Here is a 72,089-nt window from a genome sequence, read left to right as displayed (position 1 = left end):
GCACTTGTTTTCTAGTTAAAAAAAATTCAAAAATTTTAAAAATATAAATAAAAAGTATGCTATACACTTAGGAATATTGGTATTGTTTTCTTTCTCTATGATCTCAATAATCTAGAAGTCTCACGTAGCTTTTGCATTAGAATAGTTTTTAGAAACTTAGGCTAATATGTAGGTAATAATCCTTGCATATATCTATAAATATGTTACATGAGTATCTATGATTGTTGGCAATAAGTTTCTGAAATCTAGACTAGAGTACTTATTCTACAAATCCTGTGAGAATATAGCCTAAAGCCTTATATGAGTGAACATTTGAGAAATGACACAAGGGGAAAGTAAAATCCGGATAAAGAAATCACACGTCCACTTGCTTTATTACTATACCATATCCTAAGCGAGAATTTAGGCCCTCTTTGGATCGATATAGCCAGAAATTCAAACCTATGAATTATTTTCCGCTAGTCGCCCCTCTGAGCCTTTCTTTAGCCTTTCATAAACAACAAATCCTTTACCCTGTTACAAAACAAAACAAAACAAAATCAAAAAAATCAAAAATCAAAAATAAAATAAAAAAACAAAAAATCAACCTACCCAATTATTTGAATAAGTTTGATAATAGAGATGAAGAATAGAAAAGAGAAGAACCTTTGAAATCAAGAATTCGTTAGTCGCTTCAGATGAGAAAAGTAAGTTTCCATCCAAATAAAAATTTTAAAAAAAAAATATATATATATATATATATATATATATATATATATATATATATATATAATAAAAGAAAAGAAAATAAAGAGTTAGAACTCCAAAAATAGAATCAATGAGTCAAAAGCCAAAGAAAAATATATATATATATATATATATATATATATATATTGGGATCATACTGGACTGTCACCTTTACTGAGGTCGACCTCAACAAGGTGTGCCTCCCACATAATGATGCCTTGGTAGTCCACGTCAAAATCAGCGATCGGATCATTAAACGATCCCGATCGACCCAAGTGTTGCAGCAGCATTATCCTATCCTATTCTATCGAACTCTGACAGAGATGAACATGCCCAAGTCAGTCATGGTCGATCTAATAGCCCCCCTTTATGGCTTTAACGGATCACAAGCCGATCCCATAGGGGATATCATTCTACCTGTCTCAGTAGGATCACATGAAGACAAGGTCAGCATCAACACACGCTTCAGCGTTCTGGATGTCAACTCGTCTTACACTGCTATACTAGGATGTCGTTGAATCCACAAGATGAAAGCAATCCCATCAACACTTCATCAAGTGTTGCATTTCCCTGGCCCCAGAGGCATGATAGAGCTCCGAAGCAACCAACTCGATGCTCACAACTGTAATCAAATCCACTCAATTAGCAAGCCCATTGGGGCTTCAGTCAAAAATAAAGGAAAGATCGCCAAACCAAAATTGGCAGAAGACTTCATTTATGCTGAAATCCAAACCCTTGCCAAGCCTACATCTAGTGAGTTGGCCAAGGAGAACGATGGGGGCTTAGTAAAAAGAGTTGCCCCAGAGGTAAAGCCACCAGGAGAGAATGCTGAGGGCTCCACCAAAGAACCCCATACAACCGTTTAGCCACCTGAGGTCGCCCAGACGACCCAGCAAGGGGAGGCACCACAAGAGAAGAGGAACCAAAGGAGAAGGTCAACCTAGGAACTGAGGATGACCTCAAGTTCATTTATGTAGGAGCTAACATTAATCCTACTCTCAAGGCACAACTTGTAAGCTTTTTATCATTGAATAAAGATGTTTTTGCTTGGTCGTATATCGATGTGCCTGGAATTGATCCCAGTATTGCATGCCATAAATTGAATGTTAACCCTGATGCTAAGCCAGTTCGCCAATGACCTATGAACCTATCCTTACTCATGTCATTCATAAACATTGTTCGCCATAAACATTGTTCGTAACAGAACAAGGCATCTACTATTACAATGCTTGGTCACCGAAATGTTCCAGGACCTGTTAGGAGACACCATGGAGGTCTACATAGACAACATGGTTGCAAAAAGCAAGAAATCTGGAGATCCCTTAGATAATCTCAAACAAGCGTTCTCCAGACTCAAGCGAACTCAGATGAAGCTCAACCCAGAAAATTTTCTCTTTGGCGTGTCCTCCGAAAAATTTCTGGGGTATCAAGTATCTCAATGTGGGATCGAAGCGAACCCAGATCAAATTTGAGCATTCTTGGATATGCCAGATCCAAAAACAAAGAAGCAGATACAAAAAATTATCAGGAATGGTGGCAGCTCTAAACCGATTCATATCGAGAGCATTAGACAAATGCTGACTCTTCCTACAGATTCTCAAGAAAGGCGAACAGTTCTCATGGAACGAACAATGCCACCAGGTGTTCTCCACTCTCAAAGACTACCTCACAACACCACCGGTTCTAGCAAAGCCAATTGATGGAGAGACACTAGGGCTATACTTGGCCATCTCTGACTTCGCCATAAATTCAGTTCTCTTCAAAGACGAACAGAACGCCGAAAAGCCGATCTACTTTACCAACAAAAAGCTATTGCCAGCTGAGAAGAACTACTCACACATTGAAAAAGCAGTACTGGCACTACTTTATTTAGCAAGAAAGTTCAGGCCTTACTTCAAAGCACACCCAATCAAAGTGCTCACCGACCTGCCACTAAAGAAGATACTTTTCAAAGCCAACAAGATGACTCACATGGCAGTATGGGTAGAAGAACTTGGTGAACACCACATTGAATTCAACCCAAGAACCTCCCTGAAGGGTCAGGTTGTTGCTGATTTCTTAGCAGATTTCCCACTTGACGACCTGAACTGGGAACCAGAAGACAACTCCACGACCTCTAAACAACTAGACCCATCGGTATGGTTACTATTCGTCGATGGAGCTAGCAATCCAGGGGGCAATGGAGTCGACATAGTCCTTGTATCACAAGATGGCTTTATGGTGGAAAAGTCAGTTCACATCGATTTTGCAACCTCCAACAATGAAGCGAAGTATGAGGCCATGATCATGGGACTTCATATGGCGTTGAAGCTCGATGTTCAGGAGCTCAAGGTTTTTAGCGATTCACAACTGGTCGTTTGCCAGGTCACTCATGAATATACCACCAATGAAGGTAACCTTTCCAAATACCTTCAAGTTGTAGATCAGTTATTACCATCATTCAAAAGAGTCACCATACAACATTTCCTACGTGAAGAGAATCGCCACGCTGATAGATTAGCATACCTCACGACCCAAACACCGAACTGTGACCCTAGGAAACTACTTATAAAAGTAGTCGACCGACCTGCTTATCAAAAGGAGCATGTCCTAGAAGTTACCGACCTATGCCCACTCTCTGACACTCAGATAAGTCAAATATGGATGCAACCTATCATAAATTACATCCAGCTTGGAAAAGCACCAGAAGATCGCGCAAAGGCCAGACAGGTTCAATATCAGTCAAGTCGTTACTGCCTAGTAAACGACAAACTTTTTAGAAAATCTATCGGAGGGCCCCATCTGAGGTGCATAAGCCCAGAACAAGGTCAGACGATTTTCACAAAAATCCATGATAGAGAATGCGAAAACAACACAAGAGGTCGCTCTTTGGCTCACAAAGCAATCTCACAAGGATACTTCTGGCCACGAATGCAGATCGATGCCAAGAAGTATGTACTCAGATGCATTAAATGCCAACCATTTGGCCACAACATCATTCAGCCAGCTCAAGAACTGATCAACATCGTCAGCCCTTGGCCATTTCACATGTGGGGCTTGGCAATTATGGGTCCATTCATTCCACAGAAGAGCACATGCTTTCGGTTCATCCTAGCTACAACAGACTACTTCACCAAATGGGTGGAAGCGATTCCCTTGGCACATGTCAAAGAGGCTAATGTCAAAAACTTCATTTGGACCAATATCATTACAAGATTTGGCCTCCACCACACATTGGTGATGGACAATGGCTCTCAGTTCAAAGGAAAAATAGTTAAAGAATTCTTGGCTAAGTGGAAGATCATTCACGCTTCTCCACTCCCAGTACTCTCAGAGCAATGGTCAAGCGGAAGCTAGTAACAAAGCAATTCTGGAAAACTTGAAAAAGAAGATCGAGAAGAACAAAAGCCAATGGTCAATGCAACTAGAAAACATTATATGGGCTTATAGAACGACAACTCGTTCTAGTACAGGCGAGTGACCATTCTCATTATGCTACGGTACTGAGGCCGTAATCCCTATTGAGCTGACCATTACAACGACTCAATTTGAGATCGTCGAATCTGGTCAGAACGATTCTATCCTAGCTCGAGAGGTCGACCTACTTGAAGAACGACGCGACATAGCATCTATTCGAGTGGCATCCTACCAGCAAACCCTAAGGAAGACGTAGCACAAGAGGGTTAATCCTCAAAGTTTCTAGCCTGGCGACCTAGTCTTGAAAAAGACTAAGGATGACTCGAAACTAGCACCAACTTGGGAAGGCCCTTATATAGTGGAATGAGTCGTTGGCAATGGAGCATATTGGATCAAAACCCAAGAGGGACAGGCGCTTCCACATCCTTGGAATACTTTCTTGTTAAAGAAATTTTATCAATAAACAATTCCATTTCATGAATTCTTACTCTCTAAGTATTAATACTCATACTTTTTATTTTGTACCAATGCACTGCAAGCTCTCAATATTGTCAAATCGACGCACAGCTCTCTCTCTAGGAGTAGAACACGCACTCGAACTAAAATGCTCTACAGAGCTTAAACGTTATCCACATTTAAATGCTCACTCGAGCTCAGGGCTACATAGCTTACAGGCTACTTAGCCTTAACACTTCTCGCTAGTTGGAGACCTATACTTCTAGGGTCAACTAAGCGCAGAACACTCTCCAAGAGCAAAACATTCAAACGAATTTAAATGCTCTCCAAAGCTCAAACGTTCTGAATGACAAAACGCTCACTCGAGCTTAGGGCTACATAGCCCATAGGCTACTTAGCCTTAACACTTCTCACTAGTTTGAGACCTATACTTCTAGGGTCAACTAAGCGCAAAACGCTCTCCAATGGTAAAGCATTCAAACGAACTTAAACGCTCTCCGAAGCTCAAACGTTCTAAATGACTAAACGCTTACCCAAGCTCAGGGAAACATAGCTTACACAACTCTCACTAGTTCAAAACCTACATTGCTAGGATTAAGGTAGTAAAGAGTGCTCTCTGAGAGCAATACGCATGCTTAAGCTATAATGCTCAAACGCTTCATAGCACCCTATGTCTTCCTAGACAACGGGATATATATTTCTAGGTTAAATTCCTACGAAAATATATGCAACAAGCATTCAAACAAAAGTACGAACATATTTCAAAGTACACATGCATTTCATAAGTGCAAATACGAACTGCCTGAAGAGACTCAGAAAACCAGTTCTTTAAAACTATCAAACTGCCACTCAGGTGGAAACCAGTTCGTCTAGATCTCAAAAATAAAACAATAGATAAGTTGAATTGTCCAGGTTTCCCCAGGGTATCAGCTCTTAACGTATCTGGGCCGAGCCCCCACCATTTCAAAAAGCGAACTGCCCAGCCAAGCCCAGGAAAACCAATTCTATAGTTTTACAACCACTAAAAATTTTTGGAATTAGAGAAACATAAAAACAAACCTCATCAAAGAAGAAGAAATGCAGAATCAATGATCACGCAACAAGAGTAACATGTTTATCTTTAACAGGCACGAGAGTTCGATCAGCAGGAACAGTACTGGTAGACGGAGCATTACTAGCATCTACAATTATAACAAGCACACCTGCACCTTGAGCCCCACGTTCGCACTCTTCTTTTAGTTCAAACTACGTCTCCTCCAACAATGCATAATCTTCGCACACTCGGTCATATGTCCGATGAGCCTGCCGAGCAACTGACTTGCATTGCTTGGCGTGCTTAGTTATTGTACCCAATTTTTTGTACAAGTCAATCATCAAACTGACCATCAACGACCTCTCAATTACAGCGTCCTAATGCAGTTTCCTCAAAGCTTTTAGTTCTTTCTTCTCAGCATCTTGAGCGAGCTGCAAACTCAATAGGCCCGTCTTTATCTTGCCCACATCATTTTCCACATTTCCCATAACTCGGGTTGTATACTTCAACTTCTGATACCCAGTAAGAAACTACAATAGAAACAGCAAAATTACTCTCGCCAATAAACAACAAAGGGACTAGAGCATAGTAAAAGCTTACCAAACAACAAGCCATATCCATGGTCTCAATAGTCTTATCCAAATCTTGATCTTCTAGCATCTCCTTGTTACCCTCCAAGACAATACCTTCTAGAAGACAGTTAGCTATGGGTGCTGACCCAAGGCTGCAGTCAGATCATTTTACTGCACGCCTCTTCCCCCTCTTCCCCATCTTCCCAGCGAAGACGAACTGTCTTCCCAGATCGCCATCCTACACCCCCAATGCACCAGCCACAGAGCTTTCTCCAACAACAGCTTTTCCTTTCCCAGCCACAACACGGTCGTGAGTGCCCAGGTCAACCCCATCCCTAGAACTCGGGCTCCGGATCACCACACCTCCAGTTCACTTGCGCGAACAAAAAGCAGAGAGACCCACACTTTTAGAATGCTTCTTGGCCCTCGTGTTAGAAGTGACCTCTTTCCGTTTACCCAGATCACCTGAACAACGTGGTAAGAATTCAATCTCCTCCAAGACGAGCGGAGAAGTCTCCCCCACCCCTCCCATTGGAGGGACCAAATATTCAAAGTCATCACCGTCTGCCCTAGACATTCTACAAACACAACTTTCAGCAAAAGAACCATACAAAACCTACATATCACAAAAGCAGAGAAATGAAAAGAGGTCGGAAACAAACCTGAAGAGCTTCGACGGTACTTTGGCAAGAACTTTTGGCAGCACTTCGGCAAGAACTTTGGCAAAAAGATTGAAGAAAGTGACAAACTAGTACCCCTAAACCTCACAGAAAAGGTGTTTAAGGCAAACCGTTTCACTTCCCAAGACATACCATAAATATACCGAAACCCTAACCGACGTGCTGAAAGAACCGCCATTTTTTGAAAATTCCAAAAAACAGCGAGGTTACTTTTTCTGGCTCCCAAACGATTCACATCCCCACACGTGCCACACATGTGCTAAGGTCCTCTCTAACCAAAAAGCTCTAAGATGGAAAACGCTCTCTACGAGCAACCCGCTCACTCGAGCTCACAGGTTACATAGCCTCAGCTCCCCCCACTACTTGATCCTTACAACGATTAGAAGTGACTAAGCAAGAACGCTACCCAAAAGCTTGACGCTCAATCAGGCTCAAAAGCTACATTGCATTGACGTTCCTGACCAGTTGGAATCTACAATACTAGCCAAGTGTAACAACATCAACAAATGCATACAAGGCACCAAGAAAAAGAGCAACAAGAAAGAACATGCATTTCATAAAAGTAAAGGAACGAACTGCCTGAACAGGCTCAGGAAACTAGTTCGTCTAAATTCTAAGTTGCTGGGACGTTCTAGAAAACCAACTTGGTTAGCAAGCATTCGTCACAAAATGAATTGCCCAGAACAATCCGGGAAACCAGTTCGATCAATTCTTCTTCAAACCACATCATAGAAGCAAACTGCCCAGGTTTCCCCAAGTTATCAGTTCTAATATATCAGGCCCACAACCAATTAAAGAAACTTAAAATTTTACAAAGGATGGTTAAACTCATCAACTTGAAGCAGATCCACTAAAGATCCGGAGGCGACTTGGAGCGAGGTCAAGACAGGAGGGATTGTAGAGTTCGTTCCCACCTCAGTCTCAGTAAGAAGTTTAGCAACAAGAGCAGCAGCAGCGCGTACCATAGCAACAGCGGCACTAGCATCTACTGTGGGAGAAACCTCTTTCTTACCCGAGCATACTCCTCCTTGAGCTGTTCATGCTCTATCCCTATATGCTCATGCATTTCCTCCAACTCCTCTAGTTCGGTGAACATACGATTGTATGCCTCCTTAGCATCTACTGCCACCTTTTTACACTTATCAGCGAAGTCATTTACTGTGGTCAACTTCCCTTCCAACTCGGTCGCTCGGTTCTCCGCGATCATTCTCTGCAAGGACAGGGTAGCGACCTGCCCCTGAAGGTCAAGCAACTCCTTCTGTTCAGCCTGTTGCACATCCCAAACACTAGCAAGCTCGTCCCTCAACTTCTCCAGCTCGTTCTTCTCCATTTTAGCAAACTGAACAACAGTCTTCATCTTCTGGTACCCAACTATAATCTGCAGCCAAGTAAACACGGTTAGAAGCATAAACAAAGCTCATACAAACAAAGCTTCATCTTTAAGTCATGGGTTGGCACTTACCAAGCAGTGAGCCCGATCCAATGCTCGTAGGTTCTCAGCCAGATCTTTCGAATCCAGATCCTTCTGATCACCGTCCAGCGTAATCCCTTCCAGCAAGCACGACGCTACAGGTGAAGACTTATAACTACAGTCCGACCTCTTCACAGTCACCTCCCGACCAGAACTAAGATGACCCAGCACTAAGCATAAACAAGAGTACACTCCAGGTCATCCCCACCAGCACTAAGATGACCCTTCCCAGCCTTTGCACTAGGAGCTTTCTCCTTCACTCTCTCAACAGCAATACCAGCGTCCCCGAGATCCATAACACGGAATTCTACCAAGGGCCTAGATTGGGAAGACCGACCTATCTTCCCACCACTTCACTCCCTACTAGCAGCACCAAAACTTCTACCGAGGAGAGCATCAGCCACTCTGGCGACGTTCGTAGCCCTAGAAACAGGCTCGTCAGCCTTCCTTTTCAGCAAACTCTTTCGCTCACGAGGAATGAAAGAGATGTCCTCTGCATCAATTTCTAAAGGAGTGTGACTACTTTAGGCTCTATTTGATTGATTTTAATTTGTTTGTTTGGTCTAGTGCTTCAAGAATCAAGCAACGTTCGATTTATCTACATTGGGGAATGACTTTCTAATGGTTGTTATGTGGCTCGGGTTCAACCTTATGCGTGAATTTAAATTGCAGTGCATAAATTTAAATTCAAACAATCACGTAAGCATGCTTGAACACACAAGATATCCTCTTGCATGGGCTTCGAGGAGGTTTAGAATTTACCTCTCAAGTCGTGCTTACACGCTGCTTGAGGAGAAGGAAATATTGGTTGGTGCGTGATTTGAGAATCAGGCCCAACCGTTCAAGCGTTCCCTATTTTAGGTTACAAAAAAAGTTAACTTGAAAAACCCACAATCTGGGTTTTTAATAATTAAACAACTTTGCCTTCAAGGGCCCAAAACATAAAAGTAAACTAACACTACTACTAAGACTAATAGATTAACTAGATTAGCTAGATTATCTAGAATAACTAGAGTTAATCGTAATTAGAGTGTTGATTACCGAGTTGATTCAAAGTGCACGAGCGTATGATTCACCATTCTCCTCGCACACTTGAACTTCCCAAGGCAATGAAAACTCTAACTCTTAGTAAGTTTCACAACTTCAACCAAGTGTTCAACTCATGTTCATCCACATAATCAACCAAAATTCATTTTTTTCTTTTTCTTTTCATTTTTCTCTTTTTTTCTTTTTACCTCTATCTATTACAACAAAGTTCACTGATTTATACTACTTTATTACAAAATTTAGGTTCTTAGTTACAACCACGAATCAAAAATCTTCGAACTGTGAAAAAACGAGACACCACCGCGGGCCGAGGTGGTGGGAGATCGAAAGTGCCACCAATGAAGCGGGGACCGGGCAGCGCGCCACTGTCGGTTCAACCAAAGCCGCTCCGTCTTCCAGCAGCCGCTTCAGCTCCTCTCCAGCGGTTGAATGTTGAACCTGGATTTGAAATAAAACAGATCGGTATTGAAAAATAACAAAATATAACAAAAAAATTGTTTTTTTTTTAAAAAACAAGAAATGAAATGGTGAGAGTGATGCTTCCCTCCTTCGATGCTCAGCTAAGCATCCATGCTCCTCTAATCCATGACGGCGGCGGCATTTGAAGTTCTAGTGGTTAGTATTCCAAAGTTTGTTGAGTGAGGCTCACCATAAATTGTTTAGAGCTTGAATGAATGAGAGTTTGAAGGAAGGAAGGTAGGTTTCTTAGGTTTTAGGACTTGGTTTGTTAACTCTAGTTGATTGAAGAACATTAGAGAAGACTTGTTGATTTGAATGATTGAAAACACTAACTTCAAATAAATAACTTGATTGAAAGGAAGAACACAACTTGAAAAAAATAACTTGATTAAAATTAAGAACAAACTTGAAAGAAATAACTTGATTGAATTGAATAACAAAAAGTAAACAACTTGAATGTAAATGAATTGAAAAAATAAAATCCTACACTATTCCTACATGACACTAGAATAAGTCTAGGTACATTCTCTCATCCTACTTTTGAGTTTTTATACCCCTACTTTTACAAAAGACTGATTTGCCCTCCCCCTCTACAATCAAGACACCTCACCAAGGGTGCTTTATATTTTTCCATTATATTTTTTCCTTTTTATTTTTCATTTCTTCTTGATCAAGCTAGGTTTTAGAGAAAGCCTTCTTTTGGACATCTATCTCTGGTCTTCTGAGTTAAGGACTTGACTTTCAGCTCTCTGGTTTTGAGTCCTTGACCTTTGACCTTTGACTTTGACTTTGACTTTGACTTTTTTAGTACTTTTTCATAGCATCTTTGAGTCTTCATAATAAGTATAAATAAGGCTCCTTTTGGTGCTAAGATGCAGCTTTTATGATAAGTGGTCTGAATTGCTCTGTAACCTTAAAAGGGCAATAAAAGCTATGAGTTGTCTTTTCATTATACATAAAAGGAACTGTATTGCAATAATATAAGGATAATAAAACGTACATTTGGGATCGAGCTGATAAGCACCCAAAACTATGTAAATAACTCCTTAATAACATTTGGGTTGGGTCAATAATATGTTTAGCAAATATATATAAATAATAGTAGTTTTCATGTTTTTGCAGGTTTTGATACCTAAACGATAAAAGTCCAAAAGAAAGTTTGATGTAAACAAGGTGAATATGCTAGTTGGAATCAAAACCTTTCTATCAAGTCCAAAAGAAGCCCATTGGAACCTTAAAAAATCTTATTCAAGGCCATAAAATGGGGCCAAAATAGTCAAGCATTGTCAAACCTTACAGAAAAGACAACGAAACTTCAAAAAATCATATATTTTGATTCTAAACTCCAATTTGGGCATGTGATATGTCAAAACGATAAGCACGGTGAGCTCTACGCAATGGTATATAGCTTCTATAAATTTATTCTACTAGGAATTAAAACAGGTCTAAACTAAGACAAAGTAAAAATCAAATTACTATTCATCATGGTTAAGTGGAAGATTATATGTTTCCCACTTTCTCCACTTAATAAGAGCACATATATACCACTCTTAATTATTTATATCTTATAATGGGGATTACTATTTATCTACTTTCTTTACTTAGATTAAATTAAGGAATAATAATTTCCATTATAGAAACAAGTTAATTTGTAACCTTTGGATCAAAAAGTGAGATGTAATCTTAGCTACCCATTTCACTCATTTGTAACTATAAATAGGAGAGGTGGTGCTCTTAATAAACTAACCAATTCATTTGTGGCCTTGTAGCCAATTCTTCTCTTTCTCTAAATTAGTAAGTAGGAGTAGGATTAAATTAGTTGTAAGGGTAGTTTTAATTTTAGTAATAAAATTCATTTATATTTCTTCCATTTCCATTTTTCTTCCATGTTTACTTCTTAGTTATTGAGATAATTTCCAATGACAATAGGGTAACACTGACACGCACTCCTTTTTATGTTTATGAGATGGTATATGGATGATGTAGATAGATGATGATCGTTGAACAAAATAGAAGCGTATCAAAACCTAATTATCCCTCAATAAGTAAATGATGAGTAGGGTATCGTTCCACTTTTAAGTGTATGTTTATATGAAGGACAAGACAAGAACGGGGGTTTGAGGGATTAAAAACTATTATCATAGATATTATAGATTCTAATGTTAAACTAAACTAAACTAAATAAACTATTGAGAATTTACAAGAGAGGGAATTCAAGAGATTATAATCCACTAATACTTTTGATCTGTGACCTTCTGCTTCATGGTTGTTCTCACAAGTAGACTACAATTAGGCAATCGAGCTAGTGTCGATGCTCTCTTGGACAAAACATCATTAACAATTAACTCTACTTAAGGTTATTCCTATGTTTATGCTATTAATATCTTCTTTCCTTTTATGTGAGCTTGGGCAGCTATTCAATGAATCACCATCTAAGGCAAACATAAGGAATACTTCCCTTACTCTAAAACACTACACAACTAGAAGAAAAGTAGAGAATAATAGTATAATATTCAATTATAATAAATAAAACCCTATTCTAGCATTATATTCAATTACAATAAATAAAAGCATGTCACTAGTAAATATTCAATTGCAATAAATAAAACTCTAAACTAGCATGATATTCGATTGCAATAAATAAAAACCTTAATCTATACTTCCATCCCCTGGTTTGGGCAATGGAACTAATAACTAAAAACATAAAGAACTAACATGATTGAAGAACACCATGAACCAAAAGAATCAACAAACCCTAAGCACAGGCTTCATCTTCTCCCCTAAAGGAGAATATTAGCCTTCCATAAAGAAGAAAGAACACGAAGAGCGAGAAGAAGAAGAGTCGAAAAACATAAGACTAGAAAGACTAACTTATTAAGACTCGGCTAGTTAAAACCGAATCTTTTATTATTAATCTCTCTCTGCCTCAAGTTCTGGAGACAAGAGTATAAGTGAATTGAAAATCACATGAGGCACTTAGGTCCTCTATTTATAGGGGTTACAATGAGTTCTAGAAGCATTCCAAACCGCCATTTGTTTCCTAATATAAATCAACTTCTTTCAGAGTCCAACTTCGTCTCCAAAACTGAGAAGGAATTGGCAACAGTGACGTTTCATGCATCTAGACGCACGATCCATGCATCTCAGATGTGAGCAATGCGTCTGGATGTGCAATCCACGCGTCCCAGACACGGAAGTCTATTTTGTCTCTTCTGCTCTATCCTTCTATCCTCTTTTGCGGGCTTTGGTCCAAGTAACGAATCCTTTGGCCTTGGGCTTCCAAATAGGCTTTAAAATAGGTCTAAGTCGCATCTTTAATAGCTTTAATTCCTTGGCCTTCTCCATGATTGTCCACGGGCTTCCCATGTGATCTTTAATGCTCAGAATTGCTCCGTTTTACCCCTTTTTCTCTAATATTCTACTAAACTCTCTTTTTCACCTGTAAAATCATAAAACATAACTTACAAGCACTATTAGTCCACTAAGATGGCTAAACAAGAGGTATAATCGAGGGTTAAAATGTACTTTTTGAGCACTTATCACAACTCCCAACTAGCCTTTTGCTAGTCTCTTAGCAAATAAGATAAAAAGCGATAAGTAATCAAAATTACATCCTAATAACAAAAATAAAATCCTAACTCACTTTCGCAGGCATCGCGATTGCATTTACCATATACAACAAGGCTTTAAACCTTTAAGTTTCCCAAAAAGGACGAGTTATAGTCTCGTGAGGGTTTTCAGGTGATATACCCACAAAATCAATCAATAACATGTTCAAGAATGATAGTATTTTTCAGAGAGAGAAATTCCTTACCCACTTAGTGCTTACTCTAACAGACGGTCTCTATTGCTAACTACATTGCTGCAAAGACTCATAGATTATGATGGGAGATAGTAAAAATTGACAAAATTCTCAATAAAAGCTTATGTGTGTACTCAGTCAATCTCCTATACACTCCTATCCAAGAAACGGAATCCCTAGTTTACCTTTAGACAGATAATTTTGACTTTCAATCCTCACCGGTCATACTCTTAAAAAAGAATCTCTCAGAAGATGGTCTACTATTTTACCTCATGTATGCGGGGAAAAGAATAATGAATACGAACATCCCACATACTACCTTGAAAAACGAACTTCTGGATGAAAGTAGTCTCATGGAAAGAATGTTAATCACATATGAAGTGTTGGGTCCTTCACTTTAGCATCCTCTCACCTATTATAGACTTCGTACCATACTGTAATGATAAGTCATGGGTTATAACTTGGCTTAGGTATTGGTTTATGAAGGAAAGGTAAAAAGGATTCAAAGGTTGTTTATGAAAAACACAAAGGGTTTTGCTTCATTCTTTGGAAGATTTCTTCAAATTTTGTATTGCAGAGAAAATTCTTCCTTTGTCTTAGATTTTCCATCCATCCATTCTGTTCAACTTGTTTTTTTTTTTTTTTTTTACTCAGTGGTATATCCTTGATTAGTACTGGATATGCTTGTTTTCCACTAGCTTCTTTCACTTAGAACAGAATGATGGTTTTCATTGTATCTCTCTGATATTTCCTTGTAATCTTCCTTTTGTGCTATTTCTTCCTCTTTGTGCCCCTCGTATTCTCAGAAACATATGGGTATGGTTGATAAAGATTTTGGCTATACTCCTTGTCTGGAGTTGGGTAAAGGGTAAAGGGTTTTATGAAAGAAAATAGCTTATTGTAAGGCTCAAAAAGGTTTAACATGATGGTCCTACTAGGTGGGATAAAGGCTAAATAGGTTCACTACTTGACTTATCAGTATGATACTCTGTTTTGAATAGACTACAAGACCTAATGGCTATCTCCCCAGTTAATGTCACTTCGTGATTAACCAAATCAACGAATAATGAGACTATATTGCAACGACATAAAGAACTGAAAGATGTTGAGTCACTAAGACTCGGATTTTTCGTAAGAACTCTTCAAAGAATGGGTATAAAGCTCAAGTCTCACGGGCTAAGTCTAAAAATTCTACTTCCAGTTTAATAAGGGTTTAAATCTCTCTTCTAGCAAAAGTACACAAAACTGACCAAGTACTATGGTGGTGCCTTGTTAAAGAATTCTATCAACAAGAACTATGTCCGAGCATAATAAATAGTCTAAGCGGTAATGAAATCAATAATATCAACTATCTATCAAACTCAACACTAAGCAGTATATAATATATATCCCAGACTCATCATTAAAATTCATTTTTCTCATACTACTGATATAGAAACAAAAATATTTTTGTTTTTGAAAACTAACTTTTAAAATTCATTTCTCAAGTACACCCTCCCCCAACTTAACATATGCATTGTCCTCAATGTATAGAAATTAAGTAAATGAAATGAATGAGAAAAAGGGAAGATGTTACCATTGATGCCGAATATCAAAATTATTTCTAAAAAATAAGAACATTTCCTTTTACCAAGATTTTTTTTTTTTAGGTCTTTTTAAGTCAGATCCCTAAGACTATATATTATATCATCAATTTGGAGTGAGGAGATCAAATTTTCTTACCCAAATCTGATGAATGTTTGGAGGACTAGGAGGTCTCACCTTGTGAGTTGTCAAAAATACTCCTTGATATGCTAGAAAGATTGATGGTGAAGTTGCTTCTCTACCTTGAACTATGATTGTGTGATAGGCCTTGTGGTTCATCTGTGTAGAAGATTGACGAAAATCTTTCTTTCTAACAGGATAATAGTATCTGATGTGCCCTTTACCACCACAGTAATGATAATAGATGTCTGGCTGACTGCGCTCAAGGTGAGCGGTAGACTGGTTCACATACTTCTCTCGTTCAGACAATGATGGTGTAAAAGAAGTTTCAGCAGTGCAATTCTTTTTATCAATATGGTCCACTTTCTGCTTTAGAAGACTCATTTCAGTTTCTAGATTCTGTTGTTTTTTTAAAACTTCTTTAAGCTGATTCTCTAGCAACTAGTTTTTCTGGGAAAAAGTCTGTTGTTCATCCTTAAATGTAGAGTTCATCTTCTCAAGATATTATACTCTCTCTGTCAAGATAAATAAAAGCATGTCACTAGCAAATATTCAATTGCAATAAATAAAACCCTAAACTAGCATGATATTCGATTGCAATAAATAAAAACCTTAATCTATACTTCCATCCCCTGGTCTGGGAAATGGAACTAATAACTAAAAACATAAAGAACTAACCTGATTGGAGAATACCATGAACCAAAAGAATCAACAAACCCTAAGCACCGGCTTCATCTTCTCCCTTGAAGGAGAATATTAGCCTTCCATAAATAAAGAAGAACATGAAGAACGAGAAGAAGAAGATTCGAAGAACATAAGACTAGAAAGACTAACTTATTAAGACTCAGCTAGTTAAAACCGAATCTTTTATTATTAATCTGTCTCTGCCTCAAGTTCTGGAGACAAGAGTATAAGTGAATTGGCAAATTACATGACGCACTTAGGTCCTCTATTTATAGGGGTTACAATGAGTTCTAGAAGCATTCCAAACCACCATTTGTTTCCTAATACAAATCAACTTCTTTCAGAGTCCAACTTCATCTCCAAAACTGAGAAGAAATTGGCTACAGTGTCGTTTCATGCATCTGGATGCATGATCCTTGTGTCTCAAACGCGAGTGTCGCGTCTGGATGCACGATCTTCATGTTTTAGACGCGAGACTCTATTTTTCCTCTTTTGCTCCATCCTTCTTTCCTCTTTTACGGGCTTTGGTCCAAGCAACGAATCATTTTGCCTTGGGCTTCCAAATAGGCTTTAAAATAGGTCCAAGTTGCATCTTTAATAGCTTCAATTCCTTGGCCTTCTCCATGATTGTCCACGGGCTTCCCATGTGATCTTTAAGGCTTCGAATTGCTCCGTTTTACCCTTTTTTCTCTAATATTCTACAAAACTCTCTTTTTCACCTATAGAATCATAAAACATGACTTACAAGCATTGTTAGTCCACTAAGATGGCTAAACAAGAGGTATAATCGAAGGTTAAATTGCACTTTTTGAGCACTTATCACAACCCCCAACTAGCCTTTTGCTAGTCTCTTAGCAAATAAGATTAAAAAAAATAGATAAGTGATCAAAATCACATCCTAATAACAAAAATAAAATCCTAACTCACTTTCGCAGGCATCGCGATTGTATTTACCATATGCAACAAGGCTTTAAACCTTTAAGTTCTCCAAAAAGGATGAATTATAGTCACGTGAGGGTTTTCAGGTGATATACCCACAAAATCAATCAATAGCATGTTCAAGAATGATAGTATTTTTCAGAGAGAGAAATTCCTTACCCGCTTAGTGCTTACTCCAACAGACGGTCTCCATTGCTAACTACATTGCTGCAAAGAGTCATAGATTATGATGGGCGATAGTAAAAATTGACAGAATTCTCAATCAAGGCTTATGTGTGTACTCAGTTAATCTCCTATACTCTCCTATCCAAGAAACGGAATCCCTAGTTTACCATAGGTAGATAATCTGGACTTTCAATCCTCACCGATCATACTCTCAGAAAAGAATCTCTCACAAGATGGTCTACTATTTTACCTCATGTATGTGGGGAAAAGAATAATGAATACGAACATCCCACATACTACCTTGAAAAATTGACTTCTAGATGACAATAGTCTCATGGAAAGAATGTCAATCATATATGAAGTGTCGGGTCCTTCACTTTAGCATCCTCTCACCTATTCTTGACTTCGTACCATATTGTAGTGATAAGTTATGGGTTGTAACTTGGCTTGGGTATTGGTTTCTGAAGGAAAGGTAAAATGGATTCAAATATTGTTTCTGAAAACACTAGGGGTTTTGCTTCTTTTTTTGGAAGATTTCTTCAAATTCTGTATTGCAGAGAAAATTCTTCCTTTGTCTTTGCTTTTCCATCCATTCTGTTCAAGTTCTGGAGACAAGAGTATAAGTGAATTGGCAAATTACATGACGCACTTAGGTCCTCTATTTATAGGGGTTACAATGAGTTCTAGAAGCATTCCAAACTGTCATTTGTTTCCTAATACAAATTAACTTCTTTCAGAGTCCAACTTCGTCTCCAAAACTAAGAAGGAATTGGCTACAGTGTCGTTTCATGCGTCTGGACGCACGATCCATGCGTCTTAGACGCGATCAATGCGTCTGGATGCACGATCCATGCGTCCCAGATGCGGAAGTCTATTTTCCCTCTTTTGCTCTATCCTTCTATCCTCTTTTGCGGGCTTTGGTCCAAGCAACGAATCCTTTGGCCTTGGGCTTCCAAATAGGCTTTAAAATAGGTCCAAGTCGCATCTTTAATAGCTTCAATTCCTTGGCCTTCTCCATGATTGTCCATGGGCTTCCCATGTGATCATTAATGCTCCGAATTGCTCCGTTTTACCCCTTTTTCTCTAATATTCTACTAAACTCTCTTTTTCACCTGTAGAATCATAAAACATAACTTATAAGCACTGTTAGTCCACTAAGATGGGTAAACAAGAGGTATAATCGAGGGTTAAAATACACTTGTTGAGCACTTATCAAACACTCTCAATTAGAGAGTTAAATAAAACCCCCAAGAGAAAGTTTGATGTAATAGATTTAGTTAGTTTTATTTCATTAGGAATTATGGTATTTTTATGTTTGGCCTGGAACTAAAAGAGATTTTATTTCACTTATAGGATGATAGGAATGCTAGGGATTTCATTGTATACATATAACTATGATGTTAATGAAGTTACATATATTTGTAGTTGGTTATTAGAGATGATATAACACAACTACATACAAGGGATCAATTATAACTAGTGTTCTATGCTTAGTTATTGAAATCAAATTAGTAACATTTATTGCATTTAAATGAATCTCGGGGCAGAGTTTAATTTCTCCAATCTCTATCACCTTCCATAATCTAAACCATTTGTTTTTTTTAGTAGTTAGATTTATTATCTTATTGTTCAAAGTAGTATAAACAAAAACCCAAAAAAAAGAAAACCCTTCTCTCCTCCCCAACTATTTGTCTTCAACTTGATTTATGTCTACTTGTTTTGATAGTGTTCGACATCCCTCACCAAAATACTAAATATCATTAGTTTCCAAAAAAATATATATAACAAAATCTCGACAAAAACAATGTATTACCTTCAGATGCTTCTCTTTGAAACTTTCATCTTCACCTAGCAAAGTCGTAAGTAAAACCTTTCTATGTTGTGGGATTTTACTCACAATTTAAAATGACGTTGAAAAAGTGTTGTGGGATTTGATAACAAAATTTATCATTTTACACACACAAAATTTCTCATTCTCTCCATCTTTCTATCTTTGCACAAACTATATGTATAAATGTGTGAGAGAAGGTGAAATTGTTCCGAGTTTTTTCGGACAATCAAATTTTCAGTCAAAATAAATACAATTGGAGAGATGAATGAGACAAAAAAAAATAAAGGCAACGAAACGGGAAGTGGAGGCCACATAACGTCATCTATTACATGTTTTCCTCCTTAAACAAATCTAATGGACAGGAAATTGAGTAAAAAAAAATGAACTAGACCTCCCACTATATATATATATATACAATCCTCATTTCTTTTTCATAATACATATTTTGCCCTGATTACTTCAATATTTAGGTCTCTTTATCAAATACATGGTAAGTAGGGTAACAATGTTATTTGTCAAAATATGAAGAGCTTATTGAACTATATCATTTAATAATTAATAGAAAACCATATTACATTATCTATAAGCGAGGTTTCTCGAACTTGTGTAGGTGTTAGACAACCTCAGCTCAACTTTCTTGTTATTTTGGCAATATGGTTTTACGTGCTACAACTCCTAACCTAACTCACTACAACGATGACACACGCCCTAGACTCATGACTTGGTTAGAGCTCGTCGAGCTCATACTGGTGGTGAGATCCATCATTCATTGTACATTATTGCATGTTTCCATATTGAGATTAGGGCAACATTTTCTATTGTATGGAGACCTTGGAGGACTTTGTGCACTTGACTGATCTAGGATATCTATTAACATTATTGTTGTCTCATAAGAGGATGATATTTTGTCACCGCGGTAAGATGACGCGGTACTTAAGGAAACACAGAAGTTATAAGCAGGTCACACCACTATATCAAATTTTACTATTCCGCTGGATTCACCTATGGATGTAGCTCAAGCTAGTGACTTTTAGCAACATGTCACTAATGAGACTAACCGTACATCAAATCAGCCACTGGTAGGAGGTCGATCTAGTTACAGAGCAAATGTATGAGTAGTAATATGCATATTGGTCAAGTGTATCTATTGGTTATTTGCTACCAACAATTTATTGATCTAGCAACATTGATCTAGTGACCATGTTGGGTGTCAGATGCAAGTATCATATTGGTGAGCCATCACAACCACTATATCAGTCGAGACGTATTGAGACATTCATTCCAACTCCAGACCTAACACATTGGCTTTTGAGCTCGCTTGATACACCTAGCCCTAGACTGTAGAACTATCTTCGGTAATCATTATTTATCTTGGCTATCTTTCATTTCATTTTATACAAAAATTTAATATTATATTAATTGGTAAATTTAAATGATGAGTCGCATAAGAGAGACAAGTATGCGTGTAAATGATGGCATGCACACCTCGATCAGTTTTTCGTTATAGTTGTGAGAGAGCTACTTCTTTCCCAGACTCAGGAGGCTTAGACCCAGTCCTAGCATGACTATATGAGGCGTTAATTGCAGAGAGTGCGACATTGCATGTTGATAGATAGACATAATACTAACTCTTTACGCTGAGAGAGAAAATATGAATGTGTAGCAACTTCCTCCCCCCTTCTTCTCCTCCCTCTTCCTGAGTTTTGATCTCACCTTTGTGTCTCGTTCTTCCTCCATCAATCTTTTCCAATCCCCTTTCTGTCTCTCTTATCTCCCTTTCTAGTTTTAAATCTCTCTTTTCCATATCTTCTTTTTTCAAACATGCATTTTCAAATATGAGTTGTCCAAATCTTGATTTTATTCCTGATGAGAGTGAATAGGATGAGCTTCACCGTCTTCATCTCCAGATGGAGTCTATGTGGAAAATAAATAAGCTCCCAGATGAGATTAGTCTTAATTCCATTAATGATAAAGAGATAAAACTTTGGGAGAAATCTCTTATTGGTAAACTTTTCACCTCGAGGAAGTTTGATGAAGTTGATATCAAAAATGAATTAGTGAAATCCTGGAATACTAATTCAAAAATTTTGATTACTTCCTTATCTAAGGGTTTATTCAAATTTTGGTTTGAAGATGAACAAGAACTGAGATTTGTTCTTGAAAATGGTCCATGGTCAGTTCATAGGTTTATTATGTCTCTCAAGCAATGGATACCTGATAATCCTAGTAATAATTATAGGTTTCAGGAGTTTAGATTGTGGACTCAGGTGTTTGGTCTCCCTCTCGAAAGGTCTACTTGGGAGAATATTCATAAAATTGGCTCTGCATTTGGGTTAGTTGTGGTTATATATTAATTATGTAGGAGGTTCTGATGCTGATAATTCTTTTTCTCGAGTCCAAGTTATGTATCTTATCAGGAGGAGGATGGTGAGTAATGTTGTGGTTAATTTTCATGAAAATATGTTCAGATTTTTTTTCAAATATGATAAGCTTTCTGTGTTTTGTTATTGTTGTGGGTTGATTGGGCATGATTATAAGGAATGCAAAGACTTTATTAATCATCTGCTGTTTTTTAAAGAGGGTATCAAAAAACCCCATATTGCTTCTGTTCTTCCTTTTTCGAATAGGATTAGAGCTGCGTCTTTTAATTTTGGGATTGGTATTCAGTCCAGAAAAGTTCTAGAATGGGATCCTAAGGCGAATAAGTTGAAAAAGAGAGTTCCTATGGATCTCAAGATGCAAGCATACAATAGGAAAGGTAAGCAGATCTCTTCTGCTGAACTTTCCTCTGAAGCTGGTTCTGGGTATTCTGATGAGGTCCTGGTGGAAAATATAACAGTAACAGATGAAAGAGATTTTCCATCTTTGGTTAACGACATGTTCCTAATATGGATGTTACCTTCTCTGAGGCATCTACCAATGATAACTTGCCATCTGGCAATTCGGTTATTCTTGATCTGACAAAAGATAAACCTGTGAGAGATACTCAATGGGAGTGCATCCAAGTTGAGCTATTGACAAGTGGCACCTCTCTTGTTTCTGGACCAGGCCTGGAAGGTGTCTATTCGGACCTTCTCCTGGGGATGCAGATCCGGTTTTGGTTAATATGGATCTTGGGCTCCACCCGAATCCCTTTGTTAATGGGCTTTCTGAGGGCTTAGATTTTCTTGTTTTTGTCTGATATGGATGTTGCCCCCACGAGTCTGTTCCTAGGCCATCTATATCCAGCATGGAAGTTAAGTTTTATGAACCTTCTTTGGACTTTTTACCTGAATCTATGGACTTTGTGTTTTCCAGGTTGGCCAGGCATATTCTAAGTCCAAAGCTTCTTTCTTCTTTTTGTCCCAATCTAAGCCCAAAAGCTAGAAAAATCCCGGTTTCTCTGGCCAAGCCTCATATCAGTAAGCATGCAAAACTCCATAATCTTGATCCCTTAGTTTCTGATCCATACTCCGGCCCCCCTCTAAAGGAAAGCTATCAGAAAATCTAGCCGATATTCTCAAAAGTTTTGGCAGCTCTAGGAAGCATGTGGTTTCCAAGAAAATTTTAGGAGTTGGTAGCTTTGTGTTATCTCAAGAATATGAAACAAAAAGTTGCATCTTGGAAACTTCACAAGCATGCACTGACATCTCTGAAGAAGTACAGCATTTTTCTCGCAAAAGAATTGTGGTCTCTACAAAAAATTTCTCCTCTGAGTTTAGAAATTCTAAGAGATCAAAAATAGGTGATAGTTCATGTTCCTCTCAGAGGAAGAGTCCTCTAAAAATTGGCTCTACTGCGGATCATGTTCCCATCTCACTTGACCTCTCAAAAGGGGAGAAAGGTAATGATAAGAAAGAAGCATGTGGAAGTGAGGAAAGGAAGATTTTTGTAAACTTCAAAAATAAGAGGAAAGCTGATGGTTCTGTTGATGAAGAGGATACAGTAAAAGGAAAGAGGTTGAAAACCCAATATCTTATTGATTGGGATATATGAGGAAAATAGATCATGTCAAGTTCTGATGGTGATGGTTCTATGAGTGTCACTCCTTCTCTTTATCCTTCTGAGTCAATCAAGAGTAACTCCTTTATTAGCAAGGATTCAAGTAACCCAAGTGTCTTTTCTTATGGTCCAGTAGACTCTGATTCTAGGAGTTCAAAAAGTTTGGTTTCAACAGATTCTGGTTCAAAAGATTCTGAAAGCTCTGAGTCTCATGACTCTGCCTCTAAGGGTTCTAGGTCTTCTAGTTCTGGTTCTCAGGGTTCTGGTGGTAATACTTATGGGGTTGATGGTTCACAAGGTTCTGGTTCTTTTGACTCTGGCTTTAATACTTCAGATATAAATGCTAATATTTCTTGTTCTGGGGGTTCTTCTGATTCAAATGGTCTCTCTCTCTCGGATGCTGAGTCTGATTGTTTTAATAATTCATCTGGTTATTCTGGTCCTGGCACTTCTAGCTCTGAAGGACTCAATGTGGCTGGTTCTAACAATTCAGAAGGGTTCGCTATGACTGACCCATTTCAGTCACCTCTAGAGCCATGACAACAACTGCATGGAATTGTAAGGGAATTGGTTCGACTTCGACAATGGTAGCACCTAAGAACCTCATTTTGTTTTCAGACCCTAATATTATATGCTTATCTGAAACCAAAGCAACAGAAAAAAAAAATGATCCGAATGAGGGTAGATCGACATTTCAGCCTGCGAATGTCTTGATTTACAGTTGGTCTGAGGGAAAACATGCATGTGTTGATGTAACTAGAGTCTCTCCGTTGGTAGGGTTAGGGAATGGTGACTTTGAGGTGGGAGAAGCAGCTAAGAGAGCAGCTACAGGGAAGATGGAGAAGCATGAGGAAGCTTGCAGGGCTAACCAGCATTGTTTCATTCCGTTCAGTTTCGACACTTTCGGTTTTTTGGAACAACAGTCTGTTGAGCTCCTCAAGAAACTTCATAAAGTTATGGATAGTAACGTCATGACAACTGGTTCTAATGAGTTTTTTTTTAGAATGATAGGATTTGCTATTCAGAAAGGACTTGCGGCGCAGCTTGTTGCACGTTTGTCCTAATTATTTGTAAAATTCGTTATCAATCAATAAAATTTCCACATAAAAAAATGGAGTTAGTTAGTAAGCAAATCAAGTACACTAGCAAATGTATAGTACCTACAACTGGCATTAGTAGTGGTCTGGCTATTTTCTGGAATGATAATATTCAGCTGGATATTTTGGGAGCTACACCTAATCATATTACAAGTAAACTCTCCAATTACCATGCTTCTTCTGATTGGTTCTTTTCTTTTTATATATGGTGAGCCTCTTTCTTATAAGAGGAAAAGAGTTTGGGATGAATTAGGTGACATCTCTCTACTTATCCCTGGGCCTTGGATTCTCTTTGGTGATTTCAATTCCATTTCATCACCCTTGGAAAAAGTAGGAGGTAATGGTAATCAATATAGAAGTATGAATTCTTTTAATGATTTTATTGATGATCTAGGACTCATTGATTTAGGTTTTAAAGGTTCCAAGTTAACTTGGTCAAATAAAATATGCTTTGGTAATCATATTTTAGAGAGGTTGGATAGAGCTCTTGCCACCCCAGATTGGCTCGAGTTGTTTCCCCTTTCCCTCATTCAAAATATCACTATTCCTTCCTCTGATCATCTTTCTCTTTCTATTAATCTTAATCATTACTTACAAAAAAATAAAAAAAACCTTTTAAATTTTTTGAGATGTGGACTAAAGAACCTTCATGCAAGGATACTGTCACACCCCGAATTTCGACAAAATCGAAAAAACAATATTTGTTCCCGACTCTTCGATTTTCGAGGTGTGATACACTCTCAACTTCCAAAAACCCATTATCCGTTTGATTATTCCAATAATTTGAAACCAATAAAAATTTAAAAAAAAAACAAAAGTCCTCTAAATTACAAAAATTCTCAAATATGATTTAGTTACAAAATTCCCCTTAAGCATCGTTTCAATTATAATTACAACTGAAAATACAAAAACATTGTCTCAACTGAAAATCTATTGCACCTCAAGGGAAAACAAAACATATTTTGTAATGAGACGCTAACGCAAACCACAAGTAGCAATCAACCTTCTTCAACACTAATCCTGTCAAGACTTATCGACTATATTTATTTTATGAACACACCCGATAAGCAAATATGCAAATCGGGTCAGCATTATAAACAATGCTGGTATGAGTAGCCATAAAATACAAATCATACTTATTTATATATATACACAATCAATAAGGCAGTTAGTTCCTCCACCGAGGCGCCTTAACTTTCAACGAATAATATCATATTCTTAAATACAATAATTAAGGCAGGTAGTTCCTCTACTGAGGCACCTTAGCTTCCAATTCAATAATAATAAGGCATTTAGTTCCTCCACCGAGGCGCCTTAGCTTCAAACCGTACTAGATCAACTGCATCTAATAATAAAATAACAAAACTAAAACTTACTCTATACTTACACTGGTGTAGGCCTAATCACAGAGTAGGTCACACCTACATAAATAATCAATTCAACCCACCCTTCTGCAAAACCATTGTGAATGCAAAATAAATTACAATAAAACAAACATATCATATACATAATTACAATCATCTCATTAAACCAACAAGAACAATCTCAATGACCAATTTCATAACCACAATAAATCATTTATTATAGATTTAACGTACACTTTGATATATCATCACAATTATTGTTTAGAGTTTCTTCAAGTGTCTTTAGAATCACGTCGTCTCTATATTTTACCTAGTTTCCCTGGCTACCACAATCGCTTTCCAACGCCGAACATGTACATCCACATGCCTCCCCTCACGTAATGAGCCACTCCGTGTGTAATTACCATAAGCGGGATATCGTATACCAGGTAACCCTCACACGAACGCCATTAAGTGAGTACTGCCACTATTTGACATAAAATATCACGCGCGCGTCTCGTTCTAAATTTTGCAAACGAGATAATCAAGCCACTATTCGGCTATGATTTCCCTACATATGGGTCAATTAACATCTTATACGCCCTATACAAGGGCCAATCATATTACATACGCCTTACACAAGGGCTAATCACATGAGTTGTGGTAGCTAGGTTCTAGGATTTTCATTATGTAATTTATTCAAATATCTTACAATTATATCTCGTAATCATTCCACACTCTATCATGTGCCAATAAAATATATTGCACTAAAACACAACATTTGAAAATATCACCATCCATCTCATAACCATTTTATTCTTACACGTGTCAAATAAAATTATTATACTAAACTACAATCCCTTTGGAAATATCCACAAAGACTATAATACCCCATGTAGCATCTCACAAATATAATAATAGAGCGTTTACATTTATTTCTGAAAAAATGTCGCATTTAATGGATATCATAACATATCATATTATTTAACATAACAACAATTATAACATACCACATAATGTCACTATTGCTCCAAACATACTGCATAATATTTTTATAGCATTTCAGGAATGTCATGTCACACTGAAATCATAGGTACACTTTGATTTACATTACAAAGATTTCTAATTAATCCATCCAAACACCATTTAGCTATCAAACACATCTTAACAATAAATAAATTTCCCAATTACAACATTTCCAATTTGTTACGTATATCACATGCTAATAAAATCTATAAATAATTATACCCATACGAAACCAACATTTAATACATATACTGTAATAATCCAAAAATTCTTTAATTTATTCATGTCACCATTCAAACGAAACAACCAACAAAAATTGTCTGTTAGAACTCCTAATATATACAACTTAAAAATAACGGCTAATCACTAGGTATGCATTTTATTTTTTTTCTTTGTATCTCTTTTTCATTATACAACGTTAATAAGTACTATGCACTAATTAAATTCATGCAAATAAATGTAAAACGATATTGATATATATCATTTCATAACTACTATACATACACTAATATTTAACATATTCAAGTACAAATTCATAAATAAATATCAATCCGCTATATTCATATTTTATTGTAATTAATTGAGTACCATACAAAAACAACAACCAAAATAATTAGAATAGTTATTTATATGCGAGGTCTAATCACTAATACAATTTTAATCATTTCCTTTTATCTATTTTACGTTATTCAACGTTAATAAATACTTTGCAATATTAAATTTGATTCATGCAAATAAAATGTGAACCCTTATAATTAAAACAACAATTTCAAGACTATTAATCATACACTAATATTTAACATTTCAAGATACGCAACATATATTTCTTTGTTTTCTAATTAATTGAATGTAATATAGATAGGAATCAACAACCAAATAATTGAAATGACTAATTAGTGAGGTCTACTCACCTTTTTGCTATTGCCATCGAAAGAACAATTATATAAAAGAATCCACGCCACGTAAAATCCATATCACCAAGTAATAGAAATACTACCTTTCTTCATTATCTCTTTTTCCTTATTCCTTATTCCTTTTAATCTTCTTTTGATTTCTTTTTCTCTTTTATATATTTTTTTTTCTTTTTGTTTTGTTCTAAGTGAAACCATATTCTTTAGATACAAAGAAATAAACTAAGACAAATTCCATAATTTTAAATTATCTACACATTAGTTTCCTTAACAACTAAAAACTTTCAATTACTTTTCTTTGAATAAAAGTTAACATTTTACATAACAATAGAATTCTTACCATATTATCTCACCTTAATAAAAATTATTTTCTTTTTACCAAATATCTCTATTCATAAATATAGAATATTATTCTCTATTAAAAGTACTCTATTTATTATATACCTTATATTAACATCTCTTTTGAAAACTTTCCAAATATTAAAAATCTCTATAAAAACTTAAAATTCAAAACACTAAATTCCTTTAATACAAATTTCAAAAATATTCTCTTGTTTTCCCTCCTTTCTCTTTTTATAATAAAAGTCAAACCAAATTTTTCTAGCATATTGACTATGTATTAAATATCTAATCCAAAAATACTAAATATTGTAAAATAATAATGTACAAAAAATAGGTTTTACAGATACTATGGAGTTGGCTTGGAATGATATCTCTGGAGGAGATTGGTCTGGTTCTCCTGCTTTGTCTGTTTTTAATAGACTGAAAAATACCAGTAAAAAGCTTCAGAAATGGAATGTGGAGGTTTTTGGGGATGTGGCACTAAAGATCAAGAATGTTAGAAGGGATTTGGATCAAATCTTATCTGATGATCTAGAGGCTGAGGAGAATTACAACAAGTTTCTTTCCCTTCAAAATGAATTAGAGGATCTTCTGGATAAGGAAGCTAGTTTTTGGAAACAAAAAGCCACTTCAAATTGGGTGAAGGATGATGGAAGGAATACTAGATACTTTCATCTATCCACTATTTACAAAAGAAGAAAGAATAGCATTGAAAAACTCAGGAATGATAATGGGGGCTGGGACTCAGAGGTTGAGGATGTAGGGCTCAACATAAACTCCTATTTCAAGAATATCTTCTCTTCTGATAAGCCTCCTATCAATCATGATATCCTGAATCTTTTTGAACCATGTATTACACCTAATGAGAATATTCTTCTTACAATAACCCCCACTGATGATGAGATTTGGGACACCATTAAAAGTATGGGGGCCCTTAAAGCCCCTGGCCCTGATGGGTTTCAGGGTATTTTTTATCAGAAATATTGGGATATTGTTCATTTTGAGATCTCTGAAGCTGTCAAAGCCTTCTTCACCTTTTCCAAGTTTGCCCCTTGCCTAAATGAAACTTTCTCATTCCTAAAGTAGCTAATCCTGAACACATCACTAAATTCAGGCCTATCAGTCTTTGTAACTTCTCTTATAAAATCATTTCTAAGATCATGTCCACCAGGCTCAAATCCCTCCTTCATAAATTCATCTCTCCTCTTCAAGGTGCTTTTGTCAAGGGAATGTCTATTAGGGATAATATTGGACTAGCAAGTGAAATTTTGTTTAATATGAGAAAGATGAAAAAACATAAACAAGGATGGATGGCTATCAAGTTAGATATGGCCAAAGCATTTGATAGAGTAGAATGGAGCTTTGTTGATCAGATTCTGGGAAAACTTGGTTTTTTTGCCAAATGGAGGAAAATAATTCAACAATGCCTTAGCACAGTTTCTTATAATGTGTTTCTCAATGGCTCTTCTCTAGAAAATGTTTTTCCAGAGAGAGGAGTAAGACAAGGGGACCCTCTGTCCCCTTACTTGTTCATCATTGTGGCAGAGGCCTTGTCAAGACTCATTGCTCAAGTTGAAGGTTCCAATCTAATTTCTATGATCAAAATAAGAAGGAAGGCCCCTGGTATCAGCCATCTTTTCTATGCATATGACTCAATTATCTTTTGTAAGGCAGATACTCAGTAATCAGACTATATGATGAATCTCCTTAACACTTATTGTGAAGCTTCAGGTCAAACAGTACATTTTGATAAATCTAGAGCCTATTTCAGTGGGAATGTGCCTATAACTACTCAAAAGTGCATTATGAAAAAATGGAAGATGAGAAAGTTTGATGATAAAGAGATCTACTTGGGAGTTCCAATTCTTTTAAGCAGGAAGAAAAGTGAAGATTTTGAGTACTTGATACAGAATGTTCAAAGAAAGATTTATGGTTGGAAAGCTAAAGTTCTATCTCTCTCTGGTAGAACTACTCTCATCAAGTCTGTAGCCCAAACTATGCATATATATGCAATGAGTACCTATCTTCTCCTATATAAGATTACTGATAAGTTGGATCAGCTGAATAGGAATTTCTAGTGGAATGGCTCAGTTAACTCTCACTCCTATCACACCATTAGTTGGGATTTTCTTTGTAGAAATAAGTCAAATGGTGGTCTGGGCTTTAGGAAATCAAAGGAAATGAATCAAGCTCTTATTAGTAAACACTGCTGGAGAATGTTGAAGGATGAGATTTCTAAATGGGCTCTTTTTTTAAGAAAACTTATCCAAATTGGCAAAAGATGATTGAGATGGATATTTTACCTAGGGATACTTCTTATTTATTTAGAGGCATCATCAGAACTATGAAGGAAATCAAAGGAGGCTTTTTATGGAATATTGGAGCTGGCTCTTCCATCTCTATCTTTAATTATCCTTGGCTTCTTTTTATGGGAAAGCCTCTTATCCTAAAAGATCTGCTAGATCCTGGGCCTGATCTTCTTCACCTTAACGTCAATTCCCTTTTTTCCCCTGCCCTTCCTACTTGGAATCAAAATAGATTGGGATAATTGTTTCCCTTTCAGATTATTCAATCTATTAATAGAGTTCATATCAGACCTTTAAACCTTCCTGACCAAATTATCTAGCCTTATGCAAAGAATGGGAACATTTCTGTCAATTTAGCTTACTTCTTCCTTTCTAAGCAAGATAATCTCTCTTTCTCCTCTTCTTTCAATCCCCTGATTGTTCAAAAACTGTGGAAACTAAAGATAGATGCTGCTACACAGTTGTTTATCTGGAAACTTTACTCTGGTGGTCTCCCTACTGGTGATGTTCTCCACAAATATAAATTTAAAGGGGATATCACTTGCCCTTTCTGCCAGAAATATATTGCAACAGCATTACACGCTCTTTTTTCCTATTATTAGGTGAAGCTTATGTGGAATGTCTCTAATGCTATGTTGAATATTAGCTCTCATGATGATTGGGAAGTAAATGATTAGCTTAATCTTTTGATCAGTTGGTGTTTTGATAAGGATGAAGACATAAGCAGAAGGGGTTATTTCTGTATTCAATTCCTTTATGAACTTTGGTTGACAAGAAACAATGCACGAATGGAGCAAAAGCCTATTAACACCAAACTCATTCTGAACTTATCTGCGTTGAAAAGAGATAGGAATCACTCTGCTTTTTTAACTTGTCCTCCTTTTGGGAATATAGCCCTTGCATCACAGCCTTTATGTTTTAACTTTAATACCTGGTCTTCTCCTTCTGTTCCATGGGTTAAAGTTAACTTTGATACTGCTTTGGACAAATCTCATTATAGTGGTGCAGCAGGTGCTATTGCCAGAGATTCAGAAGGAGTGATATTTGGTGCTGCTTTTAGGAATTTTTTTGCAAATGATCATGAACAAGCAAAGGCAATTGGAGCTAAGGTAGCGGTTCTTTTGGCTTTAAGGCTTCAACTTAACATAGTGATCTTTGAAGGAGATTGTCAAACTTTGATCTCTGCTTTTAAAGCTTGTAATAGTTCTCTATTAGGATGAGACTCTTTTTCTGTCTTTCAGTATGTTTCCTCTTTAGTTACAGGAGTTGAGAGTTATGTTTTCAGTTGGTTTGTCGTGCTGGGAATGGCTTAGCTCATAGGCTTGCGACTTGGGCCTCAAAGCAAATTCCTGGTAGTCACCCACCATGTAATCTTGAATTTGTAAACTCTTTCTTTTGTCTTTATTATAACAGGGGGATGGTATTATCGAAAAAAATAAGATAGACATAATAATACTGATGAGTTAGAGAGGCTCAACTTGGTCGCACTACAGTGGGACAGACTTCAAGGGGGCAGCGTAGGACTTGAGATGTTTATTTTGTATCACTAGACTACTTTGGAACTTTTACATGTTGGTTATAATGACATGTTAAGACTGTTGTTTTCTTTGATTATTATGATAGGTTTAGTCGTTTAGAGGTACTCAAAGTAGTAAACTTCCATGCAAAACGAATTGATATCGATAGGATGATTACAAGAGTGCAACAAAACATTTCTGACATAACTAGTTATCTTTAAATCAGCATAGCGAAGTATATACGCTATAAAATCTCAAAAAGAATTGGTAAACATGCAGATAGCATCCACAAAATACCATCTTGACATTCAAAAATCAGTCGGAGTCCGGGGGAAACAACAACTATACCAGATACTATTCACAAGAAAAGAAAAGCCAAAAGAAAACTACAGGGAAAAAATAACGTGTATAATCGACCCATATCTTCATGTTATTACTTAGCTTCAAAATTCCTTAAAGCTTCGCTAGCAGCCCACTCTGAATAGGCTTTGACACCCCATTTTCCTTGAGCTCCAGTTCATTTGAATTGGGAGGGACATCTATTGCAGGAGAGCAGTTGAAGAACCCATGTGGCTGCAACACAAACATTATATGCATCAGGATCGAACCACCTAATAGCTATATCTCACCTAGATATTTAATTATTAGAAACAAACTATGCCTATAATTACCAAGGAAACTTCAAATAACATATGGCGAAAAGAGAGATTCTTCTCAGACTTAGATACTACTATCTTTTAGGTCTTATAAACCCTTTAACTGAAGCTATTCTGTTTTTGATTATCATCTATGCCTTGTTCACTCAGCATTTCTGTTGATTCACTGCTGTTAAATTTCAGAAGTAACACAGTCCTCCGCTGCTATGTCTAACCCATAATAGCAAGTATATTACATATACTTCCTCTGAAAAGTTTATAAGAAGGTAGTCCTCAGTTATAATCCCCAGTTTAAGGATATAGGGGTGTTAAGTTTCCAGAACTTCATCAGTTCTACATTGGTCCTAGTTAAGTGTCATTAACATTTTCTCTTTGACAGTTATTACTTTTATTCCCTTAACCCCGCTAATCCCCAACGAAGGTGGAAATCAAACCCAAGACCTTAACCAATAGGACATTGGACACCTTCAAGTTGAGTGTCACTAACATATTACAGATACTTCTTGTTATGTAACCCCTCACATCCAGAGTCTTCATTTAGCCTTTAGTCCACTATTTACATCCATTAGCATGCATCAACAAATTCGTTACAAAGACAAATGGTTCAAACCAATGCAACTACCCAGAGTCCCTAGCAAAGAATAAGTTTGACGCATCTAGCATAAACCTGGTATACTAATATCAGGATAAGTGGCGTACCATAAGCATAAAACCGATGTGCTCAACCGGCATGACAGGCCAGTCTTCCAGTCTTGGAATGTGGGTAATGCCAAAAACATACCTGTGATAAATTAATGTTAAACTTTCAGTACCATTTCATATATAATATTAGAGAATGCAAATAACATGTAAAAGGAATATAATTCAGTCCATCATGGATTATTATCATCTTTGCTGACTACACCTAGAATAGATGATGTTAAACTTTCAGCAGTATTTTGTATAGAATATCAGAGAATGCAAACAACATGTAAAGGGAACATATTCTGGCCCCCAGCATGGACTATTATCATCTATATTGACCACAGCAACCAACACAGAATTGGAACAGTACAATAAAGCGCATACATACAAACAATATGGACAAACTTAGAAATCCAATTAATACACTACTTCTTCCAAAAAGCAATTGAATAATGGAAGATTCAGTAACGTAAAAGATTTAGATTTCAGAGGATGTGATGGAAATATAATAGAAATAATTGACAAACTTTGGCAAAAGATAGATGCCCAAATGGCAAAGAGACACTTAAAACAAAAAACCATGTCTACGCTGTTCTCCAATGCAGTAATATTAAACCCACAAGTTGCATGCCTGCCGTGTAAATTGAAATCATCTCACATTCAAATAGCAAGTCATAATCACATTTCATCAGCAAGAACAAAGTGTAAGGAGTGACATACAAAAAGGTACAAAATATTTTGATGGGTGATATTAAAACAGAAAATCACTATTTTTTTACCCTACTGCCCCAAAAAATCACTACTAAGCATCCATTAGTTATCGGAAGAAAATATAAAGGATTGCAAGTGGAATCAGTGGTGAACAATTACAAGGTGGGGTGGGAGCACAAACAGTTCAAAAAACAGTATACGCTATACAATATCAGAAACATAGAAAAGCAGTAAAGTAAGCGAAAATAACCAGAAAACTGCACAAGACTGACTAAACTAACCAGAGAACTATATTAGTTTCTTCAAGAGACCGATTTTGCTTAACCCACGTGGCCAACCCCTCACCCACACGCGGATTTTGATTCGGAAATTCCCCTCCAGGATACATCTCATCACGAGCATAGGGAGTAACCCACAGATTATGCTTTAAGAATGCAGCTCTTCTCAGAAATTTAGCCTCAGACCCCGCTAGAGGCAAACAATTCGAACCAGGCACTAGCTTGTACCCTGTTAGTTGTCCAGTCCGGTTCACTGTTCTTGTATTCCTAATCTGAAAAAATGGAAGACATGCACCATCAATCCAACATTCACACTCCTTCCCAACAAATAGATTAGATAGATAAAAAAAAATCCTCTACCCAACCCCAAAGTACAGGATAACAAAAGACTAATAGGCAAAGTCGATATGGCTAGCTAAAGTTTGGTAATTTGGAAGAATCAAGATACTAAGAACACTATAACTTCCTCACTCTTAACATCCAAGAGTGACAGATTGTATGGGGTGCTTGCAAGAACAGAAAAGTATACGACCCCAATCTAGGCCACTTTCGTTAAGGGTAAAATGGTCGAGTTAGCTGTTCAAGAGAATGTATGTACCTTCTTGAAATTGGGGATTTGTGTTGTGCCTCTATCAAGGCATTAGCTATTAGGTCAAGTCAGGCTATGCTCTCAAGATAATTTGTAATATACTGAATCTAGTGCATAGATGGTGTTTGACAATGATGCTGGGTCTCTAACATTATTACAGTGAAGATAAATCAGATAGCTCTATAAGAAACCACAAGCAGCCCACGTTAATGGTGTTTGCTCAAAGGAGCGCCTGAAGCACACATATAACTGGATAAATATTGGCCAATAATTATCTTTCACAAACGGGTAACCATGACTTACAATCCAATGGCGAGCACTCAAAGGATTAGAGTCACGCATAGCTTGCATCTCAGACTTTAACAGCTCCTCCTCAGCATAGAAAGCATTACTGTGGACATTATTTTCCCCTGGTTCTTCTACTTTAACATTCACTTCAACCACCTGTAAAACAAATGATACAAAACTATTATCACAATGTTAACCGTAAAAGAAGTTGCTAATTCTACCAGATAGAACAGTAAAATTTTATCATTGCTACCGAAGAGAAAAGAGAGTACAACTTAATTGGTTTCAGTCTTCTCTCACATTTCTTATATAGGAAAATAGTCGTTTAAAATATGGAGAACATCAAACTTCCAGGTCGTGGGCCCCCCTTAATCCCCACGACCCTGGGGGAAGGGGTCCCACCTATCTAATGTCACGGCTTCGAACTCGCAAACATATAAATTCCAAAACTAACCAATATTTGAAGCAGCATAATTAAAGTATAATAGCGATAGGAACATACATCAGGATTTTAATAATATATTACCTGATTATATGTTTCACCAGGCTTACAATCTACAGCCATGTCCATACGAGCAACAAAAAAATGTTGATGAACAGGAGCATATAGCCCTGGAGCTATAGTTGTACCATACTTCCTAGATTCACCGGGTTGCACTGCTCCCAAACTGAGAATTCCTGTAAGTTTTACCTCTGCTTCAATTTTCCCGTCCTGCCACAATTACCAAGAAAATTTATAAGAAATGAATTACAACCTTATGTCGCACGCCTAAAACTCCTAATAAATAATACCAACAAAGTAAAGAGCAAATTAGATAATCGTTACAGTAGAGTACGAGAGCTTATTCCTATGTAAGAGAAAAGAGGAGAAAACAAACTTGAGAGTATTTATTTATTTTCCCATTAATATTCTTCTGATAAGAACAATTCTACTTTTAATCTCTTCACACTTGATGAGAGAAGACTATCAAAATCACTAATTATTGACTTGGAATTAACAAGCAAAAGAATGTAGGATGAGATTCAACAATGTCACTGGATGAGATTTTTATTCTCAAAGACTTCTTCTCATCACTGGTTTAATATGTGTACTCTCTGAAGAGAAGGATAACTGGTAGGACACATCCATACAATCTCTTATTAACGACGTTAGTTAGTGTTTTTTATTGACTTCAAGCCATGATGATGTTCAACTGGAGTAAGATGTTCTATGTAATTTTGTGGTCTATTTCCTCCTCTTCAAAACCCTTTAGGGTTTATTTTTAAAAAGAAAGAAACAGAGGATCCATGACGATAGATCGAAGGACAAAGTTCAAGGTGAACGACTTCTTAACCTTGTGAGATACTACAAAAAACATATTAACGGAATTAACTACTGAATATCGTATTTTATTAAATTCATAGGGAGATTACTAGGTTAGAATCCACCTCCATCCCCTCCATTGTGCTTCTATGTAAAATTTTCCCTAACTTTTTCAGTTACGCGATTAAAAGATCTAAAGAATATCAAAGTACGACCAAATAAACATTGTTACTGAATAGAAGTACTATTTATTCCATTATACCATACTACCAAAGGCATCAGTAGGTTATAGAGTACGGACGATTCAAAATATCATTCGAAAACACTGTTTTCTAGAGGAAAGAAAGACTTTAAGACACTGGTGATTATGTAGATGATCATCTACGAATGTGCATCAATTTTTACTGTAAGCTTAGGTAGAGTCCACACAGGGTACAAACAAACACTGGTGATCAATTCTTAATATCCAGAGCAAAAGGAAAAAGTAGAAATTGTAAGCTATATTTACTGTGTATAACGTGTAAATTTTAAGCTATATTTAAGCTCTGGATATCCAGAGCAAAAGGAAAAAGTATAAGATACAGGTATAACGTGTATCAATTTTTACTGTAAGCTTAGGTAGAGTCCACACAGGGTTAATGATAATAAAATTCGTGAGTTTCCAAGCGTGAATTATGATGCAAAATATAGACCCCCATCCAAAAACATGGTCTTGGAGAATCAGATTTGTCAGACTACAAAAACTATCTAAGATAACCTTCATGAAAGTGCAAAGCTTCTTAAACTTACGCTTAACAAACTAAACAAATAATACTGATACAATAACTTGCCTGATAGAAGTGCCAGAAGAACCCGTACTCATAATTAGCCACCGTACATATAAAAGAAACAGTGAGCCGTCTAGAACGCCTAACTTCAGCCAAGCCTGTCCTCCAATCTTGATGCTTCCATAATATACCATGATCTTCTTCGTGCAAACAAACACAATTTTCAGTTGTCTCAACTCCTCCAGTAAAATTTGTAAAATGTGCATCGAAGTATTTGATGTACCCCAAACAATCACACCCCTGAACAGTAAAAAATGGTTAGATTGACTAAACTAGTTTTACCATAAAAGAAACAACATATTGGTTGCAAAAAACACAGGGTCTAACCACATAAAACAAGGAAAAAGAGACTGTACTCCGACCTTCTTAAGGGAATGGGCATTTTTACCAAGGCCATCTTCTCCAGCATCAAATGCATTCTTCCTATAATGTGGTGCATTTGGATCTCCATACGGCACCACCATTTCAACAAAACTCAGCCTGTGAGCTACAGGTCTTCGACCCCGACTACCATCAGTATATGCTACAGAATATATTACCAGCCCCTCCCGTGGAGTGAAACCAATTCGAAAATTCCACTGTTTACCATGAAAGAAAATAGCGTTATGAGTGCAGACTGGAAGGGAGAGAATTTACTGATATAATTGAACTAGAGTGTACCTTTTGCCATTCTACAAAATGACCATGAACACGAAAGCTTGGACCTTCAGGTTGAATGATTTGCAGAGGCTTCACATCACTGCGGTCCACACCTCCTCGTGTTTCCCCCGGAGTATAGTTTCTTAATGGATCAGCTGGAGGAAGAGGAACCAGTTTGCGATCTTCAAACTCAATTACCACCATATTTTGCATGTCTACTACTACATAGATGCCTTCAACAGGGCGTGCATAACCATTTTCCAATGGGCAGTCACTCTCGGTTCTACAGAAAATTAGTGGTTTAGCAAGTCTCCTACTTGGAGCATCAGCATCACTATGGTAACCAACACACCTGTAAACACATTTACAGATGAGAGCACAAACAAGATGAAAAACAGGAGCATATTCAGATGGATATCAAAACTAACAAATGACATTCAGAACTAACCATGGATCTACCATAACAAGATCCATATCCTCGATACCCCTTTTCTTCATCGCCTCCCGAAATGGGGGGAAGTCCTTTACAACAGCTTCACATTCAGCATATTCCACAGCATCCTGCAGCAAAAAAAACAAATCATATTAAGATGTTGAATAGGGTTTACAGTACCAATCCTCATAGAAAAATACAAATACAATGTTCGATGTCTCAGTCCCTATAAAAACGTAACTGCGAAAGCCAATAGCTAACTAAATATTGTGCAGACAGAAGCTTGCAAACAATGAACTGAAAATATCAAGAACTCCCAAGAGATTAAGACCAGAACCAAAGAGGCAGTCTAAGAGAACATCCAGTATAAAGCATTATTACAACAAAATTTTCCGGTTATCATTGGCTGAGGTTGATGCAGAAACAATAAAAGTTGGGAAATTTGGCTGTTTAACGTTACAGCAGTATTAACTATATATGCAGCACTTTCTGCTGCCAGCAAGTATTCAGGTTCTGCACCTCTTGCTTAGGAGGCACTGATGTAATTTAAACATATATGAATAAATTTTAGGGAGAACCGGAGAAGGAAGAGTATGGATACCTCTCCTCCACATCAATTTTCCCGTCACTCTTTTTCTCAAGTCCTTACAAGTTACATGCCATTAGTGCGAATGTTAGGACATTGGCATTATTGGAATCTTTATGCATAAAAGTTCAATCGGAATCTCATACTATCACCTATTCACCTCACAATAGTTAGGGATGAAAAAACTTTTCAGAACACAGTTTCCACAAGGTAAGGGATGCTCTAAATAAAAGATGATTCAAGACTTGACCCATTCTGGATCCATGTTTATATTTGCATGAATAAGAAAAGTCACATAATTGAATAAATAAATTGATCTAAACAATATTATGTATTTCAGGCAAAAGGGAATAACATACCATGGGAGGTTGTACATCTGGCACAACTTGAGATGAAATAACTTTCCCCCTATGATGTCCACCTCGAGTTGCAGCATGTACTTCATTCAACTCAACAAGCCAAATACTAGTCTCGTTCGACCTTTTATTATAAACAACAAGTCTAGCCCTCCTTGGTGGTAGTTTAGTAGGAATAACTGGCCCGCCTTTCGTTTTAGGAAGCAACGAAGGTTGGAACGGTGGGAAGAAATACGCATCCGCGAGCGCAACAACATGTTTATCTGGTTCCAATAAAACCACTTCGATAAACCGCATACTATCTCTCACCTTAAAAAAACACACACAAACAATACTACAATTATTACCTACAATGTAAAACAATTTGATGGAAAGTACGAAAAAGGGGTTCATTAGAATTAAAAAAACAAACCTCAGGTGTAGCACCAGCTGCCCTGACAGTTGCAACAGCCACTGATATTTCAGCAGCTGATAATGGATCCAATGGGTGACTACTTTGTGCCCTCATCATAATAATCGGTAAAGCTATTATAAAACCAAAAAAACATTCCAATCAAAACAAGAACGAAACAATATCTTGAAAAAAAAAAAAAAAAAAAAAAAACTTACGTTTGGCAGAAGAAGGTTCGGGGATGGTATCAAGAGGGGCATTGCCGATCAAGGCCGTAGTACCAGAAGGCATATTATTATTATTATTAGAAGAAGAAGTTAATTTCTTGTTGTGATCTTTGAGAGAAGGTGTGGGCACGGTCCAATGTTCTTCTTCTACTACTACTTCTTCTTGTTCTTGGGCAATGCTTCGTTTTTTTGTGCAGCAAGAATTTGAAGTTGTGGTCATTGTATTGGGGGGTTTGTAATAATAAGTTGGTCCTCAAAGCTATTATGGTAACTAGTAAAAAAAAAAGCAATGCAGTAATTTACCCAAAATATCGATATCGATGAATATATCGGTGTACCAAAAAACCGATATATATTGGATATATCCATTTTTTTGGTGACCAGTCCAAACTATTTAAAATATCGGAAATATCATATATATCGGAAATATCGGAAATATATCAGAAGTATATTGGAAATATCGGATTTATATTAAAAAATGTCAAAAAGTCAACCGATATATATCGTAAATATCGGAATATCGATTATATCGGCGATATAAAGTTTTATATTGGAAATTTCGATATATATCGGGAAAAAAAGGGTTCTATATTAGGTGGATATATGTCGAAAATATCAATGTTGGTGTACCAAAATACCAATATATATCGGATATATCGGTGATATTTTGGTCCTTGGTATACACTAATTTGATGATACGTATCGATCAGAATTTAAAACCTGTCTTCTTCTGTTAGAACAAAACAAAACACAAGATATGAAAAAGAAGAAAGAGAGTTTTGTTTGTTGGAATTTTTATAGTTTTAAGATATGACTCTGAAGAGTCCTACTCCTACTTCTCCTACAGTCCTACTTAGTCAAAAAAAACACTCACCAAATCCTCCTAGAATTTAGATAACAACATTTTTAGGGGATTATACGGAATAAGTTACGGTATGGTCGGCATAGTTTGGGATTTCAAAATTTCCATAATTCCGGGGGGAATTATAAAGTATTTCGAGATTTTACATCTTTCAATACTTACTGACTTACATTATTGTTTCGAAATATTCGACGGAATTCTGAGATTCAGAGATTCAGTTTAAAATCACTATGAGAATGGGTTTTAACTTTTAACTTTCAAGAACCACTCAAATTTCACATTTTACTGTACTCGCATGCTAAGTAAGCACGGGATACGGGGAGAAAGAAAAACCTTCGATACTTGCTAGGTCTCAAATGGAAGTTTGATGAATGGTGATTTTGCCAATTTAGGGTGTGTTTGTTAAATTTTAACTCATGGAAAACAAAGAAAATAAAATGGGTGGTCCACTATGGAATGGAATGGAATGGAAAGGAAATAATTTTAAATGGTATGTGTTTGGTAAACTGAGGAAAAGAAAGTAAAAACTGGGAAAAGTAATAATCATGTTTGTTTGCAAAAACTATGGAAATGAATAATTGTATTGTTGGGTCATGGGTGTGTTAGTAGCTCCTTTCCTTTCCACAAAATTTTCAGGGGTTAGCTAAGGACAAAAAACCTTTTCCATTTCTATGATTTTGTTTCCATATGGGAAAAAACTCATTTCCTTTCCATGGGTAAACAAACGCCTATGGAAAATGTGGACCACTCTTATTTTCCTTTTCTTTCCATAGTGTTTCCATCATAACAAACACACTCTTACTTAACTTGGAAAATGTTAAGCCCACACATACCCAATACGTGGGTAGAGTTGGAAGCAAGTCCAAAATAAAAGGGGATTACCATATACACCTACCAATACTCTCAAAAGCAGACTCCACTTTTAAAAATTAAAATATCGGACATATCCCCCAAATATCTTCGTAGGGCAAACCATATTTCAGATATAGACGGTTCGACCAGACTAACATCTTTAGTTTTGGATAGTTGATATAAACCATTTAGTTGGTCAAAATTATTCAACTTTTAGTAATTCACTAAATTTCGGTCAATATTGGGCAACAAAATCTTGATTTTAAGATAATAATTCGAAAATCATTACTAACCATATTGTTTAAGTTATTCACTAAAATTTGGTCAAAGGTGTAGAGTTAAAAGTTTAAGATTTTGTACTATGTATAGATGCAAATAAAATTGAATTGGAATAACATTTTTTCTTTATTTCAAATTTTATTATTGAATTTTGGCAAACAAAAATTACTTTGGATTTTCAATATAAGACTTAGTTTAGGGTTTAGCTAATATGAACTGTTTAGTTGGTCAAAATTGGTCAATTTTTAATAATTCACTAAAAGAATTGGTTAACATTGGGTGACAAAATATTGATCTTAAAATAATAATTAGAAAATCAATATTAACTATTGTTTGTACACTCAAATGTTACATATTTGTTTTATGTTCTTCCTTACTCTATTTTAGGTATACATATGAATTCAGGGTTTAAGGTTTATGAGTAAGGTTATGTCAACAACATTTTTATTTATTTATTTTAAGTTTTATTATTGAATTCTGACTAACAAAATTACCTTTATATTTTAAATACACGACCTTAGTTTAGGGTTTATAGTATATAGTGAAGTAAAACAACTTGGATTCAAAAAATTTGGTTAATTGATTTTTTTTCGTATGAAGCCTTAAATATGTTTTCAGTTTATGGTTAGGGTATGAAATTTAAATTGAAATTTCTCACCCAAAATTTAAAATTTGAATCTAAAACACAATATTTTAGTAATTTGGTTTGTATTATATTATTCATATTTTGTTTAATACAATATGAAAACATGAATCTGGTTTGTGTTTGAAGTTAGTGATATGAAATTTGAATTGAAATTTATTATCCAAAATTTCAAATTTCAAATTGGATTTTAATTTTCAGTGAAATCTCAAACCCCTTGTTTTGGTCAAAATATTTTTGTGGGTTTCATTTTTTGTCCAGCTTTTAACTTGGGAGAAAGAGAGATAAAATTCAAATTAAAATTTCTCACCTGAATTTATTTGATTTTCAATTTTGAAATTGATGAACTCAAAAAGACACTAGTTCTGGGCTAACATTCGTCTTCCATGTTGGCCTAATAGAGCTAATACTATCGAAACACAAATATCATTGCTAAATTCGGAAAAATATTGGATCGGATTTCGGAAAAATTGGGTTTTCGGAAAAAGGTGGCACCCCTAGATTAAATTGAACTAACATAAAATAAAAGTATGTTCCATATAGGCTAACATTTTCTGCCTTAGTTGGTCGAAATGGACCGTCTTACACATAGATTGTGTTGGTCATACATTAAGATTGGTTTAACTAAACTAACTTAGAAAGAAAAGACGTTCTAATTAGGCTATCATTTTCTGCCTTAGCTAGTTCATTTTTTTTTTTTTTTTTTTTTTTTTTTTTTGGCCTTAGCTAGTTAGCTAGTCATAATGGATCGTCTTACACATAGATCGTGTTGGTCATGTATTAAGATCGGTTAACCATACTATTATTTTCTACCTTAGTTGGTTGAGCTGGACTATCTCATACACAAATGGTATTGTGTTGGCTCTTTATTAAGAAAGACTTAAATAACCTAACTCAGAAAGCATCAGTATGCATCAACTTGTTTTTATCCATGCTCTCCATTTCCTTTTTAATTTTTGCAAAATGGTAGAAAGGGAGGGGTGCCCAAGGACAATTTTAGGCTTAGGGTTTGCCTTGAGAAAAATGGGGTTTGCTTTGAGAGATTCGGGGTCTGTAAGTAGTCCTCCCTATAGAATAGAAGGGGATTACTATATACACCTACCAATTCTCTCAAAACATACGCTGTTGAAGTATGTAAAGTATCTCATGTTTCTATAAATGTGGATATGTAATTAGTAGTTATTGTTTTGAGTAGCTTGACACTTAAGTAAGTCAAGTATAAATATATGATCAACTAAGGTGTAGAGAAAATAGCTCTCTAACCCTATTATTCTAGCTTCCACTCTTCACTATTATTCTTCTTATTGGTTTCCCTATTACAAATATGTTCAAACTATCCTAGCATCACCGCTAACATGGTATCAGAGCATCAGGTTCAATTCTAAGTTTAGTGGTATGCTAGGAGAGGTAACCCCTAAAATGAGTATACAAGAAAAAAAAAAATTTCTTTTCAGTTTTCAGTTTTTAGTTTCTCACATGAAATTTCCGCTGGTGTTTAAAGTTTGTTTGAAGAATGCTAGGAGAGAGATCCGAAGTTTCTCAGTATTGGCTTCTTAGTATTGTTTCGCTTCCGCAATCTCTGTCTTCCACCATCTCTCTGTCTTAGTATTGATAACGGGGTGCACGTCCTCTTCAAGTAAGTTTTTTTTATCAGAGGGGTGCAACCTCTCTATATCACAGTTTCTAGTGGAAGGTGCGCACGCGCTCGGTGTAGCCTTCTGCTAGGCGCGCACGCGCTCTTGGTTGTTCGTCTAGCACGCTCTCTTCATATCCATACAGTATCCATACAAAATTTTATTGCAATCGTTGGGTTTCTTGATTGAAAGTATTGGTTCGCTTCGCTTCCGCAGTTGGTGTATGATGAAAATATGGAGATATGAGCCTGTTGAGTAATTTCGAGTATGTAATCCAAGCTAAAATTTGCATAGTTTGCATAATTACAGTTTGAGGGGGAGTGTTGAAGTATGTAAAGTATCCCACATTTGTATAAGTGTGGATATGTAATTAGTAGGTGCTGTTTTGAGTATATTGACACCCAAGTAAGTCAAGTATAAATATATGAACTAAGATGTAGAGAAAATAACTCTCTAACCCTATTATTCTAGCCTCCACTCTTCTCCATTCTTCTTCTTACTGGTTTTCTTATTACAATCATATTCAAACTCTCCTAATATCATCGCTAACATACCCACTTTAAAAAAATTAAAATAATTGCCTTGATAAAAATGGGGTCTGCATTGAGAGATTCGGGGTCTGTAAATAGCCCTTACCTAATAGTACGTACTCGCTATGGGCACCTTCCACTTTGTGTTGGGAGGGCCTTTCTCCCTAGTAAGGATAGCTCCATGTTAGATGCAATATCAGCTGAAAGTTTGATTCTCTCGAAGTGTGAGAGATCAAACAATAAGTGGTACATCTTCTACAAGATTGGAACTGAGCTACCTTTTTAAAATAATCCGGCATTTCACTTTAAGTGGTACCCTAAAGTTTGATTCTCTCCACATTCTTTAATATATATATATGTAAAAGGGAACAGATGTACTTCAAAAACCTCATTTACATCAATCTTTTAATTCAAAAAAATTGACTTGCGACTTGAAAGTACCAACTTCGATTAGGAACTTATTAACTGACGTAACAGAATCCAAGTTACGACTACAATTCATCAACTCTCTTCCCTCTTAACGGTTAAAGTTGTTCCTGTTGGGTTCATGGGTTGATGTTTAGCATTAAGCGAGATTGGGAGGTGCATTCAGTCGCTCACAACTCACAAGCTTGTTCGTAAGACCAAGAAGTTGAAATCAGCCCTGAACAAGTTGAAAGGTGGAAGTTGGGACAGTTCTGTGCAATTTCTTGTGCGCCATGGCTTTCAGCGGGTTAGCCTTTCGCAATGTGACACCCAACTTCTCTCTCTTGTCCATATTTTTTGGTGTAATACCATTTTCAAGACTCCATTCAAACGAATGAATCAATTAACCTATTTCAAAACTCCATTCATTACGCTGCATATGTGGTAGTTTTGCTATATCACGTTATTCAAGTTTTTTTTTGGGCCAACTACTTGCTGTAATTCAGTAGAGTACACCATAAATTGGTTTGGTGCAATCGGTAGCTGCTAAAGGCGAAGAAGATCGGCTGAATCACGTAGAGAGAAGAGAAAGGGTGAAACTGGTTCTAACCGGTTTTTCGATTTTTTTGCGAATTGGGTTTTGGGCTTGGGGGGTGTGCTGGACCGTATGTAGTGCCCAACACAAATACAGACCCTATATTTTTTTGGGGTCTGCTCAGCACAATTGTGTGAGTGCCCAACACAGGAAGAAGTATCCGCCGTAAGATTGAGTTAAGGTTGGTCGCGCTATATGATAACGAAGGTTGGTGGGTTGGAAGGATTGTTGGAAGGACTTCTAACCAATACCATGTTTATTTTCAGAGCTCTGATGAGAAGCTTGCTTACCCGGTTGACCGACTCAGGGTTCATCAAGAATGGAAGAATGGGATGTGGTCCTCATCTCTGATCGACGATAACAAGATTTGATTCTCGAGAATTCCAGTCATTGATTTTTTTGGTTTATGTTACACATTTATATTCTACATGTATGTTTCAACTTTCAAGTTCATGGAGTCTAAAGGCTAATCAGCTAATGTTATTCGTACATAGCTTGTAAACAGTATATCTCTTTTGTTAAATATACGTGTTAATTTTAGTTTTGTGGTATCTACGGGAATACTTATATGCTTTTGATTCTTCAATATCTTGTTGGTTATATGCTTTTGATTCTTCAATTTCTTGTTGGTTTTATTATGCAAATGTGGAAAACATGCGTGATCCCCAAGCAAATTAAAATTATGTTCCGAATACAGTAGCAGTATCAGACGATTTGTCAATAGGCTTCTATAAATATTTACTTCTGTATAGTGTCAAAAGAAACAAATATATACAATAACCGTTTGTTACAAACAACTAACCAATTAAATGTAAAATCAACACTTCCCTTGTTTTTGGGACAAAAAAAAAATTCTGTAATTTACCTTTTTTTTCTTCTTGCAATTGAATGCACTACTTCTCTCTACATGTAACAATGTGGACTTAAGAATGCCCAATGGAGAGACAATCTGATTCATTAAGAATGCCCTCCATGCTTCTTGTCGTGGATTCACCACCTTTAACAACAACTTGATTTTCGAATTTAAAGAATCTGAACTCTACAATTCCCAACTACACGTCTGGGAAGTGGAATTAATGGGTATTTCAATGAACTGATCCACTTATACTATACCAGTCCGATCTCCTTGGGTATCTCCATTTCCGCATCTGAGATTCGCAAGAACATCAAGCCAGAGACAGACGTCACAAATATTACAATTGTCACTCAATTTGTACACGAAACCACCATTTTGCCAACTTGATACTGCCCCAAACATTAGCTTTTAAAGTCGGACTGGCAATCCATAGTTCTGAAACGTTTTGATTTCGCCTCTGAGGCCAGCAGTCACTATTACCATGCCCCAAGCTGATCTCCCTTGCTTAATCTCATTAGAGAAGTCGAAACTGCCTTGAGATCTACGGCACTGCGTGGCCTGAAGCAACTTTTCCTCAGGCCATGTTGCTGACATTTTATCAAAGAAGTAGCCACTGTTTATATTGGAGAGGACACCATGCATTGGGCTAGCATGCCCATTGGATTCTTCAACCATCAAGGGTGTATTTTGGGCTCCAGGTACCTCGTCCTGGAGGTTACCAAATCCATTGTACTCCCATTTGCAGCTACCTAGGATCCCTTCATTACCACCTACACCAGGCCAAGGAATGGCTACTGACACATCTTGACAGTGGAAATGCTCATAAGAGCTCGTGACAGTGACACCCTTGCTTCTGCTTGGCCTCGAATCACCTTCATGATTCCAAACATAGACATACGAGTCACCACTAGCACAGACAACATGCTTTCCATTTGATGTAACAGAGGCCGAAATTTGACTGCTTGTGTTGCTAAATCCTGTCAAGAAATCGCATCAACATCGACAATGTTAGAACAAATTATTCAAATACGAAAATAAACTAATACATATTTAATGGGACTGAAAAAAGCAATTGGAATTAGAACAATTGGAAAAAAGCAAATCTAATTTGTAATTCATTTTAATTTTATGTTTTGCATCGATATTTAACTCAAAACGGCATGCATGGTAAGTAAATTGACGGATACGATGTAAATATGCGACTCAAAAGTCTCAGACATAGGTTGATGTTCCAAGCTGACTAGAAATCCTCAGAATTCTTCGTGGTCCATTGAGTTATTATTACGATACCTGGTATCTTTAACACTTCGAAATTAAGTAGGGAACTCTATTTAGTAAATTCAGAGAAACTGGTACATCAAAAACACTACTCAAATAAGACTAGAAAGATCGATCTGTCAAAGAAATGCAGAGTTTATAAGTTATTGCGGATCCGTAACTTCCTAATCCCAGAATTACTAAATCAATGAGTACTCAAAACTATGCGAGATAAAAGATATATCTATAATGCAATTGTGAACATGCTCTTTAGGATAGAGCATGTGATGTTCTATCTTTAAGATATATCTATAATGCAATTGTGCAACACCACTCATCATTGTGATGTTGTAACAACACTGATCTCTTTTTAGTTCTGGGCATTGTCAAATGGAAGGCGCAAGAAACAAATGGTATGAACTATGAAGTTCACAATTCGTGGACATAGAAAGGACCTTCAAATTATATTACGAATTGATGAGTTTGTAGCTAATAAACTAATAAACTAATAAATACATAAACTAATAAACAAATATGGTATTTCAGATTCTCAAAGCTAACAACAGAAATTTATGCCAAAAGCAATTTTGGAAATTCCCGAAACAAATTCTCATCTTCTCTTGACTAAAAAAAAAAAAAAATTATTCGATCAAACCAGTTTAAGCCTCAGTACAGGCGCTTGGCATAGTCCTCATAGAAAATATGAAGAATCATGTACAAGAAAGTCTCACTTCCCCATCCAGTAAGCTTAAAATGTAAGCCATGTTAACTCAAATAAAATTACTATTAACTAAACTAGTTTTAAAAGATTACCACACATGTAAAGATATATCATATCAATACCAAACTAGAGGCTTAAGCGCCATCAGTGTTCCCCTACCCCATGATACATTTTGTATTGATATAAGCCAATCCAAGTAATTCAAGATAGATGCATCCCTATAATTTTCGTTAATTGCAAAATAAAGAAATCAACTTTGAGACACATGCACCAAAAAAAAGAGAAATGTGTTAACTTCCACTGATACCTTTAAATTTGTGAACCAGATCAACACCATCAACAACCCGAATTCGTGAATCAGCAGACGTGATGAGCACTTCTGAGGAACTCCCAGGTGCAAACTGTTTGTCAAAATTCATCAGATTCAGCAATCAAAACAAAAGGAGATCTCACCGCCTAAGATGAAAGGCAAAAAAGATGAAGTGGTCTCTAGGAAAAACTAAAAATTGTAGTACATAAAATAAAGAATTTTAAAAGTAGACAGGACATTCTTACTGGAAAATAAAAAGAAACATAGTGAAGAGTAAACAGTCGTATGGGTTTTCGTAATACCTGGAAACCGGTGATTTTCTTCAGATGTGATTTCTTTTTCTTGTTTTGAAGACTAATTTGACTTTTCTGGTGCAGCTTATTCTCTGGAAGCAATGGACAGAGAAGGTATGTGTTTATACTCATTCATTAACAAGTAGATATTAGATAGTAATAATTGGAGACCTAACTGATTTAACAAGTTGTAGTCAGAGAGACTTGAAAACCAATTATGATGCAGGTGCCGACTAGCAAAGTCGGTAAAACCTTTGGGTGATGATACCAGAGGTCTGGGGCTCAAACCCCACCAGCATCAAAGAGTTACTGATCTCATTTAAAACAGGCTTACCAATCAAAAAAAAAAAAAAAAAACCAATTATGATAACAAATTATTTTTGTCAGTAAAAGTCAACTCACTACTGGAGCAAACTGTGCAAAAGGTTAGAACATGATAGACCAGGAGACCAGTGTAGCAAGGAGCTAACTTGCCTCCATGTAAAAGGCCCCCAATCACATTCAGTTCACTCGAAGTACAAGTATATCACGAATTCCCAATTACCCATGAAGTCTTGAAAATTCACCCTCATAACCATAAAGCAACAAGAAGGAAGCATGACAAAACTCCTCCTCCTTTAGTCCTTTTCCATTATTTATTAGTTTACATTTTCACAAAATAATAGAGAATAAAACTCGCCATACCTGATGTATTGTATAAACAGCAGCTTCCCTTGTATGAGCCAACGAATGCGCCCTTTAAAAATCACCATAAAGATAACCATAAGCACAACTGGCAATAGCGAAGTTAACATCCCATCGGTTTCTATTTATGTTAAATAACTTATGCAAAGTTCCAGACATGAATAGACCTGGCCATCTGGCGTGTAGCAAGCAGCAGTCACCATCTCATGTAGATCATTCCAATCCACCACTTGATGATCTGAAATACTCCATATGCGAACCTTAGCATCTAAAGATCCACTGATGAAGTAGTTATCATCCACGGGATTGAACTGGATGCAAGTTACTATGCCAAAGCAAAACCAGAATATAAGTTAAATGATGAAAGTATGCAAGATGTAGCAATGGGAAGAAAGAAAGTTCCGCAAGTAAAGCATATCAAGAAGCTTCAGGTTATCACATTAAGCTCACCGTAATCACTGTGTGAGAACACTTTCAAGCATGAACTATTTCCCATGTGCCACAAGCGAACCGTTTTGTCCATTGAAGATGATAGCAAATACTGAAGACAAAACTGGTATTAGTTCAAATTTAAAAGCAGTGGAGTGGCCTAGTAATAACATTGATAACAGGAGAACTATGTTCAAGTATCAAAAGAATGCATCCAAGAATTTACAAAACTGCAACAGATATTACGAATAGATGACAATAAAAAGCTCATTCAGCAAATTAGAAACCTACTAATGTAAGTACATAGAAAATAGCATGATCACAAACAGTCTCAGGCATAATGATAGGACGAGAAGCATAATTTGCCAGTCCTACAATGTGTATAAAGAGCGTGAAACGTCCATCTTCTTATGAAATTAGGAGGAGATTTGAAGTATATGATTTATATAAGGAGAAGCACAACATCCACGAATAGTACTTTAAGCGGTTATAAAATCATATGCTCATTCTGAACTCTACCTTCTATATTGGCAAACCTCACTGCACTCCCGTATGACTGTACAAACTTTTTAGTTAGTGTTACAGTTTTTGTTCTTTGATTATATTCCAAAAAAGCTGCAGGCACCATGATTCCTGTAATATTTGATTTCTTTCCATTAAGAACTTTGGACTATAAACTAAGGATCAATGGAGTAGGTTTTGGTATTCCTTTTCAAGCTTCTAGCAGATTTGGGAACAACCAGAGTGACAATGTAAAAATCAATGCGTACAAAATGGTAAAAGATAAAGCATCCTAGGGATACCTACCTACCTCCCCGACCTCTTTGCAAAACCTGATGTGTCAATCTTTAACAGCACCTGTCCTAGTAGTTCAAGGTCAAATAAATAATCACAACCTCACTTCAATACTTGAATTCTGTCCAAACCAATATTTGAGCCACTCTGTTTGTGCTCTCACCAGAAATCTTCATTTTCAATCTTGCTCCTGTCTCAACCCATAGATTCCTTCATAGAAAGTTGTTACTCCCATGCTCCTTGGCTCCTTGCTTCACATGGACATCAATCTCAATCGATTTTCCTTCATGCATAACCTATTAGAAAAACTCCTATACTAGCCCACATGCCTTAATTTCTTTTTATCCATCCTTCAACCAACGGTAGTTGTTATTGTCCATGCTCCTTGCTTCACATGGCTATCAATCTCAATTGATTTCAACATACTAGAAAAGCTCCTATACTACCCAAATGCCTTAGTTTCTACTTTGTTTATCCGATCTTACCATCCCTCTCAAATATCCCCTATGTTGCAGGAAGACTATGAGGAGGCTGATCTTATGTGACACAAAGCATACCCGACTGGACTATAGCAGTCAAATAAAATAGTATGTTTGAGCTACTTTACATTCATAAATTACAGTTCATAACAATTAAAAATGAACAATCAGTCATCAGTCTAGCTAATATCTCCCATTCATATCGTACTAAGGAGGGAAAGTAAGAAAATTTTAACATCAACATTCAAAGAAATCTGTTATTTTCTTTCACTACATCAAATTCGCAAACTCAGATAATTTATATTAACAAGATTTCCATACCTATACTGATCTAAAGTAACAAGAGGAACTAAAACTAATAATCTTCAAGTCTGCTACTTGTTAGTCACTTCCTCACGGCATATACTCAAAGTACTATTTGAGACCTGAAAATTACTGTTAATTCTCATGGTAAAATGACTTTATGCTTATTTTAATAGATTACAATGAACATTTCTTGAAATTGCTTAAATTAACAATTACTTCTATTCAAAAAATAGTCTATATATCTTTTTCAACTTTCTGCACCCTTTCTTCAATCGGGCAGGCCATGGGCGCTTCTCAATTTTCACACCGGCCCCTTGAGTTTGCTTTTCACCGGTAACTACATGGAGGCTCTGTTTGTTACACAGAAAACATTGCAAATGAAATAACAACAGAGAAACCTATACTACGAGAGTTTAAAGACACACTTTAAAATTGGGAAATACAGTTGGCTGGCGCACACAGAAAATAAAAACACGGGATACCACTGTCCTCAACACGGCATTTACTAAAAAACCCTACACATGTCCAGGCAAGTTGTGGGTGGTTTTAAGCAACACTTCTGTGACTATCACACAACTTCCCACCTCCAAAATCTCTCGAGAAAACCCTCCATACTACCTCTCTCCCTCCCAAAATCTCTATGAGCTTTGTCTTCTATAAAAAAGAAGAGACCACCAACTATTAAAAAGGTACGATTGCATGCAATTATACTATGGAAGCATGATTGATATTAATAAAACATAACATGACAATAAATTTAATCAAACATAGTCAAAATGAGTTAGTCTTTGTCCAATCTACCTTATGGAAGTACTTTTCAAGTTTCTTGCCCCAACCAGAAACTTTTATTTTTTAAACAATTGTTACAAAAAGGTATAAGTGAACGCATTGCTGCGGACCCGTTTACACTGAAAATGATAACCATGTATCAATCAAAGCATGAATGATTACTACGTGTCAAATGTTTCGTGATCAAACTTGGAACGTCAAACTAATACTTCAACAATTAGGCAACGGACTAAAAAACTAGAAAAGTTACCAAATTATACCAAAGCAAAAGGCATTTTTAGCGCTCAACAAGAACAGAAATAGGAATGCTGTAATATGATGTCATTGCAGACAAGATCCTAACCTGAGATTTGGACCACGAGAGGTCAAGAACATCATCGAGATGTCCTCTAAAAGAGCATATTGGCTTCTCTGAGAGTGCAAAGATACTCTCCGGCACCACAATATGTTCCAAGCTGATGGATTTCCGGTTAATTGATTTCCTTCCCCTTCTTTTCTTCTCCAAATGGCTGTCTATGTTTGACAACACCAACGCAGACTCTGGTGAACCATTGACTGCAAAATATAGATTGGTATTCCCATCTTCTGGTTTATCCATCAACAAATCGCCCTTTCTCTCTGATTCCACAACCTGCCAGACATGAATAACACAGTCTTCTCCTGCACTTGCTAGATACCGTCCATCCAAGCTAAACTTGATGGTCCAGATAGATCCACTATGTGCTTGTAATTCTTGGCATTTATAAACTGCTGTGAGATCTTTGTTGGACTTTCCATAGTGCCGAACCCTCACTCTCTCGGGGCCATGAAAAGAAACATCCTGACTGTCATCAGTGGCAGAGCTAGACCTTCTCCCACCCTTCTCTGACGAGGTATCCCTCTCATCACTACTACGCCTCTCTCGATGACCAGTCACTGAATTGGCAACATGTTTTATGCTCTTAAACCAACTTCCTTTCTTCTTCGACTTATTCCCCCCACTATGACTTCCATCCCCATTCACTTCCAACTCGTCATTTTTCCCATTCGATTGCTCTACATTCTGTCTCCGCATAAGTTCCTGAACAATCGGTGAATGCCCAACGCAACTCTCGAATTCCTCCATTGTAAGCTGTCTACCAGTCCCAACTTCACTAACCTTATTCCACGTACCATCTTCTCTTATCTCATTAACCACAAATTCTTTTCCATTGTCCAAATTCTTTATTGTGCAAACCTCATTAACAGCCCCATTACAAACCACATCAACCTCAAATTCCCCACCATTAGCATTACCCAAATCCATCGAATCGCTTCTACCCTCTTCCCCCTTCTTAGATTGTTTCCCAGATGGGGGCTTATTCGGCGAAGAACCCGCAACTGGGGATCCATTGCTTCTAGATTTCGATCTCATATGGCGAATATTTACAATTGACCCAACCTCTAAACCAGATTGAATTGAATTATTATTATTATTATTATTAATAATACAATCAATTGAACTAATTTTTTCCCTACCACTACTAGATGACAAATTACAATTTTCTAATGAAGACTCACAAGATTTCGATCTGACAATGCCATCAGAATTCTGATCAATACCACCACCCAATCGTTCCGACGAAGAAGAAACAGATCTTCCAAAATCAACAACTAATAAACTAGGCTTGACCCTAGATAGTAATGGGTCTGAACTAAGACCCATTTCTCTCAACAGTCTTTTCCTCCTCTCTTCAACCGAAGATGGCTCAGTAATCCAGACATCATATGTACAAGTACCGCCCGTCTTCGGAAACTTAGGCGTTGAAATTGATATAGAATTTTCTTCATCATCTGAAACAACAACTGATGAAGAAGTAGAAGAAGAAGATGAGGACAGTATTCTGTCAAGAGACTCGTAAAAACAATCTTCTTCTTCTTCTTCTTCCTCTAGTAGATTACTATAACTCATTTTTCACATATTACTTTTTTTTTTTTTTTTTTTTTTTTTTTAATTACGTATCTCGAGGAATCAAGAAAATATAGATCTGGATAATAATAATAAGATGTTTCTTTGTTCAAGTGATGCTGGTGTAGATCTGGTCTTGAAGTAGTAGTTGTTGTTTGTTCAAGGGGTGGGACTTGGGAGTTGGAGGTGGTGTGGTTTTGTAATAATATATATAATAATAATGATAATAATAATGGGCAAGTTTGAGAAATTGATCGGTCGGGGCATCTTTATCTTTTTATTTTTCAGTCCGGGTTCATAACTACGCGGTTAAACTAGAATTAAAAAAAAGAAGAGAGAGAGACGAGATAGTGTAGAGTTGGGACTTTTGGGTTTGTTGCACTAATCTATGCCATATGGCATCTGTTTTCCAATAAGTCATACCTTTTCGAAATCATTATTATTAAAAAGAATAAACTTTTTGGTAATTTATTTTTTAATTACTTTTGATAATCATTTATGTTTGGGATAATCCCCTGTTTTGCATTTTTTTTTTTTGAGATACCCCGTTTTCAAATTCATTTGATATAGCTCTGTTTTCGAAATCAAAATATGTTTTGTTGTTGTTTGACACCTTTTGGAAATAATTTGGGACTATTTTATACATTTTTTTGGATAATAACTGGAATAGTTTATACGTATGTGTTTTGTTGTTAGTCAACAAAAAACGAGGCTGGATACAAAGTATTAGGATGTGTTTGAAGAGGTGGTGGAGTTGTGGTGGTGATAATGTTGAAGTTCTTGTAACTGAGCGATAGGTGGTATGTAGTAATGTTGTTGTTGGTGTGTTCCAGAATTTAAAAATGAGTGAAGATGGTGTAGACTTAAGAGTGTTTGGGTTGTTCCGCAACTTCTGGACTTGTTTTCTACCATACGTCCATACGGCATGTTGCTTCCAATAAGTGACATCAATGTCTACCTTTTGGAAATTATTTGGACTAAGATTTGGTTGTTTTACTGCTCCAGTCAAGATAGGCTCTTGGTAAGCATGACTTGGGAATTTGGATTGGTCTAAGGTCAGCTCATAGACGGGGTTGAAATTACGATTGGTCTAGGTCAGTTGAACGGGTATTCGGTTAACCAGAATCCTAACCGCGACCAGAATATGGAGAATAGTCGCAGCTTTTGTTAGAGGTTAGAGCATTCCCAATGCAAGTGAAAATAATCCCTCTCTTATCACCGCCACCTCAGCATTTATTCACCATCTTTTTACTGTTTTGGTGAAAAACAAAGTGAAGTTGTACAATGCAAAAGTGAATAAAATATCTCGGACGGGATGTTAGATTCTGTCTGGAGGGTTTTTGATTCAGACGGAATGTAACATCCCGTCTGGTATTTTGTCTAAAGTTAAAAAAAACTGAAAAAACACATAAAACATTCCGTCCGAAAAAAAAATCGAAAAAAACACACGACACGAAATCCAACATCCCGTCCAAAGTAAACAAGTCAGCCACTATCTCGGTGAAATGTTTCACCTTGAAATCAACTGGGAACTAAAGTCACCAGTTTTTCACCTCTGCATTGCACAGCCATTTTCCAACAAAACAGGTGACTATAGTCACAATTTACTTGTATTGCAAATGCTCTTAGAACAGTTCAAACCAGTGTAGATACCTGCGAGTATTTGTGGTTCTAGGATATCATTCATTCCAAAATAAATGGCTCAGCTCTTAGTTCCTAGACCACTCGTACCTGACCAAGAAGCAGGGAACATTTGAGACCCTTAGCCATTTGTATTTACTTTAAGTGGGACGGGTCACACACTGCCCTGCCATTGTAATTTGCATTATATCTTGATATGATCTTAACAAACTCATTATATCTTTGCCGTCATTTAACAAATTTGCACCTTTTTTACTAACCCAAGTGAGAATGGTCGATACGTATATACAAATAAGATAAACGGGTTTTTAGTTCCGAGCCCACTATCATCATGAGGCTTATACATGTGTTTCACAAAGTGATAGTGGGCTCGGAAATTTATTCTCTTTGCTGCACCAAAGAATACTCTTGGACTATATGATCCTTGTCCCGAATAGATGAGGTGTGATTGTGTGAGTTTTGTCTAGATGGCTGAGATTCATGCTAAGAATTAATTGTTGACTATGGCTGAATATCCATGCATTAGTTGCAGGTACGATAAAATGTTAATTGTTTTTTGCATGAGACTGAAATTGGCAAGATATACATTGCTAAATTATAGGTTTGCTTCAGTAAAGCACCATAGCCTAATAGTTGTGTAATCATCTCATTGGTTTTTATTTGATTATGAATGTAAGCAAATATTATCGCTTGGGCCATCATGAATTTCCTGTCGGTTGTTTCGTAATTTGCATTGTTTCTTGGCTTCTTCTTTCTTTTTTTTCTTTTTTTTCATCACGAGTTGATCCCATGACCAATTAACTTGTGGATAATCAACCACCACAACCAACGGATGAATGGGGTCGTGGTTTTCTTCGTTTCTTGGCATTTGTCCTTGTCAAAAATTGTACTCCTTTATTAAATTATTAACTATTGTGGTTCAGACTTCATTGCACCAAGAGAAGTTCCTATCGAAGTTCAGTGTGAATCTTTTGGTAGTTCTAGATCTCGTCCAAGACGAACTGGTGCAGAGAGGCTCCAAAAAGTGAAATTATTAGGAACCATGATCCTACTTTTCTTCTCAATGGAGACTTTCTGAGAATTCTTACCAATGACGTTGCTAAAGAAAAACTCTTATCATTTGAATTTTTACCTCATCAAGAACCAGGCCAGTGCGGTTGAAGGTCTCTTCACCTATGTAAAACACATGGCAAATGGTTAGCCAATTCAAAGCAAAGTAGTCAAGGTAGTAAGGAGCACCTAACGCCCAATATTATCTTTGTGCCTTAGGCTCAATGGGCGAGGTGTGGTGCGCGCCTTGTCTCACTGAAGTGCGGCGTACAGTAATTAAAATTTAAAAAAAAAATGACATGAATTCTCACTACATAGCCAAACAATGAAATTAATTATATATGATAGTAAAACTTCAATTTAAACATATCAACCATTGAGCAACACCCGTAAATCGTTTAGTTTAGATAGTAATCATTTAAAAAAAAACGTAACCAACAAGTAATCAAATCGCAAAATGAAAATTGTTCTCTCAAAACAATCAAGTTCAACTTCAATAAACTAAAAGAGCAAACAAATTGAATTGAGCCAATGAGAGTTCTTCATGAAATAAAACACATAATATATTCAAATTTTGGAAACCTATAAAACTTCATTTAATTTATCTTTCTCTCAATCTATACAACTTAACAAAAAATTGTAAAAATCATCTTAGGGTGTATTCCAATATAAAATTTATAAAAATTGTATGATTTCTTATACCATACAACTATTAGATCGAGTGTGGATGTGTCATATATAACAAAAAGTGTACAAAAAGAAGAAAAGTTGTAAATGATGATAAAACGCGCGCCTCAACAAAAGGTGCAAAAAGGTACGCACCCGCCCTATGTTTACACCGCCGCTTTGGTCAAGATGAGACACTAAAGGAGGCGAGACACTAAAAGTGCACCCCGCAGCAACTCAGGCCTTAGGAGCGCGCCTTTATGGGCCTTGACTACACGTATTCATAGTACTTGATGGGTGTACATATTATAAGAGATGAATTGAAATCATGTGGAGACGTAAAAGTTGATCTGGTCATCTACTGAATTATTTGGGGCCTCTAGTAAACCGTGGTACTGTACATCTTCCATGTGAGGGGTCTTACATACACGTACTGCTCTGTTGTACAATTATTTGGTCTTACTAACCAAATATGGGGAACTTCTCAAATCAGATGGTTGTGGTATCATATCATACGTATTTCTTGCTGAGATTCTAAGGTCCTCTTTATTGGTGATAAGAGAAAAACCTTCCTTCTCCTTGGTACTTTTAGGAGCGCAAGTAAAAACACTTCATAACGTGAAGCAGTGAAGGTCATATAAATTTAGCCTAGATGTGTATTTAAAAGTTAAAAGTTAAAAGTTAAAACAACCAAAAGGTGCAAAGGCCACATACTGTTTCTGGGACTGCTTATTCTTCAATGGACCTAGCTACACGGTGGAATATGTGGTCTTGTGCTGATTTAGAGTGTCTTTTTGGTCATTTTTACCCATGGTTAGAAAATGGCTATTGCCATGTGTTAGAACCGGTGTGTGGAAACAACAAGAAGTTGAGGACAACCAAGACGTGTATGATATTTTTCTTAAGGAAAGATTTTGCCCCTTCTAACAGTGCAGAAAAACTACGTACAGTGGCGTCTTTTTCACAAGATACAGTGGTTAACAGAAGACTTCTCTCTAGAACGGCAGATAACTCTCTCTGGCAGCTAGTAAGAAAGAAAAAAAGAAGCTAGGGTTTGTATTCTTGAGTGAATAGATCTGGACGTGAGTCCTGTTCTTATAGCAATCCAGACGTTAACGTCGTGATTTATTTTCGTTTCTCGGTTTAGTTTAATTTCTAATACAGTAGAATCCTACTGTAAGCAAAAACACTTGGGAATTGGCCAAGCCCATTACCCTGTCACACAGTAGAAGTCCGAGCCTGAACCCGACCTGACTCGGTCTGGTGCGGGCGCGTGCGTGTGGCTTTGTGTGCATCCTCCCTCATAACACAAAAGTCTTTGTACCCTAAGGACACGACCTTATGCTAGAAGAAGTCCTTAAATACTTACAAAGTTCATTAGTCGTGACTTACCAATATGGGACCATCAAGAAAGCACAAAAGTGGAGAGAACACTCAATGTTCTTCTCCTCCACTTTGCACACACATAAGTAGCTTGAAATAACTAAAGAGATTCCAACACCAAGGCCAAGAGTAGTTTGCCAATAATATTGGTAGCTAGAAGCCTTTCAATCCTTAATATAACATACACAATTAATAGTCGTAATTAATTGGATTCTAAACACTGCAAAGATTGAAGAATAACCAATTGTCTGAAGCACTCAAAATACTGGACTAGCAGTAGCCCTATATTGGATACGGAGTGAGAGAAATATGAGAAGATTTGAAGATTCATACATTGGTGCAAGTGGTAAGTAAAGGTTTGATATAAGAGATAAGGAGGATTCTGAATAACAAGATAAAGGTTATGGAAGATGTGCAACACAATAGGGAACCACTTGCACCAATGTATTTATGAGGTGTTTGACACCCAATAGGTGATGAGGTGTACAACACAATAGGTGATGAGGTGTCTGGTGGTTCTCATAAAGTGTGGATACGTATTTATGAGTTTCTGTTTTGAGTAGTTTGACACCAAAGTAAGTCAAGTATAAATATATGAAACTATGGGGTAGAGTATTAACAACTATCTAGCTCTATTATTCTCTCAACCTCCATTCTTCTCTATTATTTTCCTTCTTGGTTTCCCCATTCCAAACATGTTTAAATTCTCCTAGCATCACCACTAACATGGTATCAGAGCATCAGGTTCAAATTTAAGTTTAGTGGTATGCTAGGAGAGGTAACTCCCAAAATAAGTATACAAGAAAAAAAATCAATTCTTTTTAAGTTTTTCAGTATAGTATTCAATTCAAGTTTTAATCTTTCTCACAAGAAGTTTCCGTTGGTGTTTAAAGTTTGTTTGAAGAATGCTAGGAGAGAGATCCGAAGTTTTTCAGTATTGGCTTCTTAGTATTGTTTCGCTTTTGCAGTCTCCTTCTTCCGCAATCTCTGTATCTCATAGTCTCTGAAGTTAGTATTAGACGAGGCGCGCACGCACTCGGTTTAGCCTTCTGATAGGCACGCACGTGCTATGGGCTTTGTATTTCGCAGTTTTTAGTGGAAGGCGTGCACGCGCTCGGTTTAAGCCTTCTGCTAGGCGCGCACGCGCTCTAGGATGTTCGTCTCTGTATCTCGCAGTTGCTGGTTTCGTATTGTTTCATAAATTCTCCACTTTGGTATCTTGATTGGAGACTTTTGTTTCATCTTAGTTTTCTTGACAACTTGCACGTTTCAGACACTTTATTGCAATCATTGGGTTTCTTGATTGAAAGTATTGGTTCGCAATATCAATTTTGACGGCAAGGAGATTGCCATCACGTCCTTGTAAGTTCCAGATCTTTAAAGAAATTGTTAGCTGTTGTTATGTGCTTGAAATTAGTAGTTGGATTGTTTGATGAGAACTTCGAAAAGATTCTCTGTTTTGTTTTTATTGGATTTCTCTGGAGCCATATGGGCATCATGCAAGAGGCGTCCACCCTCTTGCAGTGCTTCTGTGAGGGGCGCCCGCCCTGTTTCCTCAAGCACTAGAATTGTTTTTTTGTCTCCTAGCATGATTGGAGGGGTGATATTGTTTGTATGCCATTATGGATGTTTGAGTTTCTAGCTTCCGCAGTTGGTATTGATAAACAGAGTATTCGTTGGGTATTGGTTGGTTATATAACTTTGGGGATGATTAGTTTATTTATTGGATTGGTATTTGGTTTTCTCTGTTTCAAGTTCAAGTCGGAATAGACAAGTCTTTGTATGTTCCAACTCAGACTTGTATATTCTAACTTGAGGGGGAGAATATGGAGATATGAAGACATTCAGTAGTATATGAGACAAGGAGAATATGGAGAAGAGTACTCATGTCTCCATATTTCATCATGCCTTGGCGAACTGACTTCATAAGGGCATGCGCCCCTCATATAGGCATATCCAAGGGCTTGTGCCCCCTTTGCATCTCAATAGTATGACATCCCCATTATTCAGTCTTCAGTATCCAAGTTGCAGTTATGCCTAAACTGCAGTTGTCACACCCCGAATTTCGACAAAATCGGAAAAACAATATTTGTTCCTGACTCTTTGATTTTCGAGGTGTGATACACTCTCAACTTCCAAAAACCCATTATCCATTTAACTATTTCAATAATTGGAAATCAATAAAAAAAATTTAAATAAACAAAAGTTCTCTTCATTACAAAAATTCACAAATATGATTAAGTTACAAATTTCCTTTCAACAACTCTTTAATTATAATTACAACTGAAAATACAAAAAACATTGTCTCAATTGAAAATCTATTGCACCTCAAGGGAAAACAAAACATATTATGTAATGAGACGCTAACGTAAACCATAAGTAGCAATCAACCATCTTCAACATTAATCCTGGCAAGACTTATCGACTATGTTCATTTTATGAACACACTCGATAAGCAAACATGCAAATCGAATCAACATTATAAACATAATACATTTTTTTTTCCAAAAGTTAATATAATAAAAGTTCAAACAATATACAGGGACGATTTCTCTGTTCTCTAGGCTTGCGCAACCATTAACAGCCCATAAGCTTCAACAAATAAATTTCCAGAGTTTCAGTAATTAAGCAAATTAATATAATGACATCTAACCAGTTTAACAATTCGACAAGATGAGAAAAATAATGACAGAGGAAAAGCAGAACCAAGACTGAGCGGAAAACTTTGACAGTAAAGCTTTTTCTTCATACCCGTAAAACTCTAGGTTCGGTGAAATAGAAAAACATAACTACTCACCTCTCGTATCGCGAAAAAGTATATAGAATATGATGCAGATAATCCGATCCCAAGCTTGCTAAAAGATGCACAATCCGTCCTGTCTCCGTTCTTCTTTGTTTTAGATGTTTAGTTCTAAAAACTTATTTTTCTGAAAACCCTTAATTTATGATAAATCCTTCCATTCTAAAGAATTTATATTATGCTTGACATTTTAGAAACTTCATATTTTACCAAATATCTCTATTCCTAACTATATAATATTTTTCTCTATTATAAGTACTATATTTATTATATACCTTATATTAATATATCTTTTGAAAACTTTTCAAATATTAAAAATCTCTACACAAAAATTCAAAATACTAATTTTCCATCCTTTCTCTTTTTATCAAAAAGTCCAGCCCACATTCACTAGCACGTTGACCAAGAAATAAATATCAAATTCCGAAATGCTAAATATTGTTACAAAATAATGGAAAAATAATTTGGGGTCTTACAAAGATCATCAATATTCGTAGCTTGATCAAGCCTAAACCGCTGCGTATGTTTCGTAGCGATCAAGCCCTAAACTGCACTCTTGATTATTTAGTATTTTTGGTGTATCAATCCTAAAAACCGCACTCTTGAAGATTCAGTGCTTGATCAAGCCAAAACTGCACTCGTGCTTTTCAGTATTTAGGAGTACCTAGAACAGTATTTTGTTGACTTCAACAGTGATATTGATAGTAGCAGCCAAGAATGGCACATCAAATCACTGTTATTGTTTGCAATTTATTATGACAGCCATAACAGTGAATGGAGTGAGCAGCAGCCAAGTAGCATGCCATCAAACCGGTGTTATGGTTTCAATTTGTGACTGTGGTACACCTTCAGTATTTAGGTTAGGCCATTGCCTACACCGACAGTTTTACTTTCTAGAACGTCTCAATAGTTGTTCGAGTTCTTCAACTAAAGACAATTCTATGCGAAAGGGGGAGTAGTATTCTTATAGTATTCTTATCGTTTATTTTTGCAATCCAATCTGTAATTTGTACTGCTTGCATAATTACAGCTTGAGGGGGAGTGTTGAAGTATGTAAAGTATCCCACGTTTCTGTAAGTGTGGATACATATTTAGGAGTTTCTGTTTTGAGTAGTTTGACACCCAAGTAAGTCAAGTATAAATAGGTGAAACTATGGGTAGAGTATTAACAATTCTCTAACCTTATTATTCTCTTAGCATCCATTCTTCTCTATTCTTTTCCTTCTTGGTTTCCCCATTCCAAACATGTTTAAACTCTCCTAGCGTCACCACTAACAAAACTCAAACAAGAAATACTAGCTATAGTGGAGGGACTCAATTAAATTGTAGAAGGGATATAGAAGTATTAAAATTGCCTTGGCATCATGGGAAGCAATTGTCCCTTGGGTATGGTACTTGAAAACGTGGTTTATGCACAGTGGTGGACTTACAGATAGTTCAGGTCTATGAAGAAGCCAATAAAACTGCAACATACTTGGCGTTAATGCAAGGACGACCTCAAGGAACTAATTGGTTGATCAATCCATTGGATAGGAAGTTACAAAGTATATTTGTTGAAGACAATAGGAATACTAGAGGCACCTAAATGTAAAGTAGTGTAACTAGCTGTTGAGAGAGGAAATCCATGTGAGGACCTTTTTTTTTTTTGATAATGAGAACCTAGTGTCTGAGAGAGAATTGTATTTCATTTATTAGTTGGGAATAAAATTACAAGAGTTAACGAGTAGTACCCCCGATTAGATGAGCCAATTAGGATTTCCCCCACTAGATGGGAAATTAAAGTCTCCTCCCCAAATACACACAAAAGTTCCCATGGGGGATAATACTCGTTAACCCAAATTACAAACCGCTTGCAAAAAAAAAATAAATGGAGTTGGAGCCCATTAGGGTAGTTGCGCCTGCAATTGGCTTGAAGCTTGACGAAAATTGGAGACGCAGGTTCAAGTCCTCTCACTTGCAATGCTATTGAAAGTGACTAATTAAGAGGGCAGACTCTGGAGTGATAGCGGCCTACTCTCTGGCTTACCTGGAGAAATGCCTGGTGGGCTGGCATGACTCTATGGTGACGAATAATACTCGTTAACCCAAATTACAAACCGCTTGCAAAAAAAAAAAAAAAAAAAAATGGAGTTAGGAGCCCATTAGGGTAGTTGCGCCTGCAGTTGGCTTGAAGCTTGACGAAAACTGGAGAGGCAGGTTTAAGTCCTCTCACTTGCAATGCTATTGAAAATGACTAATTAAGAGGCCAGACTCCGGAGTGATAGCGGCCTACTCCCTTACTCCCTGGCTTACCCGGAGAAATGCCTGGTGGGCTGGCATGACTCCATGGTCACTAGGACCACTCGGAGGGGCGGTGAACACCGAAAAAAAAACAACTGGTGTTGGGCTTGGACCTGAATAGAGTGATCAAACCCCATGAAAACAATATAATATTACAGCTGAATCTCTTCAACTACCAGTCTACCAGCTCTCCCTCCACATGGCCTCCAAATCTCCAACCCATAACTGTAAATGAAGGTGGCAACCGCATAGATTCAATGGTTCTAGTAAGTCTTATGCGAACGAATACTTCCATGCCTCCGGCCCATTGAATATTCAAATGACCACCAGTCCACTACTATGAAAATTTGAAAATGCACTTGGCACAACTTTTTCCAATTTAAAACTTGAATGAGAGCTTTTAAGCCCATTTAAATGTTTTTTCTAAAGAAAAAAAAATTAAGTTACTAACAAGTAACAACTCATTTTCTCGTGGTCATAAAAAAAGAAAATTATTTAGAAAAGTTAAAATATAAGTAATGCAACAAAAGCACATTGATTAGGGACATAAACATTGTCTTTGCTTCAATTAGAAGCAATTATGAGATGGCTCTTGTTCTCTACCTCGTGTTATTAAGACAGCAATACAGCTCATTCAATTCTCCCATGAGAAGGTCGTGCTACTGATTTAGTTTATAACAGAAGGAAAACGAAGAAGAAAAAGAAAGAAGAGTGACGGTGAACATCAAAGCTATGTATTTAGCTGTACTTTTCTAGGAGACTCCACTTTATTGTAATATAAAAGAAATGCGAGACTCCACTGTGCTTGGAGTCAAATTGTTTGATTTCAAAGCTTTATGGGACTTCATTCTAGTATTGTGGTGATGAGGCTAATGCCTAATGGCTATCAAGTATAAGTAGTGTGCAAGAAGATCATCAGACTGATAAAACCTTTTGACTATTTGAACAATATGTAACTTGAGAATAAATTCAGCAGTAAGTAGTGTGGTTATTGTGGGGAACTTTGTTTTCAAGGCGTTCACGTTTTTGTCAGTGCTCACGCCAATGTGTGGTCCGGTTGATACTTACGAGAAACAAGTTCGAATTTCAAGCACATTAGTTCATTGCGGAATAGGGCTTTGTGTTTGATTGAGATTTGATTTTGAGTTCTATTGCTCAAGTTTACAAAAAATAAAAAAATACAGGAGATCGACCAACGTCTTATCTCTATACATTCAAATCTAAGTATTGACAACATGCATGAAGGCTGTGAATGTAGACTTAAATCAGATTGATCATGACATATAATGCTTGGATCTGGTTAAGTAATTAGCTTTCCCCCTTCAAAGCTCGAGTTCTCCGAAAAGTATCACTTAACCAGGTTTGTAACATATAATGAATTGGTGAAAAGTGATCTTAGTCTAGAATCTAGAAAGTAAATTCAATGGAGCAAGTTTCGTTTACAAGGTATGATGATATATGAAAAATCACAAATTAATTTCAAGTTGATTGGTTGATATAAATTGTTTGTTAGACTCTTTCGACATTATCAACAAATAATCTAATATTTGTTAAAATAGTTGAATGAATTTCCAAAGTAACCTTTGATATTAGGTAAAGCCGTAAAGCTGCCCACGTTGAGAACTTAAATTAAATTGAGATTTGGGGACAGACAAACAACGTGGCTTGATTCCCCACAGCCTGTTTCTATTAAAAGGAGCTCCACCAATGAAAGAGAGTGGCAAGAGCCAAGAGGAACAACAATATATCACACTCAATGTCATTCCATGTTGGCTAATGATTGTATTACTCTTAAAGTCTTAATTAATCATTGAACTCTTAGATGATTACCCAACATTTTACGAGCATATTGCGGGCCGGGTTTTCCTTTATTAGTCCAAACTTCTGATTTCTTCTCCAGTTGTGACGAAAGATTGTGTCCAGTGCAATAATTAGTCGAAATACGGAAGAAACTAGATAGGGACTGCTTTGCAGTTCACTATCCGAAAAAAAGCTCACCAGGCCATTGTTTAATTTAGAAGTGTTTGGCCTGGACAATGTTCATTAATTCTTTTAAGGTCAAGTTAACTTGAGATGCTTGAGCACTCATCATCCATCTTTATAAAATGGATTCCACTACTTGTTTATCATGCTGTCACTATTAAATTTTATTATAAAACTTGACATTAAAATCAAAAGTGGTCACAACTATAAGTTGTCAAGTCCATCCCCATGTTTGCAAATAGATAAATAATTAAATACATACCAAAACATGTGTCCATGGGACCCTCAACTGTATTTTAATGAGTTAGTATGCTAGCTTTTCATCCATTTTTGATTTCACATCCTGAGAACAGCACAGAAGTGACCTTTTTAATTTGTTGGGATGAACTTTAAGGTTAGGTTGAGGTTTCACCGTTCCAGTGGAAGGTGGGACATTTGAGTTTCTTAGATGCTATACACAGATTTCAATCAATTACATAAAAACAAGATTTATGTTTGTCTAATCTTTGTACACATTATATCACCTTTTTATGATTTTGTTATCCGTTGTTGGGAAAAGCAAGCCATAATCTAAAGGTTGTAATGATGGCTGTTATATATTTCACCTGTGATAAGAAAGGTCTTTTTTTTTTGCTAAAGTGATAAGAAAGGTCTGAAAAACGCATTCACAGAAGAAACAAAAAATCGATAATATACATTGAGGAATATTAAACACACATTATACTTGTGCAATTAGACATTTAGACCCAAGTCCCCATTACATTATATATATGACTTCTCATTTAGATTTAAGAATCAGAAATGGAACATTATTAATATTTTAGAGAATGCAAGTCCTCTGATTTGAGTACCTATATATGAGTAAATGACAAATGTTACTTAGCGTTGCATTGATTATTTGTGTTCTAATGATGTGGCGATCATGCTCATAGCCTCGTAGAGATCATTGTGACCTAATATTTGATGTTTTAAAGTATGTTTGTGCTGGGTAATGGGTATAAGCAAAAGAATGTACAAAAATTTATTGGGGCTTTAAGAAGGTGCCGTTTGACTGAGCATATTGATACTCGCATTAACGGCTCTTGAACAACATACACGGACTGATTAATCAAGCCAAGTCTATAAAAACTAACTAGCATTCCGGCACGGCACGATGCGCCTGGCCTGTCACAATCTTATTGGTCATAGGGGCAATGTGCTAAATGAAAAGAGAGTCCAATGAATTTTATTGGTCAAACACCAATTCTATTCCTCCCCCACCTATATTATTACACAATTATTTTTTTAACAATGATTGTAATATTTGAAACCAAATAGAGATATAATAGAAAATGGGCATTGTTCACGGAACCATTCTCTTTAAAGTAGTTAGATAAGTCGAGACTGAGACCATACTCTGTGCTTCAGTGTTGCATAGAGAGAGAGAGAAACATAGACCAAGATATTCACTACCAGGGTATGCCCGTGCCTACGGCCCGCGAGACCTCGACGCACCGGCGCTATTCCGACAACTCCAGCACGAAACAACTCGTCATGCCTTCAGCACAAGGTGCGAGGCCATCCCAATTGCCCATTATCTATAAGTCCAATAGCATTAATTTGGCCAGCCAATTGACGCAATTATATAGTACCATGTAAAATTTGGAGGCCCAACAGTTGATAAGCCCAGCCACAATTATTGACTTTTGGCTGATCCTATAGTATTGATTGTATTTAACAAAATTGCACAAACCTTCCAAACACTTGGATCTGCCAAGTCATATTTTAGTGAGAATGATTACCTACTATTGGATGGGGTTTTTTGGGCCCCACACTTCCCTATTTTGTTAGATAGATTGGGTTCGATTACCCTGATTGCCAATTGTCCCGTTTAATTTCTTTTATGATTTGGGCCGGACCTAGACATTAACATTAGACATAGTCACATAGGTGAGTCCTGTTCAACTCTGGCTTGTTGACAAGCCCTAGTGAAAACATTATAACATGGCCTGGTAGGTGGATTGGGCTATATAATAGGGCTTGGGCTTGCTTGTTAGAAGGTAAAATGTTTAAAAGTATGAACATTTGACGGAGGGTTATTTTAAGTTGTGTCAAGTTTGTTATAAATGAGCCGCAATGTTTGATTGATCGTATTGCCTATACATTTCTACACTATATGATAGCCGGGTCTTTCGGAAGCCTCCTCAACTCTCGAGTAGGCAAATTGCAATTTATTTTTTGTTATTATTTAACCATTCCTCCTTTTCTTTTGTTATTATTTAACCATTCCTCCTTTTCTTTTGTTATTATTTAGCCATTCCTCCTTTATGTCTTGCAATCGAAATCAAACACTGGTGTTCTCTTACAATCGAAATCAAACACCAATTCCTCAATGTCCAACTCCACACCCTTTATGTCTTGCAACACACTCTTTATGTCTTGCAATCGAAATGAAACACTGGTGTTCTCTTGCAATCGAAATCAAACACCAATTCCTCGATTAATGTCTATATATATATTTTGAGAGGTATAAGGTTTTTTTGAAGCAGTATCAAGAGTGGGTTGCTGCGAATAAGGATAGATTGGAGGAAGAGTCATATAAGGTTAGAATTTTACTTTTTTTTTTTTTTATTATTATTATAAAAGTTTGATGTGTATTACTTACTATAAAACGTAAGGTATGATGACAAACAATAAGACAGTAGTAACACTATAATCTATGTTACTAGCAAATAATTAGTATGTGTTGCATGATTGCTCTTTTGCACCATTGGATACGTTCATAGTATTGACTTGAGAGTCATCAGTCATGGTCTCTTATCATTATTGTCGTGAGAATAACAAGAGGATCAAAATCAAACAAGAGGATGAAGAACCAAATGCCAAAAAACAATGTGTAGAAATTCAGGTAACATACTCATTTCCTAATACTTGGAAATAAAATATTGAAATAATAACTAATTATGAGATTTAAAATTATTCTTACTACAGGATTGATTGAATTCATAAGGTTTCTCATCAATAGAATCATGACATAAACGAAGGAGTGCGAGACGACATACGAAAATACACTCAAGTTATATGTTGAAGTTGCTTTACTTATATATTTTTGCTATTTAAAGGGATATTATACATACATTAAACTCATTATTTGCTCATTGTCTTCCACTTAATTGAAAGTTCTTTGTGACCTCATTATACAGGATGTTAACTACTGTGTACCAATATGTTAAGAACATTGTTACATTATACAGGAGGGTTTCAAAAAAATAAGTATTAAGACTGCTTTTCTTCGTAGTCTGTATAGGTTTCAGGAGATTTAGCGTGTGCATATGTATATATGTTTTGTATAGGTGTGCCACGTAACCTGCACATTGTTTGGGATCATGGAATATCATTTGATGATTTGAGAAAAATGTTAGTGGGAAAATTGAGTTAGGTGAAATTGTTAAATCTTTATGTAGAAAAATGGATTATGAGGGTTTGTTGAAGTTTATAACTGCAAAAAGGAAAGATGGGTTGACGTTAAGGAGTGAGATTGGTTCCGCGGTTGGGGAAGCAGTGGATTTGCCGAGATTGGTTTTGGATGTTGTGGAGGAGTATATTGATAAGAAGGATGTTATTAAAGTTGGGCTTTCGGATAGAAGGTGGGCGTGTGGGGCGGTTATTTCAGCTTTGTTTCCTAATGAGGAGAAGACAATGCCTATTGCTGGGAAGATAACAGAGAGAGCTTTTAGTGTTGCGGAGAAGTGGAAGGTAAAGATTGAGAGTGAGGAAGGTAGTGGTGGAGTTGGGCATGTTGAGGCTGCAACTTTTTTGCAGGTGGTGGTTGAGTTCAAAATTGTTTCTAAGTTTGATCCGGAATTTTTGAGAAAGTTGGTAATGGAGAATCCTTCGAGAAGGGATATGCCTAAACTCGCTTCTGCTTTGGGGCTTGGGGAGAAAATGGGAGGTATGTATTGTCGATTCTTTTATGCAGAGATCTTATTTAGTTATAATTCTATTATGGTGTAATTTGGTATTTTGTTTTTGGCAGATATTTGCACGATTTAAACAATGAAAACTTCACATTTCGTTATCTATAGGACAGGAAACCTAATCAGTTTGGTACTCTTTTTTTTTGGTAGTATTTACAATGTGCTTTTGAGTTGGACTGATGGAAACTTCCTTTTAATCTGGCTATCTGTTTTAGGTCATTAAATTTCATTTTGCAACTGTAAGATATCCCTTTAGCCTGAGCGCTTACCTTTAGAGAAATTGGGTGGCATGGTATATGACGTCGTGTGATCTACACACATTAGCATTTTTGACTTCCTTAACTACTATAACAAAATTATGACATACGCTTGGCTAGGACATGCAGCGATAGGGAAACTGTTTGCGGATTGCGAGTATCGACTATTTCTAAAGGATGGCCAAAATAATCACAGGGAAAATTTGTGGGTTGGTCCAGTGGTACTGCTGCAGGTTTGCTTATTTAAACATCTTACAAAATTTATAAATGTTCATACAAATATGCTTGACGTCTGTATTCTGCTAGATTTTGACAAACACTAAAAGCCAAGTCCTGAGGAGTTCTTCTTCAGCTTAATTCAGAAGTTGTAATTTCACACTTACAACACCTCTAGGGGTGGGCATGCATTCATGACTGCCTATCATAGCCCCATTACTGGTCTGGAGAATTGAACGCATCACCTTGTAGGACCTACATGCTACTGCTCTTATACTATGTCACTTTACTTCAGTGGCTGGGTTGGTAATCTCCCTTCCCTGCCATCAATTGCGACAGAGAAGAAACACACTTCTCTGAACACATTATTTAAGTTGGTGGCATCACATCTCGGAATATTTGTTGGGAAGGAATTTTAAAGGTTGGGAGATTGAGGAGTTGTATAAAGTATAAACAAGTTGAACTCATTAACATAAAATTTCTCATGGGAGAGGTGGTAGGAGTGTTTGGAAGCGGAATCATATTAATTTCATTCTCTTACGTCTATATATGCATAGTTAGGTTGCCACTCTTTTTTATCGTTGTTTGCTAGATCCTGGTGAAGCTCATTAATATAGACTAGAAATTGATATGTATTGCTTCTGTTGTTTGTAGAATTCTAGCGGGCAACTTCCGTGTATAAAACATTAAATTTGACAAGTTCTTAATAAGAAGGCGTTTTGTCATTGTAACCATTGTTTGATGTATTAGGCTGCTAGGTAGAGGATAAAGATGTCAACCATTCAATATTTATTTATTTCTTTCTTTGTTTACTATTATTGTTATTATTATTAGTTTTTATATATTGTTGTATCTTGCAGATTGAAGGACCAAAGTCTCCTAAACAAATGCTTGCAATCCTTCAGAAGGTAGTAGAAGAGAGCGCTCCAGTTCTGGTCACAGCTAGGCTTGATGCAGAAGAAAGGAGGAACAACTCAAGACTGAGGGAGGAACATGACGCTACCTACAGGGCAGTCCTTGAAGCTGATCAAGTATGCTACTCAAGGATTTTGAACAATTATTTGAAGCCATCTGCCTCTATGTCATGAAGTTTAGACCAAACAGAGTATGTATGAATTATGATGCATCTGTTGACTTGAAAATGTGTCTTTTATTTATTTTTCTGATCAACATCTATTAGCATTAACATGCGGAAACACTAATATAAATTTATCTGAATTGAACAGGCAAGAACGTACGCAAAGGCCATGAAAGCAACACTCTTCTTTTCGAGTGCAACCCACAATATAAACGTCAATAAGATTTTCAAGTTCATCACAACAAAGCTCTTTAACTTGCCATGGATTGTAGAATGAAATTTGACGATTGGAGAACCTATCATTGATTTCTAAGCGTCTTAAAGGCTTAGAAGTCATGTACATACCAAAGTTACAGAAAATCTTACTTGAAATTAGTGGATTCTTTTTATTAATTAATCTAGTTTAAATTTTGATAGAGAAGAGAGATTGTAAAAAGCCTCTAAAGCATCATGGATAGACTTTTCTAACATGGCGTTCATGAAGGCATACAGTTTGGAGAAAAGTGTTGTAAGTGGTTCCGACTTTTCAGCATGAAAAAATGCGTGTTGTTATTTTCTCTAGTGACACTTCAGGTCAATAGTCCCATGGAAAAGAAGCTTTAGTCCGAATCAAATCTCAATCCTCCAACCCAAACATATACCATGGGACAGGGTAGCGTATATAATAATTGCTCACT

General features: G+C 36.6%; 3 protein-coding genes and 1 long non-coding RNA gene across 4 annotated transcripts; 2 read left to right on the top strand and 2 right to left on the bottom strand.

Moving 5' to 3' along the window:
• Nucleotides 1-28,013: 28,013 nt before the first annotated feature.
• LOC147480032 (uncharacterized) lies at nucleotides 28,014-28,751 on the top strand. Its single transcript, XM_086578547.1, has one exon. The coding sequence runs from the start codon at nucleotides 28,014-28,016 to the stop codon at nucleotides 28,749-28,751; it is 738 nt and encodes a 245-aa protein (XP_086434673.1).
• A 3,019-nt stretch (nucleotides 28,752-31,770) lies between these two features.
• Nucleotides 31,771-39,671, bottom strand: LOC147480031 (Copper amine oxidase family protein). Its single transcript, XM_086578127.1, has 12 exons — nucleotides 39,448-39,671; nucleotides 39,251-39,363; nucleotides 38,842-39,147; nucleotides 37,912-38,024; nucleotides 37,485-37,815; nucleotides 37,187-37,402; nucleotides 36,828-37,064; nucleotides 35,221-35,406; nucleotides 34,710-34,850; nucleotides 33,821-34,089; nucleotides 32,844-32,925; nucleotides 31,771-32,061 (listed from the first exon to the last, which is right to left on the bottom strand). The coding sequence occupies exons 1-12, from the start codon at nucleotides 39,518-39,520 to the stop codon at nucleotides 31,942-31,944; spliced, it is 2,187 nt and encodes a 728-aa protein (XP_086434253.1). The 5' UTR covers nucleotides 39,521-39,671; the 3' UTR covers nucleotides 31,771-31,941.
• Nucleotides 39,672-45,969: 6,298 nt separating this feature from the next.
• Nucleotides 45,970-54,387, bottom strand: LOC147480030 (uncharacterized). The gene is made up of 7 exons (XM_086575899.1): nucleotides 52,519-54,387; nucleotides 49,828-49,918; nucleotides 49,545-49,702; nucleotides 49,378-49,429; nucleotides 48,703-48,785; nucleotides 48,398-48,491; nucleotides 45,970-47,089 (listed from the first exon to the last, which is right to left on the bottom strand). The coding sequence occupies exons 1-7, from the start codon at nucleotides 54,103-54,105 to the stop codon at nucleotides 46,521-46,523; spliced, it is 2,634 nt and encodes an 877-aa protein (XP_086432025.1). The 5' UTR covers nucleotides 54,106-54,387; the 3' UTR covers nucleotides 45,970-46,520.
• Nucleotides 54,388-69,703: 15,316 nt separating this feature from the next.
• LOC147480029 (uncharacterized) lies at nucleotides 69,704-71,749 on the top strand. The gene is made up of 3 exons (XR_015207044.1): nucleotides 69,704-69,836; nucleotides 71,195-71,439; nucleotides 71,561-71,749. It is a non-coding gene; the product is annotated as an uncharacterized LOC147480029 (long non-coding RNA).
• The last annotated feature ends 340 nt before the right edge of the window (nucleotides 71,750-72,089 follow it).

This window comes from Coptis chinensis, chromosome 8 (assembly GCF_015680905.1).
Source record: "Coptis chinensis isolate HL-2020 chromosome 8, ASM1568090v1, whole genome shotgun sequence".
In the NCBI taxonomy this organism is placed as follows: domain Eukaryota; kingdom Viridiplantae; phylum Streptophyta; class Magnoliopsida; order Ranunculales; family Ranunculaceae; genus Coptis; species Coptis chinensis.
The sequence above is the reverse complement of the archived record's forward strand: the minus strand, read 5'-3'. Positions and strand labels throughout refer to the sequence as shown.

What these genes read in the sequence shown, in the direction of transcription:
- LOC147480032 (XM_086578547.1), top strand. Translation starts at nt 28,014, where the DNA reads ATGGAGTTGGCTTGGAATGATATCTCTGGAGGAGATTGGTCTGGTTCT.
- LOC147480031 (XM_086578127.1), bottom strand. Translation starts at nt 39,520, where the DNA reads ATGCCTTCTGGTACTACGGCCTTGATCGGCAATGCCCCTCTTGATACC. An exon ending in CAGCTGGTGCTACACCTGAG is followed by an intron (nt 39,148 to 39,250) that starts GTTTGTTTTTTT and finishes TGTTTTTTTAAG; the next exon opens with GTGAGAGATAGTATGCGGTT. An exon ending in GAAACTAATATAGTTCTCTG is followed by an intron (nt 32,926 to 33,820) that starts GTTAGTTTAGTC and finishes AATTTATCACAG; the next exon opens with GTATGTTTTTGGCATTACCC.
- LOC147480030 (XM_086575899.1), bottom strand. Translation starts at nt 54,105, where the DNA reads ATGAGTTATAGTAATCTACTAGAGGAAGAAGAAGAAGAAGAAGATTGT. An exon ending in GCTACACGCCAGATGGCCAG is followed by an intron (nt 49,430 to 49,544) that starts GTCTATTCATGT and finishes TGATTTTTAAAG; the next exon opens with GGCGCATTCGTTGGCTCATA. An exon ending in CTGTTTATACAATACATCAG is followed by an intron (nt 48,786 to 49,377) that starts GTATGGCGAGTT and finishes CATTGCTTCCAG; the next exon opens with AGAATAAGCTGCACCAGAAA.